Below are 72,089 nucleotides of genomic sequence, written 5' to 3' on the forward strand. Positions count from 1 at the left end.
AGAGTAAGCTGATGAAGTGCTTTGCTATTATCCATGTCCAGTTCCTTTCAATAGCTTTTGGAGCTGTTTTTATTTTGTTTTATAATGGTTCATATGGTATTCATAATGATTTCTGGAATTTGGACTGAGTGGAAAATTTCAGTGATCTCAGAGTTTTCAATTTTCCCCCTTCAGATTTTAGTCATTCCTCAATTTCATTTCTTACTTTGACTGATTTAGGATTAGAAATGTAGTTATTTTTAATGGTTGCCCTGCACCAACCGGCAATACATTGTTGTGTGACTTGGAGCTAAGGGCACCATGGGAAAAAAAAAGGAACATGAAGCCCTACCCTATGGAAACTGAGCTCTCTTTCCATTGTTGTTCTGGGATATTCCTGATGTATAATGCAATTATTATTGCCCTCAGGTCATTTTATGGGCATTTGTGTTTTGCTTGCTTTCATTCCCAGTCACTAACTCTGAAGACTTTCTAGCCTTCAGAATATTTATATTTTTGATTTGTGCAATCTAGCTCTAATTGAACTAAAAAATGAAGAAAGTCTATCAAGAACAGAACCAGGAAATCATTGTACATGGCAACAACAAGATGATAGGATGATCAATTCTGACGGATGTGGTTCTTTCCAACAATGAGATGATTCAGATCAGTTCCAATAATCTTTTGATGAAGAGAGCCATCTATACCCAGAGAAAGGACTATGGGAGCTGAATGTGGATCACAACATAGCATTTCACTCTTTCTGTGGTTGTGTACTTGCATTTTGTTTTCTTTCTCATTTTTTTCCTTGTTGATCTGATTTTTCTTGTGCAGCAAGATAACTGTATAAATAGGCGTACATATATTGGAATTGATATATATTTTAATATATTTAACATGCATTGGATTGCCTGCCACCTGGGGAGGGGTAGAGGGAAGGAGGGGAAAATTTGGAACACTAGGTTTTGCACGGATCAATGTTGAAAAATTGCCCATGCATAGGTTTTGTAAACAAAAAGCTTTAATAAGAAGAAAAAAAGAAGAAAGTTTATCAAACTAAACTCATGACAGTCTTGAGACCAGCCTAAAACTCTAGATCACTCTGTCTATTTCTAAGATTCACAGGAGCAGTTGCTTCATGCTAGCTCAATCAGTGATGTTTCTGAAGCCTAATTTAATAGAAGTCCAAGATTCTTGTCAGGCCTTCATATCCACTTTAATAGTCTCAGGGCATAGGTACAGTACCCTGGCTGGCATTCCCCCTACATTGTTGTTGCCAACTTTTTCTGATATGGACTTTGATGGATTTATCACTTTTTCCAAAGGCTACCTGCAATTTCCTGTTTGTATCACCGATTGGTTATGAACTTGAGGATGGTGTTTTTAATAGACACCATATCCCAAATACTCAAAGTCTCCAATCTACAAGGAATGAAAAGCTATCAAAGTATAGAGATCTGGAGGGGAGGGATGCAAGGCATCTGAGCACAGGAGAAGGACCATGTCATGCTAGTTGTCCTGATTGCTACTAGAGTTACTCCAAGGATCCTTTCAGAGGACCTACTGAGCATGAGCTAATACTTCAGTACTTTTATTGAACTACAGGAAATTATTTTTATTTCCCCAAATAATTGCCCGAATGATATACATACAAAAGGATTGCAGGAAAGTGATTTGTTCCGGAACTGTTTCTATCCCAAAACCATTTAAAAGAATAGGAAAATTAAGGTAGTAGTAAGAATAGAATCTGAATCTGTGAATATAAAGAACTCCCAGAAGGGGGAAGTTCCTTTACCAATGCGGATCCACACATTCCTTTTACTTTATAGTCTTAAAATATTGCTTAGGGCAGCATTATCCAAAATTTTTTTGATTGTCAAAAAATCGCTCGCCTTAAGTATCTGAATATTTATTTATAAATTAAAGACATGTGCTATGTTGCTGTTCAGTTGTGTCTGATTCTTCATGATTCTGTTTGGAGTTTTCTTGGTGAATATTCTAGAATGGTTTGCAATTTCCTTCTTTAGCTCATTTTACAGAAGAGTAAACTAAATAACAGGGAAAAGTCATTTGCTCAGGGTCCCACAGCTAGTAAATGTCCGAGTCAGTCTTCCTGACTCCTGGGCTGGTGCTCTTGCCGCCACACTAACCTATGGTGACGTTAATAATGTACACACAACGAACACAAAAATTATAAATTTAAAAGGATGAGATTAAAGGGTATGCACAGTTTATTAGCCCTTTGGCATGGTACCATATTCCTCTCCAGAATGATGGGATTCATTCACAACTCCACCGACAATGCATCACTGTCCAGTTTTCCCACATCCCCTCCAACATTCATCATTATCTTTTCCTGTCATTTTAGCCTATCTGACAGGTGTGTAGTGGTATCTCAGAGTTGTCTTGATTTGCATTTCTCTGATCAATAGTGATTTGGAACACTGGGTCCCCTTTATTTTCAGTATCCTCCCTTTTCCTTGTTTTTTTGCCATGTTGCTTAACATCAGGTTTATGGCATTAAAAATTAAGTGACTTGCTCAGGGTCACACAGTCAGTTTGTCAGAGGCAGACCTTAACCCAGATCTTCCTCTTTCTAGCTATGCTGGTGTATCATAATCATTATTATCATAACAATAAATATTTTTATTGTCACTATTATTAAAACTCAGCATTTATATAGCGCTGTAAGATTGCAAAGTGCTTTATATCATGCCATTTAATTAGGGGGCAAATAGACACACCCGAAGATAAAGAGAATGTCCAATATACTCGGTAGGCACATTGGTGAAGGGCCACGTGAAGAACGCCCTGCCAGAAGTGGACTGATAAGCTGGAGAATGGCCAGAGAAGGCCGCAGGGATGGGGAAGGGTCACTGAAAGAAATGGCCGCGCTTAGACTGGAGAAGACAAAGATCAGGGAGGCCCTGAGAGCTCAAGGATCTTCGAGGCTGCCGCGAGGAGGAGGGATCCGCTTTGCACAGGGAGGAGGGATCAGAGTTGCTGCCACAAAAAAAAAAAAAAAAAAAAGAGTTGCTGCCACAGGGACGAGGGATCAATGTTGCCCCACCAGGCCCCAGGGCGCCCCCCAGAGAGCCGGGGTAAAGCTACACAAAGGCTGATTTGGGCTTGCTATTGGGAAGAACTTCCTGACTCGGAGGAGCGGGTCCCAGAGAGGAAGGGGCTGCCCCCAGGGGAGGTGGGGGGGCAGAGGCTGGAGGTTTAGGGGCTCCTCGATCTCTCCCATAGTTAACCATGGGGGGAGGGGCCGGGCCGTGCTCTGAGGGCTCCCTCCCTTGGAGCTCCCTGTGGCCTCCTCTCCCCCGGGAGGTACCGACTGCTGCGGGCCGAGGAGAGATGTGGCCGGACGGCCTCGGCTCCTCCCTGACTCAGCCCCGCGGGGAGCGAGCCGGGAGGGAACGTCCTCTCCCCTCTGGCTGCCCAGTTTCGCTCCCCGCCTCGCCCCCCACTTCTCCAGCGCGTGCCTGGGGAACTCCCGCTCCCCTCCGCAGCTCCGCGGACGGACCCTTTTCTCCCGCGGCTGGGGGAGCTCCCCCTTCCTCCCCCCTTTCCTCCAGGGCATGGAAAGCCCGGCTCCCCACACCTGGGCCCCCTCCCCTCTCTGCCCTTCCTCACCCCCTCCGGCTTCTGCCTCCTCCTCTGGCCGGCCTCCTCTGAGCCCTCCCCCTCTCTGCCCTCCCCTGGGCCGGCCGGGGCTGATCATTAACGCGGACGGCAGCCGGAGCCGCGGCCCGGGCGCCGGCAAGAAGCAGGCGGCGAGCCCCGGACAGCACCCGACGGCCGCTCCGCCGCTTCTGCCATGGACGGCCCCGTGAGCCCCAGCGCGCCCGCCGGCACCCCCGCGCCCCCGCTGCCGTCGGACCGCATCAAGAACGCCGCCGACATCTCCGTCATTGTCATCTACTTCGTGGTGGTCTTGGCCGTGGGGCTGTGGGTAGGTAGCGGAGGGGACCGAGGGCGAGGCGGCGGGCGGTGGGAGCGGGGGCTCAGCGGCCAGGAGCCGAGCGCCGGCGTTCGGAGCCTTCACATAGCAACGTAGTACTCGGAGGGGACAAGCCCTTCCATCCCGTGGGGCCTCAGTTTCCCCAACTGTAAAGGGATGCGCCTCCACCTCTGACCTTTCATATCCTGTTCTAGCAGATGTGCTGCCGAAGCAAACACAGTATTTCCTGTCCTAATGTCCCCTGTCTCTGGCAGGCTGGGTTCTAGGTCCCCATCCTTGGACGTCCTCTGTTCTAGAGTCCTTCCGGGCTCCAGTATTTAGTGAGCCTATCCTCTGAATAGGAAGGGGGAGGGTGGGGATTGCGGCATCGTCCTTGATTTATCCCAGCGGCAGCTGGCCAGCTGTTTCCTTCTCCCTCAAAGCATTCAACATGCCAGATCAGGGAGGGGAAGCCTGAGTGAAGAGAAGAGGAGGGGGGGGGCTTACAAAGGACCCCAAATCAAGGCTCTGAACGTCTGGTTGAAGATATTGGGCCTTGGATTAGACTCTTCTCCTCTTGGAGCCTCAGTTTCCACATCTGTAAAACAGAGGATAAGCTTTTCCAATCCATCTTCTTGCAGTCACCAAGCTTGCTAGAAATGGGAGGTGTCCAAGCTTTTCTTTCAAGTCTAAGTTTCATCATCTGTAAAATGAAGCAGAGATAGGGCAGCTGGGTGGGGCAGTGGATAGAGCACCAGCCCTAGAGTCAGGAGGACCTGAGTTCAAATCTAGCCTCAGACACTTAACACTTCCTAGCTGTATGACCCTGGGCAAGTCACTTAACCCCCGTGCTCCGCAAAAAAAAAAAAATGTAGCAGAGATGCCTTTTTTCCTGGCAAGATGGGCTGGCCCCAGAAAGTGGTGGGTTTCAAATGACTGGAGGTCATTCAAAAAGTTGAATGGTTGCTTAAAATCATAAATTTAAAAAGGGACTTTGTACAAACCCTTCACATTACAGACGAGGAAACTGAGTTCTGAAGAGGTTAAGTGACTTGACTACAATAAAAGTAAGTGTCAGACCTGGGATTTGAACTCAGGTCCTCCACTGGCAAATCGAATGCTTTTTATGTAAGGGCAGGACTGACCCACTCCTACCCTATTGGAGGGGGAGATCCTCGGGTAAAAAGAGCTGCCCCCTCACTCCTAAACCCTCCTGTCCTGATTCACACAATATAGACACCCCGTCATCTCCCTGCACCCAGGAGAAACCCCTCCCGCCCTCTGTCACACCTGCGGCAGGCCGGCCCCTTCTCAAGAGCCTCACATCTTCTGCTCCCATTCTATAATTTCAATTTCCCCTGGATCCCAGGCCTCTCCCTGCAGCTCTCCTTCTATCTTCTGACTTCACTCCTCCTCCCCCCACCCCAAAGAGACTTTGGTCATTCCTTCCTGGGCTGGATGAAGCTTTCCCCCTGCTCCCAGGAAGCTGGGCCAGAAGGAGGAACGGAACTACTCCTTGCTCCCGTCAGCCCATCCAGGCCCTCCCTTAGCCATCGTCTCTCAGCTCTTTAAAATTTATTCAAGAAATCCCTTTCTCCTCTCCCCCCCCCCCATTTAAAGCCTGATCACCAGTTCCCTGCTGACCCCCACGAGTTCAGCACCTAATTCAAGGCCTTCCCCTCTCCTCCATTTTTGCCCTTAAACTTGGGGACTTCAACTTGCAAGTGAATGACCCTTGGAGCAGCCTGGACAGCTCAATGACCAGTTTCCTCTCTTCCCATGACCCGTTCCTCCACTCCACACAAGACTGTCAAGATGAGGGCTTGGAACAGAGCTTAGAAACTTAGATAAGTTTAGTTCCCTCGTCACACATACCAGGAAACTGAGGTTGAAGGAAGTGAAGTGACTCGTCCAAAGTCACACAGTACCGATCCCACGACTGTGATTACACAAGTGGTTGACTTTCAGGATGGAGAATTCTGAAATCCCTCAGGGTTAGACCATCTTTCCTCTTAGCATTTCTCTCTCTTTGTCCCTCATTTCTCCTGAATCTATCTTCCTCTTCTCCATCAGATCCAGGCCCTTTTACTATCACTCTTTTTCCGGCTTCTCTTTTCCGGCTTACCATTCTTGAGGTCATGGGCGGTCAGTCTGATGCTTTCGAATCCCTTGCTCCTTGTCCTGTCAAGGTTCATACCTCACCGAACGCCCTCCATCCCCCTCTTCTCCCACTATATTCCAACTGCAGAACAGAGCTAAGAAAGTCCCATCACTGAGCCAGCTGGATCCACTACTCATCACGTTCCCTAACCTCGACCGGCCCCTCATACAACAAAGCAATCCTTTACTCCTCTCTAAGTGAACCTCTCTCTTACTCTCTATAGTCTTCTCTTCTCAAACTCTTCTAAACTTCTCAAACTTCTCTTCTCTCCTTGACCCTTTCATACTTCCCCCCTTTCCTCTCCAACTTGTCCAATCCAACTTCATCCCATAAATCACTGAGAAAAGAGAGGCTCTACGAGCTCCTTCTCAGCCAATTTCCTCCTCACATCCTTTGTCTTCTCTTCACTCACACTACAATTCCTCTAGGGCGAACCTTTGCAACTTTTCTCCTTTACTATTGCCATAGGGTCTCCCTGGATCTCTCCACTTTCAATCTCTCCTCTATCCAATCTATTCCTCCAGATGGCTGATGAATTGATTCAGCTAAAACACAGAGCTGGATCGTGTCATTTTTCCTGCTCAAGAAGCTTCTATGACTCATTATTACCTCTAGGATCAAATAAAGACTCTTCTACTTGGCATTTAAAGCCCTTTACACCCTGGTTCCAGCCTCTCTTTATGAGCTTATTTCACATTATCCCGCATCACACCCTCTCCAGTTAAGTCAAACTGGCACGCTGGCTCTTCTCCTGTCAATATATTCTGTTTCCTGTCTCCATGACTTTGCACAGCCTGCATCCCATGCCCTTCCTGATTCTCTCTGTCTCTCAGGATCCTTCTTTCAAGACTGATTCTGTCCCCCCCATCCTGATCCCCCAATGTCTATAAATCCCTTTGCATGTAGCTTATGTTTACTTACCTGCATTCGTGTTGTTTCAAGATCAGCTGAGACAGTTCATGTGAGCCTGTGCTCAAGGGAAGTCTTTCCCCCCCAGTTACCCTGACCCCAGACTGGTCCTGTACGGAACATGCTGAGCCAACTGCAACAACGAGTCCAGATCACTGCTTGCTCTCTTCCTTCCCCACAGAGTAAAAATGTAACCAACGGCGGGAGTCAGGATTCTCTAGATTCCACAAGGGAACACAATATTGAGCATCTTTTCTCCAGGACGTTCGTGTCCTATTTATAATCATCCAGAGCTCATTTCTATGTGGAGAGACAGGGACCTTGGGGACAGGAAATTTGGGTTTGAGTCCCTACTTGTGCCATTTACTAGTTGTATGACCCTGGCCAAGCAATTTCTTCCTCTCTAAGTTTTAGTTTTACTTTCTATTAAAATGGGGACATATTTCCCAAATAAGGTGATCGATAAAAATCATTCAGAATTACAAAGGATTGGAAATCACCTGGTTCAAACGATACCTGAGCAAGGATCCTTCTATTAGACACCTACTGGTTTCGAGCCTTTGCTTAAAGACTTCCAGCATGAGAAACATCACTCTATCCTGGGTGACAGAGGAACAGTGTTCAAATGCTGCTTCTGATGCTCACTATTGGCTCTGAATGACATTAAACAAAATCATTCATCTCCTCATGTCTCAGTTTCTTCAGCTGTCAGGTGATGCCTTGGGTAGATGGTCTCTAAGCTCCTTTCTAGCTTTAGATCTAGGATTCTTTTTTTAAATTAAAATTAAATTAAATTAAAACATATGCATGGGTAATTTTTCAACATCAACCCTTGCAAAGTCTTCTTTTCCAAACTTTCCCTCCTTCCCCCATCCTTCCCCTAGCTGGCAAGTCGCCCAATACATGTTAAATATGTTAAAATACATGTTAAATCCAATATATATACATATTTATACAGTGATCTTGCTGCACAAGAAAAATTGGATTAAGAAGGAAAAAAAATCTGAGAAAGAAAACAAAATGCAAGCAAATAACAGAAGAGTGAGAATGCCATGTTGTGATCCACACTCAGTTCCCATAATCCTCTCTTGGGTGTAGATGGCTCTCTTCACCACAGAACAATTGGAACTGGTTTGAATCATCTCATTGTTGAAGAGAGCCATTAGATCTATGATTCTAAGTCATTGGGCTTCTTTGAGCCCCATTTTCCTTACTTAGTAGGAGGCCATCTAGTCCAAGTCTTTCATTTCATAGATGGAAGAAATTCCAGGGTCGCATGTTACAGCAGAAATTTTGAGAGAGTTTGAACTCAGTCCCTGAGTTTCTGTGACCAGTGCCCTTCCCAGGGCTCCATGCTGTTAGAGCTGTCTTCAGCTGGTTGGGTCATTTCAGAGATGGAGTTATGTATCTAATAGGAAGGGGGTGCCTGGGTGGATTTTGATTTTTTTTCAACTAAATTTATTTATTTTTAAATACACATTTCTTTATGAATCATGTTAGGAGAGAAAAATCAGAGCAAAAGGGAAAAACTATGGGAGAGATAGAAAAAAAGAAGTAAACATATCATGTGCTGATTTACATTCAGTCTTAGTTCTTTTTCTGGATGCAGATGGCATTTTCTGTTCAAATTCTAGTGGGATTGGCTTGGATCAATCATTGAACTGCTGAGAAGAACCAAGCCTTTTCTAGTTGATCATCACATATTCTTGCTATTATTGTGTACAATGTATTCCTGGTTCTGTTTGTTTCCCTCAGCATCAGTTCATGTAAATCTTTCTAGGCCTTTCTAAAATCAGCCTGTTCATCATTTTTTATAGAACATTAATGTTCCATTACTTTTATATACCACAACTTGTTCAACCATTCCCTCTATTGATGGGCATCTACTCATTTTCCAATTCTTTGCTACCACAAAAAGAGCTGCTATATTTTTGCACATGTAGGTCCTTTCCCCTCCTTTATGATTTCCTTGGGATTAAGATGCAGTAATGGAATTGCTGAGTCTAAGGGTATGCACAGTTTTTTAGCCCTTTGAGCATAGTTCCAAATTGCTCTCCAGAATGGTTGGATCATTTCACAATTCCACCAATAATGCATCAGTGTCCCAGTTTTCCCACACCCCCTCCAACATTTATCATTGCCTTTTCTTGTCATCTTAGCCAATGTGAGAGGTGTGAAGTGGTACCTCAGAGCCGGTTTAATTTGCATTTCTCTAATCAATAGTGATTTTAGAGCATTTTTTCATATAACTATAGATGGCTTTAACTTTGTCATCTGAAAATTGTCTGTTTGTATCCTTTGACAATTTATCAATTGGGGAAATGACTTGTATTCTTAGAAATTTGACTCTGTTCTTTATATATTTTAGAAATGAAACCTTTATAAGAAACACCAATTATAAAGGCGTTTTTCCAGCTTAGTATTTTTCTTTTAATCTTGTTTCTGCTGGTTTTGTTTGTGCAAAACCTTGTTAAATTTAATGTAATCATCCATTTTGCCTTTCGTAATGTTCTCTAGTTCTTCTCGGGTCATAAATTCCTCCTTTCTCTAAAGATCTGATAAGTAAACTATCCTTTCCTCTCCTAATTTGTTTATGGTATCATCCTTCATGCCCAAATCATGTACCCATTTTGACCTTATTTTGTTATGGGGTGAAAGATATAGATCTATGTCGAGTTTCTGACATTATTTTCCACTTTCTCCAGCAATTTTTGTCAAATAATGAGTTTTTGTTCCAGAAGCTGGAGTTTGGGGGTTTATCAAATACTGGATTACTATAGACCTTGATTATTATGTTGTGTGTTTCTAATCTATTCCACTGATCCACCACTTGATTTCTTAGCCATTACCAAATGGTTTTGATGACTGCTGCTAGGTTTGGTTCTGCTAACCCAGCTTGAGTGAATTTTGAGATTTGCTGCTGGGGGTGACCTGGAAGGCTGGAGGGGGAAATGGTCCCAGAGCTTGGTGCTGACATTCTGGTTTTGAATGATCACTTAATGTTTCCCGATATCAGTTTTCTGCCAAATGAGGGGGTTGGTCTTGGGAGATCCCCATGATCCTACAAGGCGATTGCTGTATGGAAAATCACCAGGGCTTACTGAGCCCAGTTTAATTGCTGCCATGATATTTCTTTTCCTTTCTTTTTTTAGCCCATGAGAAAAACACGGAACACGCCGGGACAGGGCAAATGAGATCTTTCCTTTGGGCGGCTCGGTCTCAGAATTTAGCAGCCCACATTGTAGGCCATTTTCAGTATTTGAGTTTAAATTTGGTACTGAAATGTTCTCACCATGTGTCCTGTAGGGTCCCTGCCTTTCACATCAAGTGACTCGTGAGCAATGTAATAGATCCTAGAAGGCAGAGAATATGGATCTAGTTTCCTTGGAGAATTTCCAGCGAAACATCACATGCCAGCGTGTGCAGATGGGATGTGAAACCAGGTTGTTAAAATAAGGTTGAATTAGCAAAGCAGCTTCTCTAGAGCAGGGTCCTTTCTCTTTTTGTGTCAAGGGCTTTCCCTGTGGGGCCAGTCTGGTAAAGGCTATGGATCCCTTCTCGGAAGAGTGGTCTTTAAAATAAAATACATGAGATGAAGAAGGAAAGCAATTATATTGAAATAAAGATGTCATTTTTCTTCATGAAAATTCCTAGATCCCTTGGAATTGATCTTTGGGATCCTTTGGGGAGTCCAGGTTAAGACGCCAACTCTAGAGGCTGGCTGGTCCCTCCTGAAGATGTGCCTGCTGTCAGGGTTTCAAAGTGTAGACCATTCAAGCAGGAAGGGCGCCCATTTTATAATGGAACCTTTCATTTACATGTGAGGAAACAAACTTAGAAAGACAAAGTAAATTGCATTGGATCAGATTGTCTCTGCAACTTTCTAATTGTGGATAACTGAAAGAGGCATGAGAGAGAGTTTGGGGCAAATGATCCAGTCAATATTACTTTTTGCATAAAATACCAACTCTCATTAAGTCAACAGAATAAATATTTGATTCATATTAATTAGCTTTTTGTTGTTGTTTGGTCGTTAGTTTGGGTCTTGCTGACCCCATGAGGATTTTTCTTGTAAAGAATGCTGGAGGGAAGCTAAACCATAGATCTGGTCATGTAATTTTCCTGCTCAACAAGCTCCTGGGCCTCTAGGATCAAATACATTATTTTACTGATGAGGAAACTGAGGCATACAGGGTTAAGTGACTTGCCCAGAGTCACACAGCTAGGAAGTGTCTGTGATCAGATTTGAACTCAGGAGGATGTCTTCTTGATTCCAAACCCTGCTCTATACCCTGAGCCATCTTATTGCTCTGGTAATTCCTTAATAAATGCTTATTGGCTGGCATATTGACTTTCTGAACTTGCTTCCGAGAGTATTTTCTCTTAATGTTATTATGTAAAGAGATAGTTCAGTGGATAGAGCTCTGGGTCTGAAATCAGACCTAAATTCAAATATAGCCTCAGACTGGCATTAGCTGTGTGTCCCTCGCAAGCCATTCAATTCCCATTTGCCTTAATCCATTGGAGAAGGAAATGGCGAATCATTCAAGTATCTTTGCTAGAAAATTTCAAACGGGGTCACAGGTATATTTTTCTGGGTTAACTCAATAATCACAACAAAGGGCTCACTTAGGTGCCCAACATTGTGCTAAGTGCTAGGGATGCAAAGACCGGAATAAAGACCATCCCCATCTTTAAGGAGTTTCCATTCTAATGGAGGAGCAACATGCAGAGGGCCATGTTCATTTACAAAAATTAAAAAGTAAAAAAATAAAAAATAGAAAAGTAAAAAAAAAATGTATAAAAGGAAGGTTCTCTAAGAGGGAAGCTCTAGCTTTGTGAAGGACGTTACAGAACTAAGATTTGAGTCTCCAGTGAGTCAGGGAAGCTGAGGAGGAAATGAGGACATTTCAGGCATGGGGCAGCCAAGGAAATGGTGCAGAACTGGGAACTAGAAGTTCCTGTTTGAGGAACAGCAGGGAGGCCAGAGTAGCTGGAGAAGAAAAAGTCTAAAACTGAAAAGAGTCAGGGGATGTGGGACAGGTCGTATAGAACCTAAAATGCCAAGCACAAGGCTGTCTATTTAATCCCAGAGGTAATAAGGAATCCAGCAAGAAGTTACATCTTCCCAATAACCTCAATGGTAATCAGTCTTTATTTAATTTAGCTTCACATTTGGTCATCTGAAATTCTGATAGAGACAAAGGATTTCTTACAAGGACTTTGCTTTTTAAAAAATAAAGAGGGCAGCTAGGTGGCGCAGTGGATAGAGCATCAAGCCTTGAATTCAGGAGGACCTGAGTTCAAATCTGTTCTCGGACGCTCAACACTGCCTAGCTGTGTGACCCTGGACAAGTCACTTAACCTCAATTGCCTCAGCAAAAAAAAAAAAATAAAAAATTTAAATGAAAATTATTGAAGGGAAAGGAGGGTTGAGGAGGGAGGTCAGACAGGATAACACCTTTAGAGTCTTAAAATTCAGTGATTCTAGGTTTTTGAATGAAGCCATCCTGGGATATTCAGTCAGGTAGGTGGCTCAATGGGTAGAAAATAGATCCTATAATCAAGAATTCAGCCTCAGACACTTCTTAGCTGTATGACCCTCGGTAAGTCATTTAACCATGTTTGCCTCAGTTTCTTCATCTGTAAAATGAGCTGGAGAAGGACACTGCAAATCACTTCAGTATGTTTGCCAAGAAAACCCCAAACAGGTCGATGACAGGACTAATTGGCCAAACAACAAATTCTGAGATTTTTTTCATAGCATAATATGATAAGATGTTGGTGGGAAGAATCTTCCTTTGCCTTTCTGGGGTGCGGCACTCATCATCTCTCAATGGTCTGGGTGCCAACTCTGTGGTGTGCCTTCAGTTCTGCTCTAACTGGCGTCCTGTTTGTTCTTTTCTCTCCAGGCCATGCTGAAGACCAATCGCGGGACAGTGGGAGGTTTCTTCCTGGCTGGCAGGGACATGGTGTGGTGGCCGGTGAGTATGTCCCTCCATCCCCTTGTCATTTCTTTGAAAGGTGGCTGTTTATACTCTTCTTCAAGCTTCAAACTCAGGAAGCTTGAAGCTCAGATCTGAAATAAAAGAAAGGAGAAAGGGTGGGCTTCCCTTTGGACCTCACCCAGAGCTCAATTCACCTTTTTATTTATTATTTCTTTGTTTATAATGGAAATGGGGTACAGAGGAAAGGAGTCTGGGGAGTTTTCCTCGTGCCCAGGAGACGAATAAAAATGGGAAAGAGGGGAATGTGAGAATCTCAATGGGTTCCGTTCCCCTACTCTACCCCTTCATCACTGATATTTCTTGGTCCAGCATTTCAGCCTCCATTAGAGACTCAACAGAAAGATTGTTGAAGTCCAGCTTCAGTGGTGAAAAAGGGTGTGCAAACAGGGGCCAGGCGAAAGAATTCCTTATGAAATCTTCAAATTTATTCATCAGAGAGAAAATAAATAAATAAATATGATTTCAATTCATATAGAACCAATACATAATATACTCTTTGATATTCCTATATATATTCTAACAAGCCCAATCTACTGAGATGCAAATGGTTAAGCCCAGATTTTGGCCACTTCATCAGAAATATAAATAGTTGTGAGACACATCATACCAATGTCCTCGAGTACATTTCTCTTTAGTCTCCATTGAGGACTGCTTTTCCTGTTCTAAGTTCCAAGGTGTGTCCTTGATCTACTATATAGACGAGTTTGCATTTTGCTTCAGTGGCAAGGATCTTTATCACTATATTTTTTAAATTAAAAAAAAAGAATTTTTAAAAGATAGTTTTCCCCATTCATTTTTCTAAAACTGTGCTCTGAAATTTTCTCCCTCCCTCCCTCTCTTTTACCCAAGCACTATCCCAGCCCCAGAACCCCACCTTTCTTGCCAGCCATTTAGCAATATATTAAATAGCTCTATCTCTGCTATTGTTTATTGGAAGGGGAATTGGGGAGCTAAGTTCCTGTACGTCTCAAAACCTTAAATGAACTCTTACTTCCTGGCCCTCTACAAAAGATGAATGAAAGGAAGGGTCATGTGACAGCTTAGAAGATCCAAGAACCAGCCAACTGAAGAGTGTGGAAAGGGGAAGCAGCCTGTTCTATTTTATTTTGTTTTTTGTTTTTTTATTATAGTTTTTATTGACAAAACATATGCATGGGTAATTTTTCAACATTGACCCTTGCAAAAACTTCTGTTCCAATTTTTTCCCTCCTCCCCCCCCCCCCCAGATGGCAGGTAGTCCAGTACATGTTAAATAGGTTAAAGGGTATGTTAAATACAATATATGCATACATATTTATATAATTATCTTGGGAAGCAGCCTGTTCTTATGGTAGAGGGAGTGGACCGATCCATTATGTGCAGCATTAACAGTCCCAAGAAAAGATGGCTTTGCATCCAGCTGTGTGATGTTGGACGGGAGCCCTGCCCTCTCTGAGTCTCAGTTTCCTCCTCTGTAAAAGGAGGCAGTTGGATTGGATATTCCCAATGTCCTTTCCCGTTCTCAAGTCCATGGTCCTGCGTCCCTATAACAGGCCCTGATGGCTTTACATCTGATCTCACGTGTTCTTCCTTTGGTTTCCAGATTGGCGCCTCTCTTTTTGCCAGTAACATCGGCAGTGGCAGTTTCGTGGGCCTGGCAGGACCGGCGCAGCCTCAGGGATTGCCGTGACCGTGCTCGAGACAAATGTAGGTGATGCATCCTCGGTGGTTTTCTCTTCCCCAACATTACATGGGGACCACATGACCTCTAAAGTTTCTAACAGTTCTAAAGTGGTTGCCTTCTTTTTAAAAAAGCACATAAATTTTCTTATATCACCTTCAACTTCTAGCTGATCTTTCCTCATTGCCCCCCTCCACATAACCCCATCCCATGAAGAATAAAAGAGGAAAAACCTTGAGGAAAAACTAAGCAACATATCAGTCAATCTGACAATATATGCAATGATTCTCCCCCATAATTCCCCACCTCTGCAAACAATATGTTCCATATTCAGTTGGAATTGTTTTGTTGTTCTTTCCTTGGACCTATGATTTCAGGCTTCAAATCCAGTTCTCTCTTCCCATCTTAGAGCTGCCTTAGTCTGAGACACTTTATTCTTTGGGCTGAGGAAGCTTCCAGGGAGCAGTTTGCCAGCTACTGAGGGAACAAGTGAGCCACGTCTGTTCTCGGCCTAGCATGACAAATCCCCAGAGAATCACATGCATCGATTGTTCAGGTGCCCACACCAAATAGACTGGGAACAGCTAGAGTGCCAAATAGGGAAACCCAGGGAAGAAGTTCTCCCCACAAATTTCACGTAAGCTCGGCCACATTTTGAAGGTCTGATTCTCATCGGGTTCTAACTCATGCTGGGTTCTGACAGGTTTCCCAAGGGCTGCTGAATCTCAAGCTATGTCCCTTATCTCAAAGTGGGAGAAGGATTCCTCATTTATTTGTGTATTCATTCAGCATTATTGATTGTCTACCGTGGTACAGATCTGCATTAGCCACGGGAGGGCAGAGAGAGGAAAGTGAAATAATAGTCCATTCCTCCCCTCGTGCAGCATATGACCAAGGGAGGAGGAAGAACTAAAACTCTGGCTAGCTGTAATAATATGCCAGTGGCTAGAGCATTTTCCATGAAATCAGAGAATTGGTATTACATTTCTGTCTTTAATATCATAATTAGTAATTAATGTCTCTAATATTGAGTGACCCTGGGCTTAATTCCTTGGGTCTCAGTTTCTTCACCCTTAAAATAATGAGGGAGTCTCATCTTTAAATGGGACCAGGTGACCTCAGACATTCCTTTCAGCTTCAGATCCATGAGCCAATGTGAACAACTGTGGGAAGATCCTTTTCATCTCTGTGCCTCAGTTTCCTCATCTGTAAAATGAGAAGCTTAGACTCGATGGCTTCAAGGGCCCCTTCAAACTTTGCAGTCAGAATTAGGCTTGGTGTAAGGAAAAACTTCCTAACAATGAAAATTGTCCAGAAATGGCAGTCTGCCTTGGGAGGTGGGGAGCTCCCCGACACCAAAGGTTTCCAAGTAGAAGCTGAATGGAGAAATGTTGAATCCTTGTTCAGGCTTGGATTCGGCCAGTGATATCTGAGGTCTCTGCCAGAATTCTATGCACCAAACTCACCTGGTTCACTCCCATAAATCTCCCTCTGGATACTGATCTCAGGGAACTGCACTATTTAAAGATCTGATAAACTGACACACTAATGGGCTGACTTCTGATCACTTATAGGCTGTTCTAGATGGATGGCACCAGTTTCCAATAATCCCACTTATTCAACTGCATTTTAAAAACAACTACTGTGTGCTAGGTACCATGTTAGGTTCTGGATATTTGCAAACAAGGTCAAAACAGCCCCTGCATTCAGAGAGGGTACATCCTGCTGAGGGAAACAACACCTTCAGATATGAGGAAATACAAAGTAATTTTAACGGGCATAAGACCTGGGTGGAGGTAGCATTGACTTTAAATATAAAGGATGCTGGGAATCATCCTTCAGAGGCGGAGGTGAGGAAGATGAGCATTCCAGGCATGAGAACTGACTTCTACAAGGCAGAGATGGACCATGGAATATGAGATGCAGTACAGCAGTCAGTGTGACTGTAGAGAGAAGGAACCTGAGGCACGGAGAAAGAAAAGGACTCACCTGGCCACCCAGGCAGCAAGCATTTGCCAGGATGTGAATCCAGGTCTCCTGATTCTACATCCAGAGTTTTTCTAGAGTATCAAGTCATATTCTAGGATATTCAAGCAGGAAGGAACCTTAGAGATCTTCTAGTCCTCTCCTTTACAGGGAAGGAAAGTGAGACCCAGAGAAAGTAAGAGACTAGACCAATGTCTAATGTATTCCTCCTGTCACAGGCTGTTTCCATTTTAAAAGGTGAATTTTAATGACTCTCTATTAGAGACTAAAAATATCATACTCATTGGAATGACTCTCAAGGTGAGTTCCATTTTGACCACATTGATGAAAGAAGTAAGAGAGCCCTTACTTGGCAGCCATATTTCCCAAAGCCCCTTTAAATCATGACATGTGGAAATAGAAGGAAGAAACCCGGATGCTGGGGAAGGAAGCACTGGCTGGGCAGGACCAGTGAGAAGAAAAGCTTGATCCATATAAGATTCCTTCTCTTTTTTGCAGGGCTTGCCATTGCTGCTGGTCCTAGGTTGGATCTTTGTCCCCATTTACATCAAAGCAGGGGTGAGTATCCAAAGGTAGGGGCCCTTTTTCCTCCCAAACTCTGAATCATTAATTGTCCTTACAACACACGCATAACGTTATTTGCTCATTTTTATATAATGCTTTAAGTTTTCCAAATCTCTTTAGCTACAACAAATGCTGTTTGGAGGATGCAGTGTACATGAGATTTTATTTTATTTTATTTCAATTCATAAATGAGAAAACTGAGCCTCAAGAGAGACCAATTTACTTGCCCAAAGTCACTTACCTAGATGGTATGAAAAGCAGGCCTTGAATTACAGTCCTCAGTTGGGGATATTCCCCTTCCACGCTAGCATCAGGGGAATGGAATTCCTTGCGTTGAAGGCGCAGGGCTCAGAAAGGTTCCCATTCAGCCAACGTTACTGCCCACTATCCCATGATGCTTTGTGGTGCAGTGTGATTCTTGCATTTTCCTTCCTGTGCAGGTGGTGACCATGCCCGAGTACCTGAAGAAGAGGTTTGGAGGGAAGAGGATTCAGATCTACTTCTCTGTCCTTTCCCTGTTCTCATCCGTGGCCATGAGGATCTCGGTGAGTCCATCTTGCCTCTGCATTTTGGTAGAATGTAAGTTCTGTAAGAACAGCTGCTGACTCCTTTCAGCCTCTGTCTCTCCATTGCCTGGCACAGTTCCTGGCTCAGAGTATGTTCTTGATAAATGCTGGTTGAATTGAACTTGGGATCTGCTTGCTACCAATGTAGAAAGCCTGGTGTCTGAGAGCTGGGAGCTATCACCAGGTATCTTGAAAATGCTAGTGGCCCGATCATGTGAACTTAATAGAAAGAAGGCTAAAGTAATGAAAGAGGAGCTGTCTCTGGTGCTAGAACGGAGAACCGGGGGCTGGTTTGTTATAGGATACTTGATCCTGCTCTGGAAAATACCTCTCCATAGATTCTTGGTTGGCTCTGTGATCTCTCACATGATATGGGCAGCCCTCAAGGTAACACTCCGTCAGCACCAAGGCCAGGGAAGGCAGTGAGGCTGGTTGCAGGGGATTTGCATGTGGACCCCTCTCGGGGCCTGTGGGTTTGGAAGCAGCATTTTTAAGGAGGAAGAGCTGCCGATGAGTGCTTGTGGACTGGTAGGATGAACTATTCTTGTTATCTTTCAGTGATTGGGGAGGAAGAATCTTGAGAAACTAAAAATGTCACCCCCAATGGAATGACTCTCAGATGGGTCCCATTTTGGCCACACTGATTGATGAAAGTTGCAAGAGAATTAAATAGATTTCTTGAATTATATAGATTTGGAAGGTACCTTAAAGGTTCTAGCCCAGCCTACTCATCTTGCAGATAAGGGAACCGAGACCTACACAGGCTAAGGCCACACAAACAGCCAGTAGCAGTCACGATTTGACTTCATGTGCTCACATCAATCCTGGGGCTCTTCTCACCACTCTGCACTGCACTCTGAGGGCTCCAGGATCACATTGTTGGTCTTCTTGAAGCATCATGTGGGTTTCCTGGAATGATCTCTCAGGCGCCCTTCCAGCTCTAAAATATCATGATTACTGGCAAACCACTTCCTTTCTCTGCCTCTGTCTGGAAACATCAAGTTTCCAGGCCATCTACCTGTCTCATTCTTCACGAGAAAAATGACTGGTCCAGATTCTTGCTTTTTAGCTATGGGAACTGCCCATGACCCAGCCACAGCCTGAAGGAGTGAAGCCTCCCAAACTCTGTTCAACCTGAGCCCTAACTACCACGTGCAAACTGTATGAGCTTCAGCCAGTCTTTTCTTCTTCCTAGGCTTCATTTTCTCCCTGTTAAATAAGGGGGTTGGAATGAATTAGCAAATCTCAAACTATAGTCTGAGAGCCCTGGAGGTCCTCAAGATTCTTTCCAGGGGTCCGTGAAGTCAAATATAATATAATAAACATAAATATGTACATAATGAATATAATAAAACAAATATAATAACAGTTAAACAGCATAGTAAATAAAGTACTAGACCTTGAGTTGGAAATTGCTGTTTAGTCATGTCTGATTCTTCTTGAACCTATTTGGGGTTTTCTTGGCAAAGATACTAAAGTGCTTTTCCATTTCCTTCTCTAGCTCATTTTTACAGATAAGCAAACTGAGTCAAACAGGGCACTAAGTTAATCAATGTCTCAGGCCAGATTTGAACTCAGGAAGAAGAGTTTTGCTGATTGCAGGTCCAGTGTTCTATTACCACCTAGCTGCCCTGGTCTCAAAGTCCAGAGTTCAAATTTAGATTCAGATGTTTTACTAGTTAGGTTCTATTTGATGTCCCTGTCAGCTCAGACATCCTATCCTGTGTTGAAAGCACTGCACTGGACACAACTGGGGAGGAGAGCCAGGATCACTACTTGCTGGAGCTGTCGGAGAGGGGTTAGTACCAGTCAGCTAGTCAATATGCATTTATTAAGTGCCTACTATGTGTCAGGTGTTGTGACAAGGGCAGGTTGGAGTAGACAGCCTCTGAGGTCCCTTCCAAATGCCAAATGCTTCTGTGGCTAGGGAGGTGGCAGACCCTCGGTCCTTTTTCTCAGTTAGACCTGGGTGTTGGCTTTAGTTCTGGGTGCCATAATTTATGAAGGACTTCAGTAAGCTGGAGAATGTCCAAAGGAATACAAATAGGCTGAGGACAGTCAGAGGATCATGGGAATATCTCTGAGGGAAAGATCAAAAAGAACATCATGGGAGAGGGGATACACACACTAAAAGTTGATAAGGAATAAGAGAGACAAGGCAAGCCGTTCCATTTTGGGATGCCTTTGGTTATTAGGAAGCTTTCTCTTACATTGGGCCAAAATTTGACCTTTACAGTCTCTAGCCTTTCTTTCCAATCAAGTAGAAGAAACCAGATCCCTCCTCGTGGGTAACTTTAGTTGGCACTGAGGTCTCCTCTTTCTGACTGACTAGATTACTGCCTAGACCATGTGTCTGGGCATTTCTAGATCCCAAATGTCAGAGCTAAAAGGCCTTTTGGTCCAGTCATTTCATTTTACAGATGGGGAAACTGAGGTCTAGAGACACTAAATGACTCCCTTTATGTCACACAGTTAGTCAGAGCTTAAGGGCCAACTATTTCAATCTTCTAGCTTTACAAAAGAGAAATGAAACATTACAAGGTTAGAAGGCAGCAAGGTTTTTGGGGGAAAAGTTAAATAAGTTGTGACATATAAATGTGATGGATATATATATTTTTATGAATCATATTGGGAGAGAAAAATCAGAACAAAATAGGAAAACCACAAGAGAAAAAAACAGAAAAAAATGAACATAGCATATGTTGATTTACATTCTCTCCATAATTCTTTCTAGGTACAGATAGCATTTTCTATCCAAAGTTTATTGGGATTTCCCTGGATCCACTGAACTGCTAAGAAGAATCAAGTTTCTCCTAGTTGATCATTGCACTATCTTGCTGTTTTCTGGTTCTGCTTGTTTCCCTCAGCATCAGTGCATGTAAATATTTCCAGGCCTTTCTAAAACCAACCTGTTCATCATTTTTTAAAAGAACAATAGTATTCCATTACTTTCATATATCACAATTGATTGAGCCACTCCCCTATTGATGGGAGTATACTTTTTTATATACTCTACAAACGAGTATACTCATTTTTCAATTCTTTGCTACCACAAAAAGAGCTGCTACAAACATTTTTGTACACGCGGGTCTTTTCTCCTCCTTTACGATTTCCTTGGGATACAGACCCAGTAGAAACACTGTTGGATCAAAGAGTATGCACAGTTTGCTAGCCCTTTGCAGGATCGTTCTCCAGAATAGTTGAATCATCTTACAACTCCACCAACAATGTATTAGTGTCCCAGTTTTCCCACTTCCCCTCCAACATATATCATTGTCTTTTCCTTCATCTTAGCCAAGCTGAAAAGAGTGAGGTGGTACCTCAGAGTTGTCTTAATTTGCATTTCTCTAATCGATAGGGATTTAGAGCATTTTGTCATATGACTATAGATGGCTTTAATTTCATCATCTGAAAATTGTCTGTTCATCTCCTTTGGAGGTCACGTCTTCTGCGTCCAAATCACTTTCCAGTAGAATGCACGCTGCTTTTCCATCATCTGGGTCTTTGTACAGTGGGATAAGAGAGGGAAAGAGAGGTCTTCAAGTTTGCCCAGATTTACTTGACAAGGACCGGATCTTGGCTTCAGAGTCCAGTCTTGAACCTGGAGCACCTTTCATTTCCATCCATCATCAGCCCCTCAGCAGCCATGAGCCTCCTTCTCCTAGATCCTAATATTTCCTCTCATTCTCAGGCAGACATGTTCTCAGGAGCCATCTTCATCAATGTGGCCCTTGGCTTGGATCTCTATGTAGCCATCTTCATCCTGTTGGTCATCACGGGGATCTTCACTGTTGCGGGTGAGTCCTTCAAGTTGGCTCTGGTGGGGGCTCTCTCTCTGACTCAGTGCCCTCTGTCCTGCCCCCGGACAGGCTGCCTCGGGATTGGTTTGGGAAAACACGACAGTGCCTCTTTTAGGAGAGAGACAGAGAGGTCTCTTCTAGGAGGTCCTATTGAGTGAACTGGAGGAGAGAAGATTTAGGGGACCCATCACCCCTAACTTTAAAAGCCTCTGAAAATGTCCTGGAGAAGAGGAATTAGTTCTGTTTATATGCTTTGCCCCACAAGGTAAAATCAAAAGCAATGAGGACCTTTGAAGAGGCAAATTTGGGCTGAATGGAAGGGAGAGCTTTGTAACTGTGAGAACTGCCCCAGGGTGGGAAGGGCTGCCTCCACAGGTAGTGAGTTCCCCATCCTTGGAGCTCTTCAAGCAGAGACTGGATAATCACTTGTCAGGGCTATTCTAGTATGTTCTTCTTTGGAAGTCTGGGTCAGACTCAGCGGCCACTGAGGTCCTTTGGAACGCGAGATTTTGTGCTTCTGTCACTAAGAGGATGAGGAAGGAGTGTAGTTTAATGGAAGGTGGCAGGAGGCTTGGGTTCGAATGCTGCTTCTGCTTTTGTGAGAGGTTGGATAAGTCATGATCCTTCTCTAAGCCTGACTTCCCTCATCTGTACAGTCATTAACTGGAGGGGACTTCTGAGATTACCCTGTCCCAGTCCCGTGGCTCTTGCTGCAAGGTGACTGAACCGGTCAATCCCCAAATGTGCCCGGACACAGCCCGAACTGAACATGGCAGCCTTGGGGACCATGGGCATCTCTGGGCTGATGAGGAGGGTCAAGGAGCAGGATCTAGAACCTGAGGAATGGAGGAAGAGGCAGCGAGTGAATGACCACTCAAGGAGACCCAGAAGCACCACACACATGTGCGCACACACACTCACACACATGGGTACATATGTGTGTACACACACAGAATCAGAGAAACACACACATGCACACTGACAACCAGCGTCAGCCCAGTTGGTAGAAAGAGAGAGAGGTAGAGAGACAGACAGACAGACAGAGAGGCAGAGAAAGAGAGACAGACACAGAGAGACAGAGACAAAGAGAGAGACAGACAGAGAGACAGAGAGAGAGAGAGACAGAGATGGAGAGACAGAGATAGAGAGACAGAGAGAGACAGACAGAGACAGAGTGGCAGAGAGACAGAGAGACAGAGAGAGAGAGAGACAGAGAAAGACAGAGACAGAGAGACAGACACAGAGAAAGACAGAGAGACAGAGACAGAGAGATAGAGAGAGACAGAGAGAGACAGACAGAGTGGCAGAGAGAGAGACAGAGAGACAAAAAGGCAGAGACAGAGAGAGAGACAGAGATAGAGAGACAGAGACAGACAGAGTGGCAGAGAGAGAGACAAAGAGACAGAGACAGAGAGACAGACACAGAGAAAGACAGACAGAGACAGAGAGAGAGACAGAGAGAGACAGAGAGAGACAGAGACAGAGACAGAGAGATAGACAGACACAGAGAAAGACAGAGACTGACAGAAACAGAGAGAGAGAGAAACAGAGAGAGAAAGGGAAGGAGAGGGAGAGAGAAAGAAAGGTGGGGAGAGAGGGAGGGAACCCAAGCCAGCTAGTACAGGAAATGCAGCACTTGGATATTCCCTCCCTTGTAGAATACTGTGATTGTCACCTTCATTGAGGAAACAGAGGTCAGCTGGTGTGAGTGATCAGTCCTCGGCCACAGAGCTGTAAGGACCAGAAGTGGGATTTGAACCCGCACCGCCCTAGACTCCATGGTCACTGCCACATCTCCTTTGCCAGATCTCACATGATTCCCGGCCATTATGGCAGGGCACTGGGTCAGGGACCAGGTAGATCAGCAGAGAGGACACTAGAGGGACACAGCACAAAGGACTCTGGGAGCGGGTGAGCCCGGCCGTGGCTGGGAGCCAGGAGAGCCCCCACATCAAAGCGGCCATGGCTTCTCTTGTTACTGCGGCTGTTCCTTCCCCGGGAATCCCCACGTACTCCTCTCTCCCCTTGTGCTCTGCAGGTGGCTTAGCCTCTGTGATCTACACGGACACCCTGCAGACGGTCATCATGCTGGTCGGATCTTTCATCCTCACTGGCTATGGTGAGTGCGGCCCGGCCTCCCAGGGAGTGGAGGGTGGGTCTGAGGCAGTGGGAGGGGCTGGAGGAGACCCCGGGCCAGGCTCTGTCCATCTGTCCATCTCCTCTGGGATTTCCATTCCTGCTCTCTGGAAACCTGTGACTTTTAGCAGCGGAGGACTCTAGGGAGGAGCGGGAGCGTCCGCTGCATCATGGAGGGCATTGAGGTCTAGGAGAGAGGGGCTGCTCCCGTACTCGAAGGCCAGGTTTGGTATTTATCTCTGTGGTCCTGGCCAAGAAATTTCCACTCCCTTTGCCCTAATGTCCTTTCCTGTAAAAAGCGGACTGGACTGGATGACCCCGAAGTTCCTTTTAGTCCTTCTGACTAGCCAGATGTTGATTAATTTTTCATTATTTGCAAATACGTATTCATAGATACCTGAACTTCTTTCGTTGATTTGAAGGCCATTTCCCCTTCTTTTATTAATACATTTCTTGTTAGAGGATTCTGGGAAGATGGTGAGGTAGGTCAGTAAATTTCAAGGTCCCCAGATTTCCTTCATAATATTCACATGTCAGGGTGAATATAGACTGGTGAAAAATCAAGAAGACTTGGGGAAGAACAGGGTTCCTCCTGGAACAACCTGAGAAGACCAGAAGAAAGACTCCAAGTCAGGTATTCAACAGTGTGAAATTCAGAGAACTCTTGGCCAGCTCCAGCAAGTGGGGACCCTGGGGGGAGCTGGAGCCCCAGCAAGAACCACGGAAACTTTCACCTCCCGACTTCAAGCGGGGGGGGGGGGCTGAGTCCAGGCAGACTGAGGGATCAGGAATTCAGACCCAGCTGTGCTGCAGAGATGCCATCTTAGGCAGGAAGAAACCAGCATACCAGGAGTGCAAGGAGTAATGTTAACTAGCTCCCATCCCGGAGACAGACAGAGAGAGAGAGAGACAGAGACTCTTTTGAGAAGAACTCAAAAAGGAATTTAAAAATCAAATGAGAGACATTGAGAAAAAACTAAAAATAAAAACCATCCAAGAAAAACAAGATTATGAAAAAAGTTAACCTCATAGAAAAGGAGATAGAGTCTTAAAAATGAAAATAACTCTTTGAAAATTAGAATTGGAGAAGGAGAAGCCAGTGAATCTATAACCAAGAAATAATAAAACAATATAAAGAATGAAAAAATACAACAGAATAGGAAACATCTTACTAAAAAACTTGTCCTGGAGAACAGATTAAGAAGACAAAATATAAGAATAATTGAACAACCTGAAAGATATGATTTAAAAAATACTTTGACACAATAATGCTAGAAATAATCCAAGAATATTGTCCTGGAATGATGGAACATGAGAGGAAAGTAGAAATAAAAACAATGCACTGATCACCATCTCAAAGAGACCAAAGAGAAAATTTTGTAAGAGACAAGAAAAAAATTCAAATATGCTGGAACTAAAATTAGAATTGTACAGAACTTAGCAATCACAATAAAAAAAACAAACCACAGGTCCTGGAATCATATATACCAGCAATCAAAAGAACTAGGCCAGAGGACAAAAATGTCATATCCAGCAAAATTATCCATAATATTGAATGAAAAAATGGATATTCAATGAACTTGCAGATTTTCAGGACTTTCTTTTAGTCAAACTTAACTCAATAGAAAATTTAACACATAGGAGCCAACAGGAACTTAACACGACAGATTGTTTATGATCTTTTTTACGTGGAAATGTATACCATATGTTTAAGATTGACAACAGCAATTGTTCGGTTCCAAAGAAAGATTGGGGCAAAGGTGAGTATGAGCTGACTAAAAAGCAAAACTGCCTAGGAAAGGTAAAAATAGCAATCATGTTATGTAAATGAGGTGCAGAGGAAGAATTTATACAGAGGTATTAGAGGGGGAAGGAGGGTTCACAGTTCTGAAAACCTACTCACATCAGGAATGGGTTTAAATAGGCAGCACTACATATATACATGAAGGATATGGCACCTTTCAGAATCTATAAAAAATAAGGGGAGAGAGATGGGCGGACTGGAAGCAAAAGATGGGGGAAGAAGACAAGGGAGGGATCCATGAGTGGGGAGAGGCTAAGTAATAGCAAGACAAATTAAGGTGGAGAATTAAAGCAGAAGAGTTAGCAGGGATACAAAAGAACGAGATATACCCAAATCCTACGAGGAGCAGAATTTATTAGAAAAACAAAGATGGCTAGAAATTATTGATCTTAAACGAAGACAAACAAAGATTCAATCAAGAGAAAAATCTACATTATATTAGCTATATTAATATTGTTTTAGATGCATATTTCACATATAGATAAATGCATATATATACATGCATATATGTATATGTAGATAAGTATGCATGTTGCTCTATGTATGTGTGTATATGTGTATATGCTCTCTATATATGTACGTATGTGAATCTCTCTCTGTGAATATATATGACAGTATGTGTGTATGGGGGGGGCTAGTGTGTGTGTTGTATATACCTATATCTGTATTTTTATCTGTTCTTAATTATGCCTGTTTGGGGTAGGTGGGAGGGATGAAAGGGAAAAAAAGAATAAAGTAAAAAAAGTGTGCAGCAGAGAACAAAATACAACCTACAAGGAAGCAAAGAAAAGATGGACACTCAAGAATATAATTTCTCCTACTATTATATATCTTTTCTTGAACTAGTAACTTATTGTTTAATACTTTGAATCTTCACTGGTGTTCTGCTGGACACATGACAATGTTCTGTTCTGTTTTCTTTTCTTTTTCTTTTCTATTTTTTAAATTGAAAAATACATATATATTTCTTGTTAGTCAATCTGCTTCTACTCAAGGATTTTACTTGAGTTTTTCTAAGATCTTTGGTTATTTATTTTATCCCCTTATTTTCTTCTATTGCTCATTTTTTGACTCCTTTCCCTTTGATGGCAGTTTCTATGGGGGTTGGTGCTCAAAGTCATCTCAGTTTCTTTCCATACTGGTAAATTCTTAATTCACTAGTCTTTGCCCCAGATGACTGCTGGGATGACAGAATGTAGCCATGCTGCGTGCTTTGCCCTTTCCCTCAGGTTCAGGGATGTGCTACGCATCCCTCTGCCCTCAAACAACGACATTAGACTTGTCTTACCCTATTCTCCAGTGAAGTTCTCTCAAGGTGCCTCCCTTTGATCTGCCATCATCCCCTTGCCACTATCACAGCCTGATAAAATTTCTTCAGCTTGGCTCTCCTTGTCATCATGGCGGAGGGTAGAGTTGAATTCTGTTGCAAATTTGTGAGTGGGCTTGTGCAGCCTTACTGACTGGTGGGTAATAAGGGCAGGGTGCTGAGAGAGCATGAGAGGGAAGGAGATATTAGATATCTCTGTTGATAATTAATTGATTTTTTGCTTTGTGTGGGTTCTTAGTGTCCTATGCAGTGGAATAAAATGAAATTGCTTTATCTTTTGCACATAATTCCTAATTGGGGGAATTATGAGGGGCTGTGAGAATCAGAGAAAATTTCTACTCCTCCCTTTTGTTGACCATTCAGTGCAAAAATAGGACTCTGATTCTGCAGCTCTGAGGAACTCAACTTTTATATCACTGATATGTGAGTTTTCTCCTCTGAAGAATTATTATGACATGGAGGTGGCCCTGGGTCACTAGAGAAACATAAGCTCTATCTAGTGCCATTGAGTTGGAAAAACTTCACATGTGAATCCAGGGAAAGGAAATGTCTTTATTAGGTGCCTGACACTGTCCTGGGCACTGGGAATTCAAAGACAAAAATGAACCAGGCCAGTCGTTGAAGAATTAGATTTCTATAATAGTGTGGCATGGCTGCTATCTTCATTGAAAATGGGAATATCCTCATGAACATCTAATTGTGAGTTATATATATGCCCTGCCTAGGGTCAGCAAATTTATTTTATTTTATTTTTTGTTAAAAAATGGTATTTTCCCCCAATCACAAATGCATGGCAAGTACAGAGACTTTACTCTGCAATGCATTGCCAAACTTTTACAAACAAGGCAAATCAGAACAGAAAACATTCAGAATTTGACTTGATTAAATATTTAGTTCAGTCACGAGCATTTGCTATTTAATACAGTATTGATAAAGATTTTAAAAATGAGTCGATTTGTAATCTGCAAAATTCAGCTAAACTTTGTTCATTTGGCTAATAATAATATTGTTCTTGGGCCTGTGATACTTAGATTCTGATAGGCAAAACTGCAATAACATACTGATAACTGAAACAGGCAATCTACATATTGTATTTGTTATACCCCTTCAAGAGTAAATGCTATTTTAAAAATATTTGTAAGATTAAAATTCACGAATTACCCATTTTTTGGATACTGTAAATAATTTGGGTGAGTACAAAAATAACAAAGTTGTTAAAAGATCTTCGGAGATCTGTAATTTCATTGAGAGAGTCCACTTTTCCCTCTCTCCTCACACTGATACAGCTCACAACTCCTTCATGCCTCAGGAGACAATTTATGAGGCATTCCCAGGACAAAGAACAAACTAAACAAAAAAGCAAAATCCCAAGCAAAGAGATCATCTGGCAAAACAATTAGAGACAAGTTCCCAGAATTCAGTCTGATTTCTCAGAGGACACACACATCATCCATCACCAAGCTAGCACTTCCACTTTCTTGTTGAGCAGAACCTTTCCTGACTTTGAACTTGGCTATTATCCTCTCTGAGAATATGGGGTGACAAGAAGACAAAGAAGATCTTAAGGAAGGACTTTTGTAATCCCATGTTGGATACGCGGCAGGAGGGATACAGAAATAGAAAAGAAATAATCTCTGCCTTTGAGGTGCTTACATTTTCTTGGAGAAAAGTAATGACTCTACAAGTGAGTGTGCTTTGAGATCATTTGAGATGGGAAGAAGGGTGACCCGGATGGGATCAGCAAAGGCTTTTTGCCAGGGAGAGTGCGATGGATTTTAATGAAATTCATGTACATGGACATATTTATCATGGTATGAGGACAGGTGCACCTGATGAGTCCTTGTAATTCCCATTGGACTCTCAAACTTAACTTTTTTTTCTGATTTTTTTTTTTTTTAGCTTTTGCAGAAGTGGGAGGGTTTGAGGCTTTCGTTGAGAAATACATGAAAGCCATCCCATCTGTCATCACGGACAAGAATGTAACTCTGAACCCAGAATGCTACACCCCCAAAGCAGACGCCTTCCACCTCTTCCAGGATCCCATCACTGGGGAACTGCCATGGCCGGGAATCATTATCGGAATGAACCTCGTCTCTCTTTGGTACTGGTGCACGGACCAGGTGAGATGTCCACAAGAGGGAAGAGCCTCTTTTCACTTTTCTCTGTAGAGTAGAAAAAATGAAATCCTATATCTAGAGCTGGAAGGGATTAACCCAACCTCCTCTTAAGATAGGGAAACTGAGGCCCAGAGTGATCAAGTACCTGCCCAAAGTTATATAGCTAGTGAGAGATAGAGGCAGAATTCAAACCCAGATTATTTGAGCCCCAAACCAGTAAACCACCTGCTGTACAATTCAAACCCTTTGTTTTTCAGGTAAAAAACAAACTGACTTAGAGAGTTTGGGGGATTTGCCCAAAGTCATCCAGAAAGTGTATGCAAGACATGTTCTGTGCCCTCCTTGACTCACCTGACTTTTAGAAACCACGACCATCTTCAAAGGGCCCTTCCTGGCTCTCTTCTTGTTCATTCTCTCTCCTTCCAGACACTCCTTTGTATATATTTTGTCCTTTCTTACTCGGGTGCATCCCGAAGCTGATTCCAAGGCCAGTGCCTTTTACAACTACCTAAGAAAAAAGAGGATGTGTCTTGTCCGTGGAAAGCACCTTCTTCTTTTCAAAATATTTCTCATTAAGTCTTTCATTTGAATGTTCTAAGGATGTTTTGAGGGAATCATGGGAGAATGAACAGTTTCATTTCACAAAGAAAAAACCTGACACCAAGAATGCAAAGTGAGATTAGAGGAAGGAGGGAACAGAACCACTGAGGAACCGAGCATAGAATCTCAGGGCTGAGTTGGCCATCCATCCAGACTTGGCTTAAAGATCTTCAGTGATGGGGCGCTAGCCACCTCCTGAGACATTCCCATTCCTCTTTTGAAAAACGCTAATTTCGAGAAAACGATCAGACCAATAACTAACAGACATCAAATTCCAATTTTCAAAGATCTATTATTTTCAACTTCCCCAACCTTTCTTTTACTTTTACACTCTCCCTGATTCCCCTTCCCTCTCTCAACCTTTCTCATTTTTCCTTTCCTTTCTTTCTTCCCTTCTCTTTTTCTCTACTTTCTTTTTTCCTTTCTTCTTCCTCTTTCCTTTCTCCACTTTCCTTTCCTCCTCTTCTCTATTTTTCCTATAATTCTTTCCCTCCTCCCCTCATCTTTCACATATACACCTACTATCTCATATTTATTTATTCTTTAATTCATATGCACTCATTTTTTCACTTGTTTATACAGTTACTATTCAAATTTCATAGCATTATGCATTTAGAGACTTCCTTGATCCTCTTGATCTTGCAGAGGGGAAGTAGTTCTAGAAATGGGAAAGGACTTGCCCCATCTCACACAGTTAAAAATCTCAAACAAAAAGAAAAACAACTTGTCATGGAATCATGGCTATAACCCCACTCTGAAGTCTGATTAAAGCAAGAAAGATTGGTTTATGATCATTTCATGATTGCCCCTCAGGACATTAACCTAATGAGATTAAGAATATGTCCCTAAGCATCCCTAGCTTGCCTCAATGAGTCTAAAACCGTCTTAAAACTCTATTTTCAGACAATACTCTGCGTTCCCCAAAATTATTTCCTGATTTTCCCTCCCTGCCTTGAATTCAGACATTTTTCTCTTGCACACAAACTCTTGAAAGGCAAAGTTACTATTCTCTGCTTGCTACCCCCATCATTTGGCCCACATCCTTCCCTTTATTATGTCTACTCATAAGTAGCAAAACTCATAGGGTCACACTGGTCATAGAGTCCCAGGAAGGATGGATTGGAGTGGGGAGAGACTGGAGACAGGCAGATCCTCCTCCCAGTCCAGGCATGAGGTGATAGGGACAATGTCAGGGAGAGAAAGGGACCTATTGGGGAGATGCTGCAGAGTGAAATTGGCATTAGGTTGGAGAAGTGAGAGAAAATGAGGAGTCCTGGATAACTCCCAGGGGGTGAGCATGGGGGGCTGGAGGACGGTGCAGAGTGGAAGCATCAAGTGAGTGTATTTTCAGGATGGGAGTGACATGGACATGTGTTTAGGCAGTAAGGAATGAGCTGGGAGAGGGGAGAGAGTAAAGATAAGTGAGAGGGGGGTTGACAGAGAGAGAAGACAAAACGTTGGAGGAGACGAAATAGAGTCACTTGAGCAGTAGAGGGGTTAACCCAGGTAAGGAGTAAGACCATTTTGTCCTGTGAGTCAGGGGGAAGGAGAAGGTGGCAGAAGGCATATGGATGGATGAGAGATGGGGAACAAGGAAGAAGGGGGAGCTCGTAGTGAATGGCTTCAATTTTTTTCTGTAAATTTTGAGGTTCTTAAAGTTCACAGCTGGGAGGTTTGGAAAAGAGGCTCTAAGGAATTTTGAGGAGGGATGAAAAGGTCTGGAAGAGTCGAAGAGTGGGAGAATGAGTTGATAAGAAAGGTTTGATAGGATTGCCAGGCAGCAGTGAGAGCCCAGTAATATAATATAACAAGATAACATAAAAAAAGTCAGCACAGTTGAATGATTTTCTCCATCTTCCTCCAGCAGTTTCTCTGTAGGAGATGATGGAAGGTGGGAATAATCTGAGACTTGGGAGTGGCCGGGCACAATCAACAAAATCATACTTTCTCTCTGTTTCATTAGCCTCAATGCTGTATTTTGGCCAGTAAAAAAAACTGAAAGCCATGTGACATTATCAACAGGTGGCCGTCCATCTTCTGACTGAATATCTCTTGTGGTAGGGAACTCACTACCTCCCTCCCAGGTTGCCCATTTCAGTGCGAGAGTGCTGGACAGCTCTAACACGAAAACATTCTTTTTTACACTGAATCCGAGGCTGATGACCTGGAATTTCCACCCAGGACCTGACATGAGGATCAGCTCCCCTCCCCTCCATAGGACAGGGCATCTCCGGACTTGAATAAGGGAGCCCCACCCTCACACTTTCTGCTTTCCTGGCAGGTGATTGTTCAGCGGTGTCTCTCCGGGAAGAACCTGTCCCACGTGAAGGCGGGCTGCATCTTGTGCGGCTACCTGAAGCTGCTGCCCCTCTTCCTCATGGTGATGCCTGGGATGATCAGCCGGATTCTGTACCCAGGTACGGCCTTCCTGCATCCGTTCACTTTCAGGGCCCAGGAAGCTGTGACAGTCTGGATGTTGGCCACACGGTTTCTCTGCCTTGTGGTTGGTAATGGATATTATTATTGCGTGTTTACCTACAAATCCTTTCCCCTTCAAGATCTCAGTTTGGGGTGTGGGCTATATTCAGGGGAGCTTGAGTTTGGAAAGGAAACACTATGGAGGAAACAGCTTGAAACTTGGGGTCAAGAAGCCCCAAGTTTGGGTCTAAACTTGTAACTGACTAGTCATGTGACTGCCACTTGGCAAGCCATTTTCATCACTGAACCTGAGCTTCCTACTCCATGAAATGATGGAGTTGGACCAAGTGGTCTCTAGGGCCCCTTCTGGTTCTAGACCTGGTTCTGGATCTAGAGCCATATGGTGCTTTCAGTTTGTGATGGAACCTTGATTACCTGGAGTCCTTCTAAAAAAGGATGTTTGGGTTAATTTAATTTAACTTTCTCTTGTTCTTGTGGTGGTGGTTTATTAATTTATGTATTTATTCATTTTTTTGCACACAAAACTGCAAATTTGTTATATTCGATTTGCTTTTCCTTTTAAACATATAATAAAATTATTATGTAACTTTCTTTTATCCCTCCTTTCTCCCTTCCACTCTAGAAATGGCTATCATTAGACATAAATATGTGTGTGTTTTTGTGTGTGTATATGTATGTATATATGTGTATATATACATACACATATATTTGTGTCTAATGTAGCTCCCTCTCTCTCTCTCTCTCTCTCTCCTCTCTCTCTCTCTCTCTCTCCTCCTCCTCCTTTCTCTCTCTCTCTCTCTCTCTCTCTCTCTCTCTCTCTCTCTCTCTGTGTCTCTGTCTCTGTCTCTGTCTCTGTCTCTGTCTCTGTCTCTCTCTCTCTCCTCCTCCTCCTCCTCCTCTCTCTGTCTCTCTGTCTCTCTCTGTCTCTCTGTCTCTCTGTCTCTCTGTCTCTCTGTCTCTCTGTCTCTCTGTCTCTCTCTCTCTCTCTTTTCCTCTGTCTCTCTCTGTCTCTGTCTCTGTATATAAATCCACATAGAAATTCTTCTATTTATCAGTTCTTTCTCTGGATACAGAGAACATCTTCCTTCAATAGGTCCTTTGGATATTTGAGTATCTATAATAGAAAGACTTAGTTGCTGAAAATTGTTTTTAAAACAAAATTGCTAAAAAAAATTGCTATTACTTTTACAAAATTCTCTTGGTTATGCTCATTTTGCTCTTCATTATTTCATGCAAACATTTTTATGTTTTTCTAAAATTATCAGTCATCATTTCTTATAGCATAATAGTATTTCCTCCCAATGATTCATATACCATAATTTTTTAAGGTATTTCCCAATTGAAGGGTATCCCCACAATTTCCAGTTCTTTGCCACCAGAAAGAGAGCTGTCATGAATAATTTAGAATATATTTAGAATATAGTATATTCCAGAATATATCATCTTGGGAAACACACTTAATAATGGCATTGCTAGGTTGAAGGGTAAAGACAGTTGTACAACTTTTTGGGCACAATTCCAAATTACTCTAAATGGTTGGACCAGTTCATGATTATACCAGTTCATGGTTACACCAGCAGTGAATTAGTGTTCCAGTCTTTCCATATCCCCTTCAATATATGTCATTTTCGCCAAACTGATGGATGTAAAATGATCTTTCAAGATTTTTTTAATTTGCAATTTTTGAAACAGTAATTATTTAGAGCATTTTCACATGACTAGAAGTTATTTTGATTTCTTCATCAGCAAATTGCTTATTTGTATCTTTTGACCACTTATCAGTTGGGGAATGACTCATATTCTTATCAATTTGATTAGGATCATTATATATTTGAGATATGAGATATTTATCTGAAAAACTTTTTATAAAACTCCCCCTTCCAATTTTCTGCTTTCCTTCTGATCTTGACTATATTGGTTTTATTCATACAAAACCTTTCTAATTTAATGCAATCAGAATTATCCATCTTACACCTTAAACCGCTCTCTATCTCTTGTTTATTCATTAATTGTTCATATATCTGTAAGTCTGCTAAGTGATTTTCCCATATTCTTCATATTTTCTTGTAATATCTTTCCTCATATATAGGATACATATATTTTATATATATATATATATATATAACAATTTTGACCTTGTTTTAGAATGGTATAAGATAGTGGTCTGTGCCCAATTTTTGTCAGACTGATTTACAGTTTTCCCAACAATTTTTTAACCAAATTATGAATTATCCTCAAAACTTATTTTCATTTGTCAAACACAAGGTTCTTATGGTTATTTGCTGCTGTAGATTGAACGCTGAGTAACAAAACAGAAAAAAAAAACATAAAAAACAGGTAAGAAATCTCTACCTCTAGTCTAAGAATTAGAGATCTACAATGAATCTGCAATTGCCTTTCAAACATCTTAGGCTAGACACCCAGTAGATACCTTACACTCAATAAGTCCAAAACATGACCCATTATGTTGTCCCACCTTTCCCCTCTGCCTTCCCTATTACTGTTGAGGGGAACACTTTCCTGCCAGGCCCCCCAGGCCAGCTCTAGCTGGCACCTGGACTCTTTGCTGTCTCCCACCGCCTGCCATCCAAGTTTTTGCCCACGCCCGTTGATTCTGCCTTTGTGCCATCCCTTCTCTTTTTGCCCCTGCCCCCACCCTAAGGCAGACCCTCCTTATTGCCGTAGCTGCTGGGGCTCTGCCTATTTTCGGTCTCTTCCCACTTCCAGTTCATCCTCCATTCAGCCACCAAAGTGGTTTTCCTAAAGCTCAGGTCCAACCACATCACACCCTTCTTGATAAGCTCCAGCGGCTCTCTCTTGTCTCCAGGAGCAAATACAGAATGTTCCTCTGGTTGGCCTTCAGGGCCTCCCAGAACCCGGCCTCCTCCTCCCTTTCAGTCTTCTTACACCTTGTTGCCCATCCTGTACTCTTCGACCCCGAGTCACTGGCCTCCTGGCTGTTCCACAGACAAGACCCTCTATTTCTTGGCTCCAGGCATTCTCTCAGGCTGTGTCCCAGGCCTGGGAAGCTCTCCATCCTCTGCTCTGACTGTTGATCTCTCTGGTTTCCTTTAAATCCCAGTTAACATTCTACCTTCTAGAGGAAGCCTTTCCCCTCTTACTTCTAGTGCCTTCCCTCTATTAATTATTTCCTATATGTTGCTTTTTTTGCATATATTTGCTTGCACGTTATTCCTCCCATTAGACTGTAGGCTCCCTGAGGACAGATAGATAGATAGCCTCGAACTGCAATGGCCTCCATTTGTAGTCCCAGTGCTTAGCACGGTGCCCGACGCATAGTAGGCATTTAATCAATGTTGATTGACTGATTGATGGAATACAGAGAAATATTCTCTAAGTCGGGGATTCTTAACCTGGGGTCTGTGAATCCAGAGTATTTTGTTATTTTAAATCAGGGCTAAGTGACTAGATGTAAGATTTGAACTCAGGCTCTCCCGACTCCAGGGCTGGTGCTCTTTCCACTGTGCCCCCAGCTGTCCCTGAATCATATATATTGTGTTTTATTTTATGTACTTCAAACCCTTATGTTGAGCTGCGGTCTGAAGGCCCCAGCAGATCACCTAAGGCATTAGGAACACTTTTCAGAAGATGCAAAAAGCCTGGTCTAAATAAAGAATCTCCTATACATTATAGATGAAGTCACTTTATGGGATGTTACTGGACTTATTGTTCTTTGTTCAATCATGGCTCAGGGGGAGAAGGTTTGTTTGTATTTTTTACCCCCAGAAATGATTGTGATGTAATCAATCAAGTGACAAGCAGTTATTAAGTGCCCGCTATGTGCCGTAGGATCATTCTAGAAATATAAAGACAAAAATAGTTCGCTGGCTTTAGCGGGTATAACAAGGAGAGCCATAAAATGTATTTTTTAAGAGTCAAGTCATCAAGAGAGAGTTCAATGAAAAAGTGGGAAGCAGAAGAACGGGTTTTGGTGCCCTATTAACTGTTAATCTCGGCTCTGAAATCGGGAATGTCTCAAGGGGGTCACTTCTGTGTGGGAGCTGTCCGACAGAAAGTCCTGGCGCCACAGAAAGCCCACCAGCCCCTGCCAAGGCGAATGCTCAGGAGCTCTCTTTTCACACCCCCTCGGCGGGCTTGGCTCCCCTCACTGTTTATGGATGAGAACTCCCTCTTTCTCTCTCCACAGATGAAATCGCTTGTGCCGTGCCTTCAGAGTGCGAGAAATACTGTGGTACCAGCATTGGCTGCACCAACATGGCCTACCCGAAGCTGGTGGTAGAACTCATGCCCCAGGGTAAGCATTTCGTGGGGTCTTCCTACCCCTCCACCAGAGAGGGGGTCATGAGCAGTGAGTTGGGTGGTCTCTGGCAAGTATTGGAACCTTTTCTCAGGGTCGGGAAGGACTTCAAGGGGTCCTCTGTTCTAATGTGATCTTGACTAAGAATCCCCTCTTCATTATACCCAACAAGGGGTCACCCAGTCTCTGCCATGGCAGCCTATTCTACTTTGGGCTAATGCCATTTGGGATAACATTGAGCCTAATTCTGTCTTCTTATAACTTCTACTCCTGGTTCTGCCTCTGGGACTAAGCTGAAAAAGACTAATCCCTCACTGGGTATAAACCTTCTAATATATGAGCACAGCTATCAAGTCCTCTCTCTTGCCCCTCACCATTCTTCTCAGACTCTTCTGGACCAATTTCAGCTTGTCTCTTTGAGACCAAAAGATTATTTTCAAGGAGTCTTGAACCCAAGATTTGGGTTCAAAACTTATATTCACTGTAAGACTTAATCTCTGTCTGTCTCGGTTACTTTCTCTGAAAATGAAGGAGTTGAGCCAGATGGCTTCCAAAGGTTCCTTTCAGATCTTAATCTATGATCCATTCACCCCTCAGTTTAAGTCAGAATGCCCGATATGTTTTACTCATCTGAAAAAATAAGTAGAGAAAAGATCAGTAATCCTCACAAACTCATCTAGTCATACAAACTAGGGGAGCAAAAATCAATGGTACCATTCCCCCAATTTGATTTCAGGGAGACCCTTAGAAGCTGACCATGATTGCCTGACTACTAGCAAAGCTAAGGGAGAGTAGAATGGTATCGAGATAATTTTCTCTTTTTGTTGTTGTTCAAGGACTTCGGGGATTGATGTTGTCAGCCATGTTGGCGTCACTCATGAGCTCCCTCACCTCCATCTTCAATAGTTCAAGCACACTATTCACCATTGACATTTATACCAAAATTCGAAAGCAAGCATCGGAGAGAGAGCTCCTGTTAGTGGGAAGGTAACAGAGCTAATAATAAAAGCTAGTATTTTATAATTAATTATAATATGTAATATATATTATAATAACAGCACTTTGAGGTTTGTAAATGGATCCACATGTGTAATCTCATTTGATCTTCCTCACAACCCTGTAAAGTAGATGCTATTAATATTCTCAATGAGGAAATTGAGACTTAGAGAGGATATGTGGTTTGCCGAGGGCTACATGGCTAGTCAGTATTTGAGGAAGTCTTAGAACTGAGGTCTTCTTGAATATGTGTCTAGCCCTCTCTCTACTCTTCACCTAGCTGACATAGCACCAGGGACATCTTGGCCAGAGTGTGTTGGATATTTTTCCCATAAAATATATGAATCTTACAAATGGTATAGATGTAAACAAGATGAATGGTCTTCTGGGTAGAAGAAGTAGACTAATAAGGCCTAGGAAGCCATGTTTGTGATGGATAGTTAAATTAAAGAAAGCTTAGCAGAAGATGTTTTTAACTCTATAAACTGAAATAGTAATAAGTTCAAGTCAGAATTCACTGTGTACATAGTAATCATCTAATATGTGTAAGCTATTCTTCTAGGTTTTAGCAGTTAGAAAATAAAAAATGGGGGAAAAAGAGTTCTTGCCCCTAAGGATTCCTCTACTGGAGGCATACCCTATTCACCTAGTAAATAAATAAAAAGAATTATGAAAAAGTAATTTCAGGGGAAGAATATTCTAATGCCTGAGGGCAGCAGGTGAAAATCAAGTAACCCTCCATCGAGAAAGTGACATCTAAGCTGAGCTTTGAAGGAAGCTAGAGATTCTACAAAGTGGAGGTGAAAAGTGAATATATTCTTGACATGGGCTACCGCTAACACAAAGGCATGGATTATGGAAATAAAATAATGGGTGCAGAGTAGGTAGATAGACTATCTGATCAGACTAGAGAGTGTCTTAGGAAAAATGGTATGATATGAATTTGAAAGATAGGTGGAAGGTGGCTTGTAGAGGGCTTTAAAAATGACAGAATGAAGAAACTTCCCAGAATCCCAGAAGCAATAGGGAGCTATCGAAGAGGATTTTTTTTTCAATAAGAGAGAGTGTTACAGTCACATCTGTGCTTTAGGAATATCAGTTTAACTGTTATTTGGAGGATAGTTTGGAATAGGTAGAAACTGTGAGGCAGGAAGACTAAATAGGGGATTAAGAAGTGAGAGAAATGGGGGTCAAGTTAGGGTGATGGTTGTATCAGCAGTGACATGAATGTGAATAATATTGTAGAAGTTGCAAGACTTGGCAACAAATTACATATAGGAATATATGGGGAGGGGAGAATCAAGGATGACTTTGAGAATCCAAACTGGTATCACCTTAACAGAAATAGGTAACATTTGGATCATAGATCATAACATTTCAGATCTGTGGTAGAGGAACTTGGAGATTTTCAAGTCCAACCTCATCTTATAGATGGAGAAACTTATGATAAAAGTGATGGGATAACTTTCCTAAGACTAATGTAATGCCTGGATTTGAACTCAGATCTCCAGATTCCAAACCTAATTTTTTTCTGCACTCTATTTTTATTTTTAAATTTAAAAAAAGCACTCCCTTAGGAACAAATAATATTTTGAAAAATCTATTTCTTTGGAAATAAACTAAGAGACTGTCTAAGAGCAAGAGTGAAGTAAAGATGTTCATTACCACCACTATTATTTAATATCATAATGGCAATTCTAGCTATAGCAACAAGAAAAATAAATTGAAGGAATAAAAATGGACATTGAGGAAACAAAACTATCACTTATTGTATATGGCATGATGGTATACTTAGAAATTCCTAAAGAATCAATTAAAAAACTAGTTTAAATCATTATCAAAGTTGCAGGATATAAAATAAACCCACATAAATCACCATCACTTCTATATATTACCAACAACAACAACAACAAACAGCAGGAAGAGATAGAAAAGGAAATTCCATGTAAAATAATCATGGACAATATAAGATACTTGGGAGCCCATCTGCCAAGAAAAACCAGGGGACTATGTGAACACATTTACAAAACACTTTTTATGTAAATAAAGACGCATCTAAACAGTTTGAGAAATAGTAATTACTCATGGATAAGCTGAGTTCATATAATAAAAATGACAGTTCTACCTAAATTAATTTATTTATTCAGTGCCATATCAATCAAACTATCAGAGTCATTTTGTAGAGCTAGAAAAAATTGTAACAAAATTTGTCTGGAAGAACAAAAAGTCTAAGCAATCAAGGAAATCAGTGCAAAAATGTGAAGGAAGGTAATTTGGCAGTACTAGATTTTCAAACTATATTATAAAGCACTAATCATCAGTAGAATAGATCAGCTATACAATACAAGGTAGCAAATGACCACAGTAATTTAGTGTTTAATTAATACAAAGATCAAGGCTTTAAGGGCAAGAACTCACTATTTGATAAGAAGTGTGGGCAAAGCATTTTGGCAGAAATTACGCGAGATTCAACAACTCATGTTGTGTACCAAGATATATTGAGTATACCTTTAGACGTAAAGGGTGATATCATAAGTAAATTAGGAAAGCATGGAATCTTTAACTTATTAAATCTGTGGTTAATGGAAGAGTTTATGACCAAAAAAGAGACAGAGAAGATTATGGAAAGTAAAATGTATAATTTCAATTGCATGATATTAAAAAACTTTTGCAAAAAAGCAAACCAAAAAACAATGCAGCCGAATTAGGAGAGCAGGAAAGTGTGTGTGGGGAGAGGTAAAGTTTGACATCAAGTTTCTCTGACAAAGGTCTCATTTCTCAAATATATAATGTGGTCCACAAATGTATAATTTGTATATGAATTGAATTTATAAAAATAAGAAATACCCAAATTGACAAATGGTCAAAGGAGAACAGGCAATTCTCAGGAGAAATCAAAGCTACTTATAATGACACAAAGATGCTGAGAGCTAGTGTGGTGCAGTGGGAGAGACACAAGCTCTGGGGGGCCTGAGTTTAAATCCTGGTTTTACCATTTGCCATGTTAACTTGACTAAATCAATGTGTTTTGGCTTTATTCTTCTTCCCTCCAAAATGAGGGCTTAGACTTAGTCTAAATGACTTCTGATGTTCTCTTACATCCTTATACCCTCTGAGACTATGATGGACCAAATGGAAGAACTGAAAGGGAGGGGAATTGATAGGGTTGATGATGAGTTAAATTTGGGAGGAGAGAGAGAGAAATTAAGAATGACTCTGAAGTTCATAGCCTGGTTGACAAGAGAATAAGGATGTCTTTATTGACATCCAGAGAATCCAACATGAATCCTCATGGGTATTTGAGAGGAAATTGAGCAGACTTGAGGGAAGATAGTCCCACTGTGTGGGGTTTTACCCCTCTCCTTCTTCCCTTAATCTTTGCCATTGGTAATTATGTTCCCTTACACTCTCCCAAAGCCCACTTCATCCTTTCCAATCTCTCTGGTGTCCAGGATGTTGAAGTATTTTGCAATATAAGGCTTGTGGTTTCATGGGGAGGGAAGAGAATCTTCATGAGGATTAAGTTTCTTGTTACCATGGGAAAATCCTCAATTTGTCCACTCTAATTATAGCTCTGTGACCTATTGATAGAAATATGCTTGCAGGTTGTTCATCATCGTCCTGATTGCCCTCAGCATCGCTTGGATCCCATTAGTCCAGGTGGGTCAAAATGGTGAACTCGTCCAGTATGTGGAATCGATATCGAGCTACCTCGGGTCCCCCATTGCAGCTGTGTTCCTGCTGGCCGTCTTTTGCAAGAGAGTTAATGAGCAGGTGAGTCCGAATGGGGAGAGTTTGTGTGTATAGGTGAGAAGGACTGACTGATCGCCTCGGGAACCCAAAATGTCGCTTTCTCTTATGTTCTCTTATGAGATAAAATCTCTCAGATTTTTCGCAGTAATAAAACATTGATAATTATTCATTATGATAAGTCAATGGTATAAAGAGCCTTGAATTAGGAATCAAGCTTCCTGGGGGTAAATTATTTAAATTATCTGTGACTTGGATTTCTCATTTGAAAAATAAACAAGGCTGGATTCAGTTTCCCTTCCAATTCTGCTATTCTTAGAATCACATATGAAAACTTTGTGGGTTTTTTGCTATTATTGACATTCTGGTTTTCAAGAATTCTTCTATCCTATTAGATGCTTTTTATGTGGTTTGTGGTCCCTTCTGCTGAAAGCACCCTGAAGCCACTCTCCTTGGTTTTCTTCGGCAGGGAGCTTTCTGGGGACTGATGTTTGGACTTGTGGTCGGCCTAACTCGTATGATTGCTGAGTTTGTCTACGGGACAGGCACTTGTATGGCCCCCACCCAGTGTCCCAAGATCATCTGTGGATGGCATTTCTCCTATTTTGCCATCGTCCTCTTCACATTGACAGTCTTGGTTGTACTTGGTATCTCTCTAATGACAAAACCTATTCCTGATATACATGTAAGTAGGAATTTGCTTCTTCTCAATATGAAATACTGCCCTTTTTCTGGCTACTACTTTAGCTCCAAATCTTTTATCGGGAAGACCTTGAGTCCTATACCCTTAAGCTCTCAGAGAGAAGGAGGTATTTCACAACAGTATAAGATAAAATATTGTGGAAAGAAGTATGAAGTTTCACACTTAGGCTCAAGAAAACAAAGAAGATGTGACATAACAGTTATCACTCTGAAAAAGTTGCGGGGAGGGAGTGCTTTAGTGGACCAAAAGCCCTCTATGGGGCAGCAACTTGATCCAGCTGCCAAGAAAGTTGGTATTAGTCTTCATGGAGACAAGCAAAGTATCTGGGACTCCACCTGGAGTACTTTGTTCTTGGATGGGAGACCCATTTTAGAAAGGATGTAAAGTACAGACCATCTAGGAGAAGGTCACCAGAATGCCAAAGGGCTTCAAGTTCATTCCTCAAATGTGGGTAGGTTGAAAGGACTGGAATATGGAGCCAGAAAGAGACTACTCTGGGGATGATAGGAGAGCTGCGTGGTTGATGTCCTCAAGAACTTAAGATACATGGAAAATGGCTAAGCCTTGTTTTATTTGGCCCCCAGGGCAAAACCGAAAACCAGACAAAGAAGTTGTAAAAGGGTAGACTGAGTCTCAGAATTATATAATATATGTAATTATATAATTAGATTGGATTAGAGTGGACAGATTGAGGATTTTCCCATGGTAGCAAAGAAAAGAAAGAAAAGAAAAATTTCATAGAAAATCAGATGTCAAAACTGGGAGGAGTCTTAGTAGGTAGGAAGTCATAACTGAAAGGAAACCTTAGAATAGGGAATGCCTGAGCTTGAGGGAAATGTCAGAGGTGGAAAGAACCTTAGGATAGAGAATGTTAAATGGAAGAGCCCTTAGAATACAGCTCTTGGAGGGTTCTTAGAACGCTGAATATCAGATCTAGAAGATACTTTAGAACAGAAGGAGAGAACTAGAGGGACCTTCGAATACAGAGTTGAGGAATAATCAGGCAAGTAGCACCCGATCTGAATTCATTCCAACATCGTTGGGGGGAAAAGGTGCTTATTGCCATGGTCACACAGCTGACTTCTGCCTGTGCTCTCTGGACAGCTGCACCGCCTCTGCTGGGCTCTCCGCAATAGCCAGGAAGAGCGCATTGACCTGAATCCCGAGCAGTATGGACAAGAGGAAGCTGGAGACCAGGAGGAAAATGGTGATGGTTAATTTTTTAAATGGCAATTCTCTTTAACCTGCCATTTTTGTTGTGGTTGTTGAATCATTTCAGCCATGTCCAAGTCTTTGGGGTTTTTTTCACAAAGATACTAGAGTGCTTGGCCATTTCTTTCCCAGGTTTTCTTTTTATAGATAAGGAATTGAGACAAACAAGGTTAAGTGACTTGCCCAGAGTCACACCACTAGTAAGTGTCTGAGGCTGGATTTGAATTCAGGTCTTCTTGACTTTCTGTTCTCTTGTCTCTGTGAGTGCCCAGCTCCCCTAGCTTGCTTCCAGTAAGGAGTTATCTTTTTGACAAACTTCCAATCTATTGAGACAAATCTGTCCATAGAAGGACTCAGGGTCCCCTTAGGCTCCTGTTCAAGACCACCTTGAAAAAGGAAGCCCCCCTTTTCCTTCTGGCACTAATGTGGAAACCTTTTCTCTGGTGCCATAAACTTTGACCAGGATCCTGAGGGTGATGAGGTCCACAGTACTGTTCTGGAGGACCCTTTGCCTTCAGGTTCAGGTCCATCTCCTTCAGTTGCTGCCTTTAGGAACAGAGAACAGCCATTGTTTTTATTGGACTGTGATTCCTCTCAGTCACCTTTAACGCTCACTCTAGCAGAGGGCACTGGCTGGCATGTTGTTCTTGGAGTCAAGGAGAGCTGGCTTTGAGTCCTGCCCCTCACACCCATTAGCCTCATGACCACGGAGAAGTCCCTTTATCTCTTTGCCATTTTTAATGCCTTGTAGGAATATCCCATTTAATCCCATTTCCTCACGGCTCATCTCTCTGCTTTCTTCCAGATGGCCCTGAGGAATCTCCAGGATGCATCAAGAGGAGCTGGAATGCGTTCTGTGGGCTGGAGCCAAAAAAAGGCCCCAAGCTGACCAAGGAGGAAGAGGCCGCCCTGCAGAAGCGGCTGACGGACACGTCTGAAAACCCTTTTTGGAGGAACGTGGTGAACGTCAACGCCATCTTGGTCATGACCGTGGGCGTCTTCTACCATGCTTATTTTGCCTGAGTTCTGGCTGGAGTTTCAGAGCAGGTCAACCAAGCCTGGAACACCAACCTTCCTCTTCCCTCTTAGCCCTTCACTGGGCTGGAAGGATAGCAAACAGGTATAATTGGAAACAATGAAGGGGAAGAAAAAAGAATAAAAAGAAGAGAGGGAGAATAAGAAAGAGAGACATGTAGAATCTCAGGGCCCAAAAGGAAGGCTCTCAGAGACATCTGATCCAGCTCATCTCTGATCAAGGATCCTCTCTACACTCCCAGTGAGTGTCCATTCAGCCTTTACTTCATGACATAAGTAATGGAAAACGCACTACTGACCAAAGCAGCCTTTCAGAAAACTAACAGGAGCAACATTTGGGCCTCCTTTCAATTCTAAATCTGTTTCTTGGTCACTTCCAGCTATAAACCTGGTTTTCTTCTCTGAGGCTCAGGAAGAATAATGTCTCACTACCCATAAGAATCATCCAATTATGAGATTCTATTAAAAAATCAGCCCTCATATAAAAATTAGGGAGCCCTCACCTCGTGTTTTATTTTATATTTTAACTTTCTTTTTTATTTAAGCTTTTTATTTTCAAAACATATCCATGGATAATTTTTCAAAATTGACCCTTGCAAAACCTTGTGTTCCAAATTTTCTCTCCCTTTCCCCTCCTCCCTCCCCTAAATGGTGTTAAATCCATCAGCTCATGTTTTAAATAGAAGATCTGTGATACTACAAAATTGTTATCTCAAATAAATCTGACACCCACCAAATCCTATGGTCTTCTTTGATATTTGGTTAGATCTTCAAATGCATACCACTGAGGTTGATCACAGCCCATTTCAATCTCCTTATTAATCAAGCAACAACTATTTATGTGTTGTCTCGCAGTTCTTGTCCGTATCCTACTATTAATTCCCCATGAAAGACCTCTCAGGCCAAGATACTAGGGACTTTCCCTCCCTTGGGCCCTTCACTATTCCACAGATGCCCTTGAGCATCATGCTTTGCCCTGGCTATATGACCTGTCCATCTCATTTTCCAATCATTCATATCATTGAAGACATTTTGTACATAATTAATCATGAGTTATAAGTTGCAGACTCCTTATGCCCACAGTGTGTCCTTTTACTGCTCTTTTAGTTAATAGCATCTTTATATAACATATAAAATCAATACAGAAAACATGGAAGGTTATTGTAGAGGGAGTGGAGTCAGCAACTGGGGCTGAGAGAGTGAAAGGAAATCATGGAAGGCCTCTTGTAAAAGGTAATCTAGAGCCAAGTCTTAAAGGAAGCCAGGAATTCTATGAGTTTGAGGTTGGGGGAAAGCATTTCAAACTGGGGAATCGCCAGAACAAGGGCAGAGAGGAAATGGAGTATCATGTGCAAGGAATAGCAAGTGGGCCAATATGCATGCATCATGGAATCCATTGAGAGAAGTAGAGTTTAAGAAGATTGGAAAATTAAGGAGCCAGATTGGTAAGGGTTTTAAGCAAAGGACTTTATACTTAATCCTGAAGGTAACAGAGAGCCACTAGAGTTTGTTAGATACTTTATTTTGGTCAAATGATGACATCAAAGTGAGGTTTCTAAGAATTTAGAAGAGAGTGTCATGGTTGCACTGATGAAAAATAACCTTCTAAAGGAGTTTAGCTTAAGAGAGGAGAGATATAGAAATGATAGCTGAGGGAAAGACCACAAGAGGATTTTGTAGATGATTAGAAATTCGAGGTTTGTGATTTCAGTAAACTTCAGTAAATTAGGACAAGCCTGGCAGTGTTGTGGACCTAAGGAAGCTATAGAAGAAGTGGGAAGTAATTTGTTCCATTGGAAAGCTCTATGTCGTTCAGAAAAACTAAACAATGAAATAAATTAATTTTAAATGAAATAAATTTATTTTTACAAAAATACAAAACACCCAAATTAGCAGAACCAAAAAAATGGAAAATGAAGTAACCCAGTTTCAGAAAAAGGAAGTGAACAAGCCATAAATGAAAGGGGAAAAAATCCAGGATCAAATATAATTACAAATCATGTCTTCAAACATTTGAAGAACAAGTCATTTGCACAAAGTGTTTACAAAAATAGAAAGATAAGAAATCCTATCATTTTTTCTATGATGCAAATATGGCCTTACTTATTAAATCAGGAAGAGAAAAAAATCTTTAAACCAATATCCCTAATAAATATTGAAATACATTTTAAAACAATTATCATCAAAGGAGCTACAGCAATATATCAATAAGATTATACTACGCCCAGGTGGATTCATATCAGAATTTCGGGTTGTTTCAATTTCAATAAAAGACAAAATTAATAACAAAACAAAGTCATATAATTTCGTCAATGTGATCAGAAGAAACTTTTAACAAAATACAACATCCATTTTTGGATCTTTCCTTAATATGCTAAATAGTATCTAAAAGCAAAAGCTAGCACTATATATAATAGAGATAAACTACCAGTTTTTCCAACGAGATCAGGAGTGAAACAAGAATGCCTATTATCATCAGTATTATTAAAGATAGTTTTAGAAATATTAACTCTAACAACAAGGGAAATAAAAGCAATTGAAGAAATAAGCATAGGCAAAAAGCAAACAAAATTGCTGATTTTTATTGATGATACAATGATTCTATTTAGATAACAAAGTCAACTAAAAATTAATTGAAAATTGATTTCAGCAAAGCACCAGCACAAATCATCAGACTTTCTGTTATCAGTAAAATGTTGAAGCAAATGATAGAAGGAGAAATTATATTTAAAATAACTATAGAATGTACAAAAGCTGTAGGAGTCCAATTACCAAGACATGCTTAGGTATCATATAAATACAACTAGGAAACATTCTCTACAGAAATAAAGACAGAACTAAATTAATAAAGTTATTAACTGCTCATATCATATCAATATAATAAACATGAACATGTTACATACATACATTTGTTTACAATCAGGCTAAGAAAAGTACTAAAAGGGGCAGCTAGGTGGCACAGTGGATAGAGCACCTGCCCTGAAGTCAGGATGATCTGAGTTAAAATCTGGTCTCAGACACTTCCTGGCTGTGTGACCTTGGGCAAGTCACTTAACTCCAATTGCCTCAGCCAAAAAAAAAAAAAAAGTACCAAAAGATTAATTTGAAGAGAGAAAAATAATGAAAATTTATCCAAAAGATTAGAATTCTCAAAGAAAAAAAATTAAAAGAAAGAAAGAAGGGGCCATTGTGATACTAGGTCTTAAACTATGTTATCAAGCAATAGTTATTAAAACAAGTTGGTACTGGTTGGAAAAATAGAAATATCAATCAATGGAACAGATTAATCTCACAACATATAGAAGCAAATAAATAGAATAGGATGATATTTAATAAACCTAAAGACCTCAAATTCTGGGTCAGAAACTCTCTATTTGAAAAAAATTGCTGGGAAAATTGGAAAGTACATTAGCAGAAATTAGGTTAGATCAACATCTTATACCATATGTTAGAGTAAGTTGCAAGTGGATACATGACATGAATAGAAGAAGTCATGCTATAAAGTTATTCAAACAAGGAATTAAATTACTTTTGAAACTATGGATAGAGAACAACTTAATGAAAATTAGAGGTGATTTTATAAGTTATATACATATATATATATGTTTGATATGTATCAAAGAAAGAAACTGAAGTTGTCAAAAGTCCATTTGAAAAAGATTCTTAATTACTAATAATTAGAGAAATGCAAATTAAAACAACTCTGACATATCTACACTAAGAGAGCATTAGTATGCCCCAGCTTCTCCAAAAGTTGCAATTTTCTTTTTTCAGTCACTTATTGAATGATTGTGTTTATCTATGTATCTATGTATTTATCTATCTATATGGTTATACAATCCTGTGTAACTGTACATTTTTCATATTTGGAAATGTTTATTTTTATATTCAGAATATTAAAAATTTTTAATTAAAACAATAACATGTTAACCATAGGTAAGATGGCCTCTGTTGATTAATTTTTGCCTGGGTTCATCTAGATGTTGGCCATGGAAGTCCTTTGGATTTGAGTCTCAGACATGAGTCCTCCTATATGCATTTGGTTTATATTTGGTAATTCTTGTGGCATATACCCATTGCCAGTGGGTCATTTTCTATGGCTTGCTGGGATGATACCTGATTATTCCAAATGTATTCTGGCAAATTTATGGCCTTCTCTATGCCGTCGATCAGTTCTCTTTATTCTTGCTGGCCTAGAAGCATTTGTCCTTTTGTAGCTGTTTTAGGATGATGAGCCGGTAAATCCATCAGCAAGCTTTTGTAAAATACTTCCTAGGAGTCAGGCACTGTGCTGGGCTGAATACACAAAAACCAGCAAGAACAGTTCCAGCCCTCACGTAGCTTACATTCTAATTGTGGAGATCATTAGGAGAAAGGAGAGGTTCAAGATAAATAGGGTGTATATGGAAGGATCCTTGAGGGAAAGGTTTACAGGAAAGCCTAGGAAAGGTCTCTTGCAGAAGGTGGAAGTTGAGCTGAATCTTGTAGGAAAACGATGAAACAAAATGGGTGTAGTGATGAAATAGAGGGTTACATATATCAGGGATGATCTTGGCAAAAGCAAAGAGATGGGACGTGCAATGTGTTTTATAGGAGGAAAATCAATCAGGATGGTGTAGCATGTAAAAAATAACAATGGTATTATTAATATTAATGATAAAAACTAGCATTTCTGGGGCATTTTAAGATTTGTACATCACTTCCCAGATATTTTTGGAGTAAAGAAAAGGAAGACTGGAAAGGTAGGAAGGATCCATTATGAGCATTAAAGGGCTAAAGTGAGTTCCTTATATTTGCCCTTGATGATACCAGGGAGCTACTGGAGTTCTGTGAATAGAAAGGAGTGACATCACCAGATCCACCTGGGGCACATACCAGGGTGTCCTGAATGGAGCAGATGAGAGACCTGGGGGTGAAGGGCATTAACCAGCTTCTGCAGGTACCTTGGTCCAGTTAGGTTATGAAGGTCTGAAGGACGCAATCAGGGGAGAACTCAGCTGGTAGAGAGCAGAGAAAGGGAGTGTTGAGCTTCAGTGGATGAAGAAGCTGAGGGAGTGTTGGAAACAAGCCCACATTTGACTCTTGTGGGGAACTGGGATGTGCCCAACCTTTCCTCCCTCTGATTCGGTTGAATAACCAGAGGGCTCAGGCCTCAAACTTTGGGATTAGATTACATCTGACACTTTAGAGATTTCTATATGACTCATTCAGGGTCACACAGCCAACATGTGGCAGAGGAAGGACTTGAATTCAAATGTTTCTTGCTCCCTAACCTCATTACGTCTATAGCTACCATTTATAAAGATATATATATATATAATATATATATATATATATATATATTATATATATATATATATATATATATATATATATAATAAATTAAGGGACTTGTCCAGGGTTGCAAGCCAGTTCATCAAAAGCAGAATTTGAACTCAGGCCATTCTAGCTTCAAAACAAGGTTCCTATTTTGCTGCCTAATATTACTAAAATATATTTGTTTTCATCATTATTAAGTCACTATAAGGTTTGCCAAGTCCTATATGTTAATCATCTCTTTTAATGAAACTGAAAACCTAATAGAGGGAAATACACAAGTTCACAGTTAAGGATAAGTTCCCATGTATTACATGACAAAGGCATCGCAATGGGGCAAAGGCCTGTAGGAAAGAAGCTGCCTGAAGGACCCTGATAAGCTGGAGAGGGTACAGGGGAGGCAAGGTCATTGAAGGATCTGTTGTTTAGATGGAAGAGGAGAAGGCTCAGGAAAGACTTGGGAGCTCTGACATAAATGGAAAGTTCTCCTCTTCCTTTAATTGATATATTTTTAAACCAAGTAGACAGGCCAGCAAGCACATAATCAAATCACAATACACATTCCCTGAAAACAAAACACCCCCAAATCGTGACTGAGGCCAATGGCTCATTTGACTTTAATCTTTTGTACATTATGCTTTATTAAAAGAAGGTCGTATACCTGAAGTTTTATCTAGCAAGAGCAACAGCTAGTATTTACATAGCACTTTATGGTTGGCAAAATGCTACATAGATATGTATGAGATCTATTTTCATGCATGTATACATGTACGTTTAATTTGAAAGTCACAACAACCTTGTGACATAGATGGTCATAGTATTTACATTTTACAGAGGAGGAAAAAGAGATCAGAATTTGTTGTGCTTTAATATTATCTTTATTTACATAGTTAATGATCAATTTGTGTACCATAGAGAGTAGATCTGATTTCTTCATTTTCTAACATTTCCTACAGTACTTCTGGTAGTCCCATGAGTTCTTTTTTAATTTAGCATTTTATTTACTCCAGTTATATATAAAAACATTTTTTAATTTAAAAAACATTTTTAAAGCTTTGAGCTCCTGTAGCAGCCCTTTTTGTAGTGGCAAGAAACTGGAAACTGAGCGGCTGCCCATCCGTTGGAGAATGGCTGAATAAGTTCTGGTATATGAATGTTATGGAATATTATTGTTCTATAAGAAACAATCAACAGGATGATTTCAGAGAGACCTGGAGAGACTTACAGGAACTGATGTTGAGTGAAGTGATCAGAACCAGGAGATCATTGTACACAGCAACAAGATTATACAATGATCAATTATGATGGACGTGGCTCTTTTCAACGATTAGGTCATTCAGCCTGATCCAAAAGAGTTGTGATGGAGAGAGCCGTCTGCATCCAGAGAGAGGACTGTGGGAACTGAGTGTGGATCACAACATTGTATTTTCATTCTTTTTGTTGTTATTTGCTTGAATTTTGTTTTCTTTCTCATTTGTTTTCCTTTTTGATCTGATTTTTCTTGTGCAGCATGGTAATTGTGGAAATATGAGCCCCAAGTTGTGCCCGGGGAGATGCCAGGAGTATGAGGAGGGAGCGGGGAGTATTGAGTTATAAAGGATGAAAGAGAGTGATGGAGCTGTTCTATAGAAGAATTCTAGATGAATGTTGTATAGAAGAATTTCATGTGGTTAACATATATTGGATTACTTGCCATTTAGGGGAGGTGGTAGGAAGAAAGGAGAGAAAAAATTGAAACACAAGGTTTTGCGAGGGTGAATGCTGAAAATTATTCATGCATATGCTTTAAAAATAAAAAGCTTTATTAAAAAAACTTTGAGATTTAGATTCTCTTCCCTTTTCCCTTTCCCATTCTACCATTGAGAATGCAAGCAATTCTATGTAAGTTATACATGTGTAGTCATGTAAAACATTTCCATAATAGTCATGTTGTGAAAGAAAACATAAAATAAAAAATCCTCAAGAAAAATAAAAAACTATATTTCAATCTGCATTCTTTCTCTAGTTAAGCATAGCATTTTCATCATAAGTCCCTCAAAGTTGTCCTGAATCATTGTATTGTTAAGAATAGTTATGTCACTCACAGCTGATCATCTTACAATATGGCTGTTACTTTGTACATAGCAATTTAACTTTGTATCAGTTCATGAAACTCTTTCTAGTTTCTTCTGAGTGCATCCTGCCCATCATTTCTTATATATTCTATAATATTCCATCATAATCACATAACATAATTTGTTTAGCCATTCCCCAACTGATGGACATCTCCCCAAATTTGGGTGGAGAGAGGATAAGTAATAGCAAGACAGGTTAGGGAGCAAATTTAAAGTAAAAGAGTTAGCAGAGATAGAAAAAAAAAGAGATATCCTTGAACATTACAACAAGGATCAGGAGTCGAATTTATTAGGAAAAAAAAAGTACTTCTATAATCGTTGATCTTAGATACAGTGAACTCTAAAGATTCAATCACGAGAGAAATTTACATTACCTCAGCCATATTAATATTGGTTTAGATGCATGATTTCATATGGCTAGATTTGTATATGTTTGAGTCTATGTAGATAGGTATGCATGTGTGTATATGTGTGGGTCTATGGATGGGTGTGAATGTATATGTATATATGTGTGTGTTTGTATATGAGCATGTGTGTGTCTTTGTGTGTGTATCTATTAAATATAACTGTGTTTAACTATAATCTGCTCGGGAGAGGTTGGGGAGGGGAAAAGGGGGAAAAGAGAACAAAGGAAAAAAAGTGAGCAGCAGATAACAAAAGAACAACCTCCAAGGAAATAAAGAAAAGATGGACACTCATGAATATAATTTCTTTTATTATTATATATCCTTTCTTGAACTGGAAATTCATTGTTATATTTTGAATCGTCCCTGACATTCTGCTGGGCACATGACTATTCTGTGTTGTTTTGTTTTGGGTTATGCTCCCTTCTCCCCCAAGTGCAACAGACCTTTCCTGCCGACCTTCCACGCTATCTCGGGACTGGGTTTTTGTGGGTTCTGCTGCTCTATAATTTGTTTAGAGTAATTGCTTTAAAATATTTGGAGGGGTTGGGAGAGATCTCAGGAGAATCTCTGTCTTTACCATCTTGGCTCTTTTTTGCCTGAATTCTTAATATATCTTGTTCATTGTGATACATTACCATCCATTTTATTCACATAGCACAAGTGACTCAAAATCCCCCATTTGTTGGAGATATAGCACGTTTCTATTTTTTGTCATTATAAATAATGATGCTACAAATAATTTTCTATAGATAAATATTTCCTTCCTCTCATTGATTTCCTTGGGAGTATAAACCTAGGAGTGGGACCACTGCATCACAGTATAAAAACAATTTTTTGGATATAATTTCATTCCCTCCTTTTAATTGGACCTGTTGGCAAAGGGAACGTTCAGTGAGGAAACTCCATTGACCAATGCCCTGCAAATTATAGTCTTAGGGAGTTGCCTATACCTCCCAAGAAGTTAAACAACTTTCCAGGGTCCCACTGCTAGTATATCAGAGACAGGACTTGAAACCAAGTTTTCCTGAGGTCATCTCTCTATCCACTGGGTCATACTGTCTTTTCACATTGCTTTCTAAAACAGCTGGATCAATTCCCAGTCACAGCGAGTTAATGTGCCTGATTTCTTACAGTCTGGCTAGCACTAATTTTTTTTTTTTCACAGAAAAATCTCTTTCACAGGAATCTGATAATCTGTTCTGGGAATCATAGATAATCCAATGGCTGTCTCCTAACCTTTGTGGACTGCAATACTGTTTGTTTTATTTTTTAAAAACAAATTTAGATTCATTTTGAGCTTTTATAGAAAACAACAACAACAAAAACATTTCCAGGTCCATAGTACTTCAAATTCAATATAATCACATTGTTTACTTTTTTAAAACTAACAAATGCTACATATCATTTTCAAAATCATTTTGCTTTTCTATTTCCTTCTGAGTTTTCTTTTGTTCTCTACGGTGTACTTTTAATTTTTTCTCCCTCCTTCCCAATTCCCCCTAGAGAAGGTTACAATCATACACATATAACACACACACACACACACACACACACACACACACACAAATCCCACGCTATACACATTTCTATTTAACAGTTCTTTCTCTGGCGGTGGATAGCAATATTTTTTGTTGGACCATTGTGATGTGAGTATTTATGGTACTCAATATGAATCAGTTGTTAAAAATTATTCTTTGAAATCAATATTTTAGGAGTCAGCTACATGGCATAGTGGATAGAGCACTGGAGGACCCGAGTTCAAATATGGCCTGAGACATTTAACACTTACTAGCTCGGTGACCCTGGGCAAGTCACTTAAAGAAACCAGTATTTCAAAGTCAATATTTCTGTTACTGAATATCTCATTCTCTTGGTTCTGTTTAATTCACTTTTAATTATTTTGGGTAAGTTTTTTCTATGTTTTCTAAAGTCAACCAGCTCATCACTTCTTATGCAGTAGCACTTCACCACAATCAAAAAATTGCTATAAATATTTTAGAACACATTCGTTCTTCTCCTTTTCCCTTAATTCCCTAATTAATGCTAAAAACTATGAATCTATAACCGTTTCCTTGTAAAATTCAGACAAAATTGCCTATGAATGCTGGAGCCCTCTAGAATAAATTAAGGAACCGTAGACCATTCTGAATTCGGACATCTTGCTCCACAGGGCAGATTGGTATATGTAGAAGCCTTCGGCAATACTGTCTTGTGACAAAAGAGCCCATTAGCTGCTCTGCTTGCTCACATGGCTATTGTCAAAAATCATCTTCAGAATGGAGAGGGAAAGTCACTGATGCATTTAGGCCCAGATATATTAAAGAATGAGCTATGTAAGATACCAGTTCCTAGGTCTTCTTAGAGATCCTTGCTACCCACGAGTGTTCCCTGTGCTATATGTCAAATAAATGAATAAATAATAAAAACTAGTACCATTTACAAATAATGAATTTTAATCAGTTTTTCTAAGCCACAAGGGACCTTAAAGTCCTTTTGTTTAACTGCTTCATGAGTTTCAGAAAGGTCATAGATTTTAGAATTGGGAAAGAGCTTGGAAAGAGGACTTATCTAGGATGACACAGAAAGAAAGTAAGTAGTAGTGTCAGAATTTAAGCTCAGATCTTCTGAATCCATTTTTCTACCATATCACCTCTGATGGAAGGAGTGACATGATTGTCATCATTACCAATCATAATGATATGACGTTATGATATATCCCTGATATTAAGCTCTTACATTCATCAAGTGTTTTATAATTTACAAAAGCACATCCATAGTTATTCATCCATATGATCTTCACAATGGCCTCATGAGATAGGTGAGACAGTGGGACTACTGTTCATTTTCCAGATAAGAAAAAGGAGGCCCAGAGAGAGGCAAAAGTTCGTCCAAGTTTGTCCAGTTTAATAGGGAGAGATTAAAGTCTAGCATCCTAATCTCCTGATTCCTACTGCAGTTCTAGGGTATTGCTCTTCCAATGTGCTCTCTGGAGAATGAAACACTCCATTCTCTCAATGAGATATCCATGGAGGATCAGAACTAAAGTTGAATGGCAAGTTATCCCTATTGCCGTGCCTGTGGATTAATCCTTTGTTTCCCAGTGCATTTATCAGGAACATCGGGCCATATTGTGATCAGGCGACTTTGAGAGCCTGTTAGTCTGGGCATTTTTAGATAATCCATCCATGTCCACATGCATTCATTCCTTCAACAAGGACTTATTAAGTACCTATCTTGTGCCAAGCACTAGAAATTTTCCAAAGGCAAAAAAAAAAAAAAAAAAAAAAACAGTTCCTTCCCTCAGGAAGCTTATATTCTATGCATAAGTGAATGGGGAATAAGGACAAATAATGACTATAAAACAGTCATTTTATATATGCCATATCATTTTTCCCTTATAACAATTCTGTGAGGTAGATATGTTATTTTCCTTATTTTTTATATAAAGAAACAGGATGAGAGAGATTCAGTCACTGACCCAGAATTACACTGCTAACAATATAAATCGAGTTTGATTTAAGGAGCGAGAGATGTTATTAGTATTCTAAGTGAGCATACACGTTTTTTAGAAAGGATTAAAAAAACCCACTCAACTTTTCACTTGTTATAAATTAGTCATCCCGAGGCCCTTGTGTAAATTAGCCTGCTAAGTATAAGGAGATGAGTGGTCTGGTTTCAGAACCATGGACAGCTTCCAGGGCACCTTCAAGCACTCTTCAGGATTTATGGCCAATTTTGCCAACATATCAGAAAGTAATTGAAGATATGCTGGGTTTTAGCAATACTCTTTCTATGCTCAGGCTCCATTATCCACAGCCTCAATGATGAACAAGACATTCGAAAAATAGGAGGACTATATACACTTCTCCCAGTCACCTCTTCAGCTATTATCCTAGGCAGCCTTGCCCTCACAGGTACACCATTCCTTGCCGGTTTTTACTCAAAAGACTCAATTATCGAAGCTATAAACACATCATATGTAATAGAAGGAAGCTTTGGGATCCTCTGGTTTGGGGGAGTATCTCCAAACCTAGCCTCCCTCATCTTCTCCAGCTTGGAAGGAACTTCTTTTAGAATTTATATTCCATTATAATAGCCTTTGAGAGCTAATTAGGACATTGGTGGAAAAATAAAGAAGTCATCAACACTAACATTTATACAACCTTGGCATCAGGATAATCTAAGTTCAAACCTTGTCCCATAATATACCTCCGCAAGTCCCTCAACATCTCAAGATCCTAAGTTGCCAGACAAGCTACTAATAGTCATTGGTAGAGGGCATTTCCTTCCTGAGGGTTCGTTACTTCAATAAAATGATATATCTGAAAACAAACAGAAAAATCTTCAAAACATTTACAAAGTTTTTTATGGCTGCAAATATTCTACAATATGAGTACTTTAAATGGAGTCAAGAGAACAGGTTTTAAATCCTACCTGTTACTTTTATCTGCTATGCCACTATAAGCAAATTGTTTACCTTAGAGTAAGCTTTGGTTTCTTTACTTGTAAAATCATAATAATAGTATTTACTTCACCAGGTTGCTCTTAGCATAGAGTGAAAAGATATGTAAAATACTTTGAAAACTCCAAATCTTGAAAGAAATGATGGTTCTCCTTATTATTATTTTCTCATTACAACAAGTGGAAGTATCATTATCTCTACTGGAGCCCAAGGATCTTGGTCCAAAGACTCGGGTTCTTTCTATTCCTCTTTGTTAACTTATTCACTGCTGACAACTTGGATCCATTTCTGAAAATTGTTTTTCATCATTTCCATTTCTGTAAACAATGTGGAAGGAGTCATCCTTGAGACAGCTGGTAATCAGAGGGGAAGTTGCTCTTAATATGAGACTGGCTATCTCATTGCTATTTTCAGATTCTTCTTCCCCCTAAGTCCCATAATTCTCTCGTGATTCTTTGACACAGAAATCCCTCAACAGCTGCTTGAGGAGGATGTAAGCCATGTTCTGTGGACTGGATCAGCAGAATAATCCCAAGCTGACCAAGGAGGAGGAGGCCATCCTCAAGATGAAGCTGACAGACATGTCAGAGAAAGCCTCATGGAAAAATATAGTCAGCATCAGTGGCTCCATCCTTATGGCTCAGGCCATCTTCTGCCATGCTTTTCTGCATTTATAGCCATATATTCCATATTTCTTTGAGTCTATATTCAGCTTTCTCTCTGCTGCAAAATAGATGCCTGGAGGCCAGTTTCTAATTCCTTCTCCAACCACTGGATTCCAGGTTGTATTATCATGGGAGAAGGAGAGAAAGAAATACAGTTGTAAATTACAAGTGTATATATTTAAAAATTAGAGCCTGTAGAAATGAATTAGAGCCTATACAAATGAAAATGAAAAAAAGTATATATACTAAAGCCCCCTAAAGCAAAAAGTATAGATCACTTTAGTTTTCCTGGAGATTCAATCCAATTCAGTTTAATGGAACCAACATTTATGGTATGGTTAACAACTACCATTGTACTAGGTTTTGAGAAAGTAAAGTTCAAAACAAAGCAATCACTGAAGTTGTGCCGGTGTAGACTTTAGTTTGCATGAGACAGGCTACATTTTGGCCCTGGGAATCAAAGAAAGAATATGAGATAACTATCAGAAGTGTCGAGGTAATTGGTGATCCCAAGACTCACAGTCTGGAGACATACTGGCTCTGTCAGTAACTTTCTGGGTTATTTTGAGAAATTTCTTGCACTCTGTAGTCTTCAATTTTCCCATCTGTAAAATGAGGGCATTATACTAGTGTCTTTCCAAATGGGAATGGTCTACCTTGGAAAGTGGTATTTGCTGTTCCTTGGAGATATTCAAGCAAAGAGGAGACAACTATTTGTTAGTCATATTATCATGGAGATCCCTTTCCCATGTAGCTTGGACTAGGAGGCCACTCAGGTCTTCCACTTCTGAAATTCTGCTTCTTTGACTGGATGGTCTCTACAAGGTCCTTCCATTTCTAACACAAGAGACAGTGAAGGCAGGACTTAAATCCAACTCTAGCACTGCCTCACTACCTGATCACCCTTTTTTGCTGCTTTCTTTTATTTCTCATGAATCACTCGCCACATGTTAAGAGACTAGAAGGTTCGTATATCTATTGTCCATCAAATAAAATATTTTTGACTATTTTTGATCCTGCTTTAGCAAAATGTGTAGGAGAATGAGAGGACATTAGAATGAGAGGTGAGCTCACCCACAAGATAGCACTGGGGCAGGGGAGGGGGGAAGTGAGTGTTTTGCATTTACTGCTTTGACTGCATCCTTCCTAAAGGGGAAGGGCTGGAAAAGCAACTTGGGGTGCAATGTCAAGGTTTGCCACCAGATGGTGCTTAGAGCTTGAGTTGCTTCAGTTCCCATTAGTTCGGTTTTCGTAAGGGCAAAGGACAGTCCTCTCAGTCCTGTGCTCCCCTTTTCGTCTTGTACATACACAGATAGGACTTTCCTGGGTTTTGCCAGGGTCGTCAGTGCCTCGGCCCAGATTTTATCTACTCTAGTCTAAGAGTTTAAAGATTCCCCATGATTCATCACAAAGACTCAGTCCCCACCATATTTTAGAATATAATCTTTACTAATTTCTTGTGGATCAGAAAGATTTCTAAATAGTACGTAGTGTCATACTTGCTCGGAAGTATTTGTCTCAATTTTTACTTGTCCTGCTGACTTGAATTCCTAGAATATGGTACTATGTCTACTTGGGGTGCTAAGGATGGACTAAAAGGTTAGGGAGAGTTTCTTTTTAGTGCTATGGTTTACAGTCCCCTACTGGTATATTTCGCTCCAAAATAATTATTTGAAGATGAATTTATTTTTCTATTAATTCTAGCAGCATCTTGGCTTGTTCTTTATGATCAATGATTATGTCACTCCATGTTAGTTTTCAGTAGTTTTTAGAAAGGAACCTTTGCTAAAGTGATACAGTAGGATGGTTAGACAAAACACTTCCCTTAATTAATTCTGTGGTAAACTCTCCCATCTGTACATATAGAGTCCAAAGAAAAATGAGTTTAAACTTAGAAAACACACGTGGAAAAGGGACAACTCAGTTCCTAGTTGCTAAAAGCATTTTTTTTTCTTTTTTAAGGGTGTTCAAGAAATTGTGAATTTGTGAATTTTGAACCTGTCTCCCTGCATACTCCATATCTCCCTCCCTCACTGAGATGGAATCATTTGCATAGAAATGGATAGAGGGAGACAAAGAATCTTGAGAGCTAGCCACACACTGACACATAGAGTAAGAGGGAAGGAGGGAAGAATGGAGAGAGGGAGAAGGAAAAGAAAAGAGGGAAAGAATAAGAGGGAGAAAAGAAGAGGAAGAGGGAGTAGGAAAGAGGAAAGGAGGAGTATTTCTCCAAGTGTTTTTGTTTGGGAAGGGAGGAATATGTTGCTAGGAAACATGGCTTCCTATTTATGATAATCTCTCCCAAATTCTCCAGATCCTTTAAAGTTCAAACACTCCTCCTCCAGCCAGAGGTTGGTGAAGAAGACCTAGCCTGGGGCCAAAGCCAAGACTTTTCCTTCCCTCACAGCCCTGAAATGATCCTTCCTTGAGATTTTACTAGAATGCTATAATTGTGCTAATCTCTGAAATAATTTTAATTCTTGATTATCTTGATATTTTATAGTGGATTCCAGAGTGTGACACGGTTCCTGTGAAGTATAATTCCAGTTGCTAGGATTTTTCAAATTTAATTGGACATATTTGATTGAGTGATTGAGATTTATCCCTACCTGTTCAAGTATAAACGTCTCTAATCACTTAGAGGCTGGAACAATTTAATCGATTTACACAATTTATCCCACCCTTGTAATATATTGGAGTAATTTGCACTTAAAGAAATAAAAAAGGCATAAGATAAAAATGTAAATTAGAAATTCCAAGTAGTTGCCAATCCATTAAACTCAGAGAGATCTAAAATCTCAACTTTCCAGATAATTCATTGTTTCTAGTGAAAAAAAACTCAATATCTGCTGTAAGTTCCTTTGAGCACTAGGAGTGACCAGATGTCGGAGAGAAAATGAGTTGTTGTGGACCTGTTGAGCTTGAGGTATTGTTGGAATGACTAAGTCAAGATGCTCAGTAATCAACTGATGATGTGGGAAAGATGTATGCTGGACCTCACACTTCTCAGATTGACTAAGATGATAGGAAAGGATAAGGATGAATGTTGGAGGGGATGTGGAAAACTGGGACACTGATACATTGTTGGTGGAGTTAAATGATTGAGCCATTCTGGAGAACAATTTGGAACTATTCCCAAAGACTCAAAACTGTACATGCCCTTTGACCCAGCAGTGTCATTACTGGGTCTGTATCCCAAAGAGATCATAAAGAAAGGAAAAAGATCCACATGTGAAAAATGTTTGTAGCAGCCCTTTTTATAGTGGCAAAAATTAGAAAATGAGTAGATGCCCATCAATTGAGGAGTGGCTGAAGTTATGGTACATGAAGGTAATGGAATATTTTTGTTCTACAAAAATGATGAACAAGCTGATTTTAGAAAGGGCTGGAAAGATTTATATGAACTGATGCTGAGTGAAGACGGTAGAACCAGGAATACGGTGTACACAGCAATAGCAAGATTGTGCAATGATCACCTACAAAAGACTACAGTTCAGTGATCCAAGGCAATCCCAATAAATTTGGGGTAGAAAATGCCATCTGCATTCCGAAAGAGAACTATGGAGATTGGATGTAAATCAATACATGCTATGTTCACTTTTTCTTTTCCTTGTTATTTTTTTCTCTCATGGCTTTTCACTTTTGTTCTGATTTTTTTCTCCCCCCATGATTCGTAAAGAAACGTGTATAAAAAAGATATAAGCTGGATACATTGAGATGGAATCATTTGCAAAGGAATGGGTAGAGGGAGACAAAGAATTTTGAGAGCTAGCCACACATAGAGTGAGTGAGTGTGAGAGAGAGTCAGAGAGAAAGAGAGAGAAAGAGATAGAGAGAAGGAGGGAGGGAGGGAAGAAGGAAGGGAGGAAATAAGAGAGGGAAGGATGCAGAAAAGACGAGAGAAAGGAAGGGGGAAACAGAGACAGAAACAGAGATATACAAAGAAAGAGAGAAGTAAGAGTTGAAAGTTGATCCAGATCTGAGGGAAACAGCCCTGGTGTTCTTTGTTGCAAGGAAAGAATGATGACTAAGGAGTCTTTGACAGAGCAGTCAAACAGGAAGGAAAAGAAAAAGGAAAAATAAGTATTATAGACACCAAGGGAGGAAGGAAGTGGTTAATTGTGGCAACCATTGCAAAGAGTTCAAAAGGGCTGAGAGCTGAGGAAAGGACACTGGATTTTTCCATTGAGAAAGTACTGGCAATCTTTGTGAGAACAGTTCAGTGGAGTGCTGGAGCCAGGAGCTGGAAAGCAAAATGCAGATGCTTTTAAATACTGACTCAAAACAAATTTCAGAGCATCAGAACACACAAAAGATGAGCAGAACATTTTCAGCTGAAGTTGGAAGATCAGCAGGAAAGGGCTGTGACATCAGGGTGGGCATCTCGGTGCAAGTCTCACCAGCAAAGCAGGAACTGGCCGCCCAGGGACTTGTGAATCAGCGGCAGTCCCGGTGGCTTCCAGACTTCTCAGCCCAGAGACACTTAGGAAGACTTGGAAGGCCAGCAGAAAAGCTCAGTGGAAGCAGGGTGAAAGTACACGCACAGTCCCAGTGTGGGCAGTACCAACACAGACCCAGCCCCAGCCTCGGTCCTGATGCCAGAAAAACAGGAACAGGTTTCAGTAGGAGCACTGGTGGTTTCTAGATCTCTCAACCCAGAGACCTCAAAGATGATTTGAAGGTTGGTAGGGAAGGTTTGTCAGAAAACCAACTTCTGCTTCATTGACTACATTAAAAGTCACTGACTGTGGATCACAACAAAATGTGGCAAGTCCTCAAAGAGTTGGATCTTACTTGTCTCCTGATGAACCTTCAATTGGGTCAAGAAATTACAAATAGAATGGAACATGGAACAACTGGTTGGTTTCAGATCGGAAAGGGGGAACAACAAGGCCATATATGATCACCTTATTTATTTAACTTGTATTCAGAGAGATCATGAGAAATGCCAGGCTGGATGAATAAAAAGCCAGAATTAATGTTCCTTGGAGAAATATTCACAGCTTCAGATATGGAGATAATACCATTCTAACAGCAGAAAGTGAAGAGGGATTTAAAAGCCTCTTGATGAGGATAAAATAAGAAAATGTAAAATCTGGTTTAAGCTTAACAGAAAAGCCCTGAGATCTTGGCAACTAATCCCACCACTTCCTGGAAAACAGAGGCAGTAGAAATAAAAGCAGTGTCAGGTTTTATATTCTTGGACTCAAAGATCACTGCAGATGGCGACTCCAGTCATAAAATTAAATGATGTTTTATTCCTTTGGAGAGAAAGCTATGGAAAATCTAGATCGTACACCAAAAAGCAGGAACATTACCTTGCTAACAGAGGTCTATATAATCAAAGCTATGGTTTTTTCCAGCAGCAATGTAGAGTTGGATTATTAGGAAAGTGGAGAACTGTAGAATTAATGCTTTTGAATTATGGTGCTTGAGAAGACTTTTAAGAGTCCCTTGGATGGTAAAAAGGTAAAATTAATAAATACCTAAAGAAAATAATTCAGGCTGTTCACTGGAAAGTGAAATACTCTGGTCACACGATGAGAAGATGGGATTCATTGGAAAAGACCCTGATGTTGAGAAACATTGAAGATGAAAAGAAAAGGGGGATGGCAGAGGATGAGATAATTTGATGGTGCCATGGAAACGATGAACATGAACTTGGGCAGACTTCCAGAGATGGTGGAGGATAGAAGGGCCTGGCATGTTTTGGTTCATGGAATCAGAATGAGTTGGATATGACTGAATGACGAACAACAAAATAGAAGAAGCTAGAGACTGAATCACATGATTTAGCCCTGTTCTGAATCACTTCTAGAGTACTTTGCTGCCCACTATGTATGGACAATAAATTATGCTAATATAGACACCGAAAAGGAAAAAAAAAAACCAAAATGCAGTACCCAGCAGGTGGCAACCGAGATCTTATTTAAAATCACGAAGACAACATTTGTACGAGGTAGGGGGATTACTCAGGAAATAGAGAATCACAGAATTACTGTGTGGGAAGAGATTTCACAAGCCATGTGGTCCAACCTGCACTTGATCCAGAATTCCTTTTCCAATATGCCCCCAGATAAAGGGTCATCCTACTTTCTCTTGAAGAGTGGAAGAGGTGAAGAGATTGACCATTTATTACATTCTACTATTCACCCCCACTTGTCTTGGGAGACCTCCACTAAGATGGAATCTACCAAAGCACATTGGGACAGCTCTGATTACACACAAATTCTCCTTGCTGTACATCACCCACTGTTTTTGTTCCTCTGAGACCAAGGAGAATAATTCCTTTTTTAATAAAGCTTTTTATTTTCAAGACATATGCATGGATAATTTGACAACATTGACCCTTGCATAGCCTTGTGGTTCAGATTTTCTCCTCCTTCCCCCCCCTCCCCTAGACGGCAAGCAGAGAATAATTTTTCTAAAAAAAACCCTCTAATTAGTATTTATAGCTTTGGGCATGAAGGACAATGAAAAACAAAAGATATCAATAAAATTTAAGTCATTAAAAATAAAGCCATATGGAGTGGTATCTTTTGTTTTTATTTCATCTTCATTCCCAAATATATCCCTCTCTCTTCTCTATTTCTTGTAACAAGGACTAAAAAAGAAAGAATAAAAGACAGTTCTGTAAAATCAACCAACTCATTCATTGAGTCTACTGGTATAATAATAACCAGCATTTCTACAGTGTTGTAAGCACTTTGTACATATCATATTTTATTTTTACAACAACCCCAGGAAATAGGTGCAATAATCACCTCTACTTTACAGACGGGAAAACTGAAGTTAAGAGGGGTCAAGTGACTAACTCAGGATCACACAGCCAGTAAGTGTTTAAGGCAGGATTTGAACTTGGATCTCCCTAACTCTAGGTTTAGTGCTCTATTTGCTGTGCCTCCTAGCTTCATAGTCACCTGTCTATGCAAAGAAGGGAAAGTGATGAATCTTCTCATCTTTGGGACAAAGTTTTACCTCTATCATTCTATTATAAGTAGTTTCTTTTTCTTCTCTTTTTCACTTACATTGTTGTAGGGGTTGGAGTCAGGAAGACCTGAATCCAAATCTGGCCAAAGATATTTCTTAGCTGGGTGATCCTGAGCAAGTCACTTAACTTTTGTTTAACTCAACTATAAAATGGGGATAGTGATAGCACCTACCTCCCAAGGTTGTTGTGAGTCTCAAACGAGACAGTAATCATAAAAGGTTTAACAGAACGCTAGGCATATGGGAGGTATTATTGTTATTATTTCTCTTGTTTTCCTGGTTCTGCTTACTTCACCTTACATTAATCCATCTACATCTACACAGGTTTCTCTAGATTTTTCATACTCATAGTTTCTTAGCAATATTCCATTACATTCTGATGTTGCATTTGGCTTAACTATTCCCCCCTTGACAAGCATCAACTTCATTTCTGATTTATTCTCCATGAATACTTATTGCCCCAAGTCCTTTTTTCTCCAGATTAAACATTCCCCGTTCCTTCTATTGATTTTTATGGGGTATTGATTTGAGGATCTTCATCATCCTCATTGTCCCTTGTAATGTCCAAACTAGCTCTCGGGAGGACTTGGTACCAGCCCGAGTCCTTGATCTTAGGAGAGGAGTGAAGAGGTGGGACTCACGTGGATGGTCAAATACAGAGTTCGTTTATTCCAAATTTTCTCAGCCTTGTATAGTCTCATACTTTTACATAACCAAAGCACACTGCACATATGCTAACTATATACTGCTCATGTAGGGCATAGAAAACTTGCTATTGTGTATAGACATCTCTTTGCCACTTGATATCGCTCTGCTTTAATTACTACACAGGTCATCATCACCCCCTGACATCTCAAAAAAGCCAAGAGCCCTCAGGGGGGATGGGAAACTGATCCAGACATTGTCAGCAGGGTTCCTTTTACTGGACTAAAGGGTATTATACCTCACCCAGGGTTCCCCAATCTCTGTGGCCCGCTACAATTCCTCACTGGATGCTCCCGGATTCCCATGACCTTCCTAAAATGTGCCCCTGAGAAGTGGTCATGATCCCCAGAACTGGTCATGATCATCCAGATGACACATGACCAGAGCAACATATCAGAACCACAGACTCTCAGAACCTCTGAATCAGGTGGCAGAAGCCACCCCACCAACCCCACACTCAAACCAACATTTGTTCCCCAGTTGGTGGCCATTTGGTATCTATGGGGATTTATCCTGAGGTCGGGGTGGAAGATGAAGGAGTTCACTGAATGTTCCTAAGAGGGCCTTCCAGCTCAGAAATGTGATTTTCTGATTCTTGGCACGTAACTTCTCCATCTGTCTCATCAGCAAATTTCTTAGGTCAGGCAGGAGCTTCATAATTTAGAAGAAAAAGACTCTTCAGGCTCTTGCTTTCCTGCTGTGTCAAGCTGGCTAGAAACTAGTTTCTACCATTTTGTGTGAGTCTTTTTACACCCAGTAGAATGTGTGCCTGTTGATAGCTGTCAGAGGCAAGTCTCCCCTTCTCTGACTTATGGTTTTCCTTTCTGTAAAATTATTTGGTAGGAGATTGACTAAATAATATCTAAGATTGCTTCCACTTCTAAATCTTATGATCATATAAGAGAATTCTCTAACCTTAGGAAGCTTTCAGCTTCTTTGGGAAACTTTTGGGTGGGTCCATTACACTCTGCCTTGTGGTGTCTTTCCCCTTCCCCTTCTCCCATGATTTGTGGTATTTCCCCTAACCCCACTATGCTTCCTAACCCACTTCTCCTCCTTAAAGCTAATTCATTTAAGGTGCTAAGTCCCTTTCAGCTAAGGGCATGCCCCAACCTCATGGGTAATGCCCCTTTCTACTGGGTAATTGTAGGTTCTACTGAGAAACTTGTCTTTCATATGCTCTCCTGTTTTACTTTCTTATTTATCACTCCTATGGGTAGGCTGAGCTAATATAGTAAAAATGACAATTCTGCCTACCAATCAAACTGCCAAAAATTATTTTATAGAACTAAAAAACCCCAAAATTCATCCAAAAGAACAAAAGATCAAGAATATCAAGCTGGTGGATCAATGAAATATATCAGATACAAGTAATACAATAATCAAGATCTTTAGTAACCTAGTATTTGATAAACTCCCAAACTCCAGCTTCTGGAATAAGAACTCACTATCTGACAAAAATTGCTGGGAAAACTGGAAAATGACATGTCAGAAATTTATCATAGATCTCACTACCTCAAGTACATGGGTATTGATTTGGGCATAAAGGATGATACCATAAACAAATGAGAAGAGCAAGGGATAATTTACCTATCAGATCTTTGGACAAGGAAGGAATTTATATCCAAAGAACTAGAGAACATTATGAAAGACAAAAGGGACAACTGTGATTACATTAAACTAAAAAGGTTTTGCACAAACAAAACCAACAAAAACAATATTTAAAAAGAAATACAAAACTGGGAAAAAACCTTTATGCCAATGTTTCTGATAAAAGTTTCATTTCTAAATCATATAAATAACTGGGTCAAATTTATAAGAATACAAGTCATAAGACATTAATAAATGGTCAAAGGATACGAACAGACAATTTTCAGATGCTGAAATTAAAGTCATCTATAATCTTATGAAAAAAATACTCTAAATCACTATTGATCAGAAAAATGCAAATTAAAACAACTCTGAGGCACCAGTTCACACCTCTTCGAATGGCTAACATGACAGGAAAAGATAATGTTGGAGGGGATGTGGGCCATCAAACTGTGCATACCCTGGGCCTGTAACCCAAGAAAATCTTAAATAAGGGGAAAGGACCTACAAGTGCAGAAATGTTTGTAGCAGCCTTTTAGAAAATGAGTACATGCCCATCCATGGGGGAATGGCTGAACAAATTATGGTTATATAAAGGTAATGGAATATTAATGTTTTATAAAAATGATGAGCAAGCTGGAAAGATTTACATAAACTGATGCTGAGAGAAATGAGCAGAACCAAGAATACATTGTACACAAAAACATCAAGAATATGCCATAGTCAATTATGAAAGATTTGGTTCTTCTCACTGGTTCAGTGACCCAAGGCAATCCCAATAGGCTTCAGTTTAAAAATTCCATCCTCAGTCAGAAAAAGAACTAAGGAGACTGAATATAAATCAACACATGATATGTTCGCTTCTTTTTTCTGTTGTTTTATTTCTCCTGTGGTTTCTCTTTTTTTATTAAAGCTTTTTATTTACAAGTTATATGCATGGGTAATTTTTCAGCATTGACAATTGCAAAACCTTTTGTTCCAACTTTTCCTCTCTCTCCCCCCAGCCCCTTCCCCAGATGGCAGGTTGACCAATGCATGTTAAACATGTTAAAGCATAAGTTAAATACAATATAAGTATACATGTCCAAACAGTTAATTTGCTGTATGAAAAGAATCGGACTCTGAAATAGTGTCCAATTAGCCTGTGAAGGAAATCAAAAATGCAGGTGGACAAAAATAGAGGGATTGGGAATTCTATGCAGTGGTTCATAGTCATTTCCCAGAGTTCTTTCCCTGGGTGTCGCTGGTTCAGTTCATTACTGCTCTATTGGAACTGATTTGGTTCATCTCATCGCCGAAGAGGGCCAGTCAGAATTGATCATCATGTAGTATTATTGTTGAAGTATACAATGATCTCCTGTTGTGGTTTCTCTTTTGATCTGATTTTTCTCTTCCAACATGCTTCATAAAGCAATGTGTATTTAAAAAAATAAACATATTTACCATTTCAGGTGCTTATTGTATCCCTTCATTTTGTCTGTAACCTCTGTAAATAAATCTACCTTTTCTCAAAGACAATGACCATCGTGAATTCTTCACATGACCAAACCCCAGCCACCATCATCTGGTGTCTCTATCATCCATATCACCATTGGTCCACTTTGAGAATAAAGAACAAACAACAGCAACATTGCCTACAAATTTGACAAGGATGCTAGCGATACCTTTGGGTGTAGTAGCAGAATGCTGATATCCAATTGTCCTCAGCCCAGGTCAGACCCCCATGATAGTATTTGGGATCATGAATCCACCAACAATCCACAGGGCATTTTAGAGGATGTTAAGTTCTCTGGGATTCACCAATGTGACATGGAAGCCAAAAACATCAATGTGAGCTTAGGACCAAGGATTCAAAGTAGGGAGTCCTTTGAGGACCGAAAGGTCATCGGGTCCAACCTCCTCATCTCTCAGAGGAGGATGTGAGGTATGGCGAGCACAAATGTCTTGCCAAAATCATGCAGTTAGTGAGTGATCTTGGGAGTCACTTCCAGCATTACATAAATAGAGCCATAGCATCCCAAGGTGTCAGGTCTGGACACTATATAGGAAGGATTGTGTTCAGTCCTGGTCCCAAAGTTTAGGAAACATGTTGATAAGCTGGAGTTTATCCAGAGGAGGGGAGCTAGCAAAGTTAAGCGCTTTGAGGCAATGTCATATTTGGTTCACTGAAGGAAGTGTATTGGGGAGGGTCAGGGGGTTCCCTAAAGAAGAGCAGATTCATGGTTTTAAAATTCATTCTTAAATGCTATTTAAACTTAAAGCTGTCATGAGAAAGAGTGATTACATTTGTTTTAATTGGCCCCCAAAGAAGAACTAAAAAGATTGGGGCCAAGTTAGAAAGAGGCAAATTTGCTGAAAAACTTGAGAGCTGTCCCATGGTGGGTGGTGCTGAGCTGCCTTCCCTCTCACTAGAGGTTGGAGCACAGGCTGGTGACTGCTCATCAGGGACGGGATAGAGGGAGCTTGAATGGACTAGAAGACTGACTGTCTCTGAGTTTGCTTCCAGCTCTGAGATGCTGTGATTTAGCTGAAACACGGATCATAAACTGGGAGAAACTGTTCTCATGTTTGTCATGACAAAGGCCCATTAAAATCTCTGGTCAAATATTGACTGAACAGATTGCCCAAGGGCTGACCCCTCTATTATTGCTCGATGGCAAGCTTCTTTCACTCCCCTCATTAGACTTCAGCACCACATCCAAAGGGTGCTTGAAAACCCCATAATTAGCTCTGGCAAAGGGAGACTAAACACAAGCAGGATTTGCTCAATTTTCAATGAATGACTTTTTTTTTTAGGATGAAAGTCTTCAACAATCACACGAGGCATCAGTTAAATAAACAAACCATTATGTTGGGAAGAATATGGCAATAAAGGCACCATGAAATAAATGGGTGGTCATTTGTGGGTATTAGAGAAAGAGTGGCTCTTGGCTGTTGGAAATAATAGATACGAACACATTTATCTAGACGTACAATGTACTATTTCAGTATCCATTTCAGTGCCTGTGCTCAAAGGACAGTTCTAATAAGACTGCAGAACATCAGATCTGGAAACTGAGTGGCTGCCCATCAGTTGGGGAATGGCTGAATAAGTGGTATATTATTGTTCTATAAGAAGTGATCAGCAGGAGGATTTCAGAGAGGCCTGGGGAGACTTATAGGAACTGATGCTGAGCAGAATGAGCTGAACCAGGAGATCATTGTACATGGCAACAACAAGATTATATGACGATCAATTCTGTTGGACGTGGCTCTCTTCAATGATGAGATGATTCAAACCAGTTCCAATTGTTCAATGATGGAGAAAGCCTTCTACCCCCAGAGAGAGGCCTGTGGAAACCGAGTGTGGATAACAACAGAGCATTCTCACTCTCTCTGTTGATGTTTGCTTACATTTTTTTTCCCTCAGGTTTTTTTTTCCCTTCTTGGTCTGACTTTTCTTGTGCAGCAAGATAACTGTATAACTATGTATACATATATTGGATTTAACATATATTTTAATATATTGACCATGTATTGGACTACCTGCCAGCTAGGGGAGGGAGTGAGGGGAAGGAGGGGAAAAGTTGGAACATAAGGTTTTGCAGGGGTCAATGTCAAAAAATTACCTGTGCATGTGTTTTGTAAATAAAAAGCTTTAATTAAAAAAAAAACACAAGAAAGAAACTGACCCTTTGAGGACTGGCCTAGAAGTCAAACATGACCCATGTGAACCTTAAGGCTTTGGTCCTGGGTCATGTGACATTGGTGTCCTCGTTGTGTCTCTTCCAGCAGAATGAATATTTGTTGAGGCAAATTTTTGTTTCCTTTTTGTATTCCCAGGGTTTTGCACGGTATCTGGCATAGAGGTGCTTAAGAAATGTGAGAACTGGTCCTTGTATCCAGACTGAATTTTGCAAAGTGGCTTCAAGGCATGGTGGGAGGAAGTGAGGTTCTCGTGACTTCACAGGGTTGGTTTTAAGGAAGGGGATTTGGGTTTTTTTGTTGCTAACTTTAAAATGATGTAAAATGTTGCACCTCATAGATTGCCAGAGTTACAGGGGACATTGGAGGCTAAAACTCTGTACCATCCCAATATCAAGTAATATTTGTAAAATGATTTGCCAACCTTAAATTGCTATATAAATATAAGATGCCATCCTCCTCACCATTCATTCTTCTCTTCTTCCTCCTCACTCTCTATCCTCAATATCATTTATTCACCCATCCGTCTTCATCCTTATCCATCCATCCAGTTTCCTCACCATCACCATCCATCCATCCACCTACTCTCACCATATATGATTGAATGAAAAAGCCGTGTTAAGAACTTACTATGTGCCAACCATCATGCTAAGCTCTGGAGATACAGATTTGGGGCAGATGGAAAGATCCAGAATGCTATAGCATCAGCTAGGAAGGCCTGGAGGTCCATAGGTGAAATGATAGTTCTATGGCTCTGCATGGAACAGAATTATTCATCCATCCATCCTCTTCCCCTATCCATCATTGTCTATTTATCTTCCTTCTTATCCTTATCTATTCATCCATCGATCTTCCTTACTATCTAGACACTTTCTTTTTTATCGTCCCCTTCGCTTGTCAATGTGTTGATTTATCTATTTATTGACCCACCTATTTATCCATCCAACTCCATTGTCATATACACTTGTATCCGTACTCATCATACTCATCTATCCGTCCATCCTTCCTCCAATCCATCTAATCATCCTCTTCTTCCCCATTATCAAACCATTCACCCACCTTCTTCCCCATCTATCCACCCACTGACACATGCATTCATAGCCTCATTCGGCTATTACTGTGACCTTGTTCTATTCATCATGGCAATCTGCTCCCCAGCTTCTCTGTGATCCACAGAACTGAGCACAATACCACAGACATCCTCCGACCGGGCTGTGTACAAGAGGATGACGCCATCTTAACCATAATCAACATCATTTATTATCATTATCAAACTGGGTGATAAGAAGGCGATCCTACGGGAAGGATGCTCATGATGAATGATCCGAAAGTCAGAGACAAGGGAAACAGACACGGGGCAAGACCTCCGGGAGTACCAGAAGTCAGTGCCAAGTTCTGGGTCTGGGCTTGGGGAGGTCAGGAGACAAAACCTGCTGGACAGATCCACCTAGGAACATTAGAAGTGTGAAGAAAATCTGGGCTGGGAGCCACAGGCAAGGACTCAAGAGCCAGAGACCCAAAGAGCTTCGAGAACTGAGGAGCCATGTCAGGCAGAAGACAGGCTGAGAAGAGGATGCTGGGTCTGAGCCAAGTTTGGAATAGTCCCAAGATTTTTACCTGGCCCCTCACGGGCTCATCTCAGTGCAGACCTGAAGGTGAGGGAAGCTGAGTGGGTACTCCTGCCTAAAAATAAAAAGAGAGAACAGCAGGTGCTGACAAATGTTCAGCGAGACAAGCATGGAGAGGGAAAGGAGAACTTAAGGACAGTTACCGAAAGAAGGTCAGAAACCCAATGCTTATTTGCTGAGCATCCCTGGGGAGCTTTCCGAGCCTGTTTCCACATCTGGAAAGAAGAGGAGAAAAGTCCTTATATTGCTTACCTCTCAGGGCTATTGTGAGAAAAGTGCTTTAAATAAAACGAGACACATGGAGAGTCTCACACTTGAGTTAGTACAGAGAAGATAGGAGGTTGGGACTCGGGTCTGTTTCACTCACAGTTCTCTTCCACATGGAGCAGCCTGAGCTTTCCTTCAGCCCCCTAGAACCCCATCCCACCCCATCTCTTCTCTCTCTTTCCTCTACTTCTGTCTATTGATCCCTATCATTTGTGATCAAAGTTTATTAACTCCTCATCCCCTACTCACTCTTCCTCATCCCTCATCCCTATCTCTGCTGACTCCTC

The 72,089-nt window shown here is 40.8% G+C and overlaps 1 protein-coding gene across 1 annotated transcript; it reads left to right on the forward strand.

Annotated features, from left to right (window-relative positions):
* The first annotated feature begins 2,186 nt into the window (after positions 1–2,186).
* LOC127545720 (solute carrier family 5 member 4-like) lies at positions 2,187–44,711 on the forward strand. The gene is given in 16 exon segments (XM_051973179.1): positions 2,187–3,934; positions 12,905–12,976; positions 14,583–14,640; positions 14,643–14,686; positions 17,145–17,204; positions 17,651–17,755; positions 21,468–21,573; positions 23,615–23,695; positions 28,743–28,963; positions 31,842–31,977; positions 36,168–36,275; positions 37,115–37,265; positions 40,880–41,048; positions 41,494–41,709; positions 42,832–42,934; positions 43,745–44,711. Coding segments are annotated over 16 exon segments (1,983 nt in total). The 5' UTR covers positions 2,187–3,799; the 3' UTR covers positions 43,963–44,711.
* Positions 44,712–72,089: the final 27,378 nt, after the last annotated feature.

The sequence above is a fragment of the Antechinus flavipes genome, chromosome 1 (assembly GCF_016432865.1).
Source record: "Antechinus flavipes isolate AdamAnt ecotype Samford, QLD, Australia chromosome 1, AdamAnt_v2, whole genome shotgun sequence".
NCBI lineage: Eukaryota > Metazoa > Chordata > Mammalia > Dasyuromorphia > Dasyuridae > Antechinus > Antechinus flavipes.